The sequence below is a fragment of the Nymphaea colorata genome, chromosome 12, assembly GCF_008831285.2.
Source record: "Nymphaea colorata isolate Beijing-Zhang1983 chromosome 12, ASM883128v2, whole genome shotgun sequence".
Classification (NCBI taxonomy): Eukaryota; Viridiplantae; Streptophyta; class Magnoliopsida; order Nymphaeales; family Nymphaeaceae; genus Nymphaea; species Nymphaea colorata.
Genome location: NC_045149.1, coordinates 7,042,273 through 7,108,884, shown reverse-complemented (window position 1 = coordinate 7,108,884; position 66,612 = coordinate 7,042,273). Strand labels below are relative to the sequence as shown.

The 66,612-nt window shown below is 38.0% G+C and overlaps 4 protein-coding genes across 9 annotated transcripts in view; 3 read left to right on the top strand and 1 right to left on the bottom strand.

The window, feature by feature from the left end:
• The first annotated feature begins 7,145 nt into the window (after positions 1–7,145).
• Positions 7,146–13,453, top strand: LOC116266182 (uncharacterized). Its single transcript, XM_031647295.2, has 6 exons — positions 7,146–7,301; positions 7,534–7,623; positions 8,542–9,110; positions 9,300–9,350; positions 9,477–9,765; positions 13,125–13,453. The coding sequence occupies exons 3-6, from the start codon at positions 8,583–8,585 to the stop codon at positions 13,142–13,144; spliced, it is 888 nt and encodes a 295-aa protein (XP_031503155.1). The 5' UTR covers positions 7,146–7,301; positions 7,534–7,623; positions 8,542–8,582; the 3' UTR covers positions 13,145–13,453.
• Positions 13,454–21,459: 8,006 nt separating this feature from the next.
• Positions 21,460–29,898, bottom strand: LOC116265669 (uncharacterized protein At1g51745-like). Of its 2 annotated transcripts, none has more exons than XM_031646452.2 (3): positions 29,100–29,898; positions 24,786–25,807; positions 21,460–23,054 (listed from the first exon to the last, which is right to left on the bottom strand). In XM_031646452.2, the coding sequence occupies exons 1-3, from the start codon at positions 29,279–29,281 to the stop codon at positions 21,952–21,954; spliced, it is 2,307 nt and encodes a 768-aa protein (XP_031502312.1). In that variant the 5' UTR covers positions 29,282–29,898; the 3' UTR covers positions 21,460–21,951. The 2 variants fall into 2 exon arrangements, with proteins under 2 accessions (XP_031502312.1, XP_031502313.1); XM_031646453.2 differs by lacking the exon at positions 29,100–29,898 and adding an exon at positions 27,197–27,307.
• A 5,786-nt stretch (positions 29,899–35,684) lies between these two features.
• LOC116265867 (uncharacterized) lies at positions 35,685–50,847 on the top strand. Of its 5 annotated transcripts, none has more exons than XM_031646827.2 (23): positions 35,685–35,908; positions 37,593–37,902; positions 38,028–38,096; positions 38,174–38,311; positions 38,431–38,548; positions 39,120–39,202; positions 39,424–39,519; positions 40,149–40,317; positions 40,411–40,553; positions 40,647–40,733; positions 41,006–41,191; positions 42,234–42,401; positions 44,546–44,666; positions 44,758–44,827; positions 45,081–45,168; positions 45,250–45,370; positions 45,675–45,868; positions 45,963–46,071; positions 46,660–46,812; positions 47,721–47,823; positions 49,030–49,200; positions 49,297–49,442; positions 50,313–50,847. In XM_031646827.2, exons 1-23 carry the CDS (start codon positions 35,745–35,747, stop codon positions 50,501–50,503), a joined length of 3,198 nt encoding a protein of 1,065 aa, XP_031502687.1. In that variant the 5' UTR covers positions 35,685–35,744; the 3' UTR covers positions 50,504–50,847. The 5 variants fall into 5 exon arrangements, with proteins under 5 accessions (XP_031502687.1, XP_031502686.1, XP_031502689.1 ...); XM_031646826.2 differs by having other exon boundaries at positions 35,686–35,908; positions 49,027–49,200; XM_031646829.2 differs by having other exon boundaries at positions 35,690–35,829; positions 37,545–37,902; positions 49,027–49,200.
• Positions 50,848–64,056: 13,209 nt separating this feature from the next.
• LOC116266173 (uncharacterized) overlaps positions 64,057–66,612 on the top strand; it is a 3,987-nt gene continuing 1,431 nt past the window's right edge. The window contains exons 1-4 of the mRNA XM_031647286.1: positions 64,057–64,392; positions 64,800–65,301; positions 65,392–65,596; positions 66,004–66,423. Of these exons, the coding sequence (XP_031503146.1) occupies positions 64,098–64,392; positions 64,800–65,301; positions 65,392–65,596; positions 66,004–66,423 (1,422 nt within the window). The 5' untranslated portion in view covers positions 64,057–64,097. The remainder of the gene's footprint in view (positions 64,393–64,799; positions 65,302–65,391; positions 65,597–66,003; positions 66,424–66,612) is intronic.

Below are 66,612 nucleotides of genomic sequence, written 5' to 3'. Positions count from 1 at the left end.
ACCGCCGTACCATGCATGCATCAAATGCATGAAAAATTCACGCGAATTCTTCGTACGACGGGGGTACGGACCTCCAACTTTTTTCCGCAGCCTTTTCTCTCTGGTTTCCCCTTTCGCCTGAAGCCCCCTTCTCCAGGTCCCTTCTTCTCCGAAGCTCCCTTCTTCTCCGTTGCTGCCTCTTGTTCTCCTGCTCTCCATCAAAGGCCTCTGTATTCCTCTTCCTCCTTTGCGCTGCTTCTCTTTCACTGCCTTTTGCTCTTCATCACTGCATCTTCCTCTTTGCCGAAGCTGCCTGAAGGCATCGACGTCTCCTGCTCTCCGTCGCTGCCTCTTGCTCTAAGTCAAAGGCATCTGTCGCTGCCTCATATAGCTGACAATCAAAGCTCCTCATCCCCTGCGTCTTCGTCTTTGTCGAAGCGGAAGATCCCCTCTTTGTTGGTAAGGTTGCCTTCCCCCCCCCCCCCCCCCCCCTTCTGTTTCTGTTATAGGTGCTCTCATCCCTTTCTCCTCTCTCCCTCTGCAGCCTTGCGGTCTCTTTGCTCTCCATCTGAAGTCGTTTGCTCCTTCTCCCCTACGGTTCTTGAGGTCCTAGGAGGAAAGATGTCCCAATCGACTTCCCTGCATGTATACAACAACTTGTTCTACTGTGAATGGTGATATGCTTCAATTCTTTTTGTTGTCTCCTTTTTTTTTCCTGCCTAAACAAATACCGATGGGGGTATTTGTTTACGTCAGAGCTGAGAAGATGATGATATGAGGCCTAAGGGGGCCTTCAGATCCAATGTAAGACCTCCCTCCCATGGGACCTCAAATTTGAGGTTTTAGCCACATACTGAGTAACTCAGCTCCTCAGTTTTTAGACCAATACCGACACCCTCAACCTACGATGAAACACAGGGCCCTCCGTATGTAGTTATGTTGACCTCTCTGCTAGCTGGAAGTGCCTAAAACATTGTGGGTATTACTACACATGGATGCTTGCCCTTGGGTATAGATTAATTTCTAATCATGTTTTCATTTGAAATGTATCAAGAGTTTTTGTTGAGCGCCAGCATGTGCAACTGAGGGAACAGATCAACACAAGTCCCAGAGAAGAATGAAGATTAAAAAACATGTGTCAATGAAAACCATAATCTCAGTTACAGATGTAGGAACTTCAAACCAAGAGACTAGATAAACAGTCCATCACCTGTCCTAGAAACCCCGTCGTTCCACTTTCAACCAAAGGGACATCAGCAGCCAAACAGAGTCAGTTAACATGTCGACAAGCATCTAAGTTGTCTAGACCATTCAAAACTACATAAACTGCTTGAAGAAATCCACATTGAACTCTGGATGCTTGACATTAGCGTGATATGCTGTAATACTTATGTGAGGCTTGCATTTCAAAACCGCTTCTCTCGCGACATTTTCAAGACAAGGAAGAGCATTATTCAGCATGCGAAGATTAAGAATAACGCGTATTAGTAAATTAGTTAGTGACTCAGTAAATGATCAGTTGAGATCATTTAATGTATCTGCATAATCTCTTATAAGTGAGGTTGATATAACTTGATGGAACTCTTGTTGCCAGCTATGCTAGCTAGTTTTCTTTTGAAAATTTGAGGTGCATCTTTGAAAAAGTTATCATAACTTCAGGTGCTTTTTCAATGGTCTGGTTAACTTGATCACTGCTTTTTAGATCTTTCTTAGATTGTGAAGTGGTTAATTACCACATCAGTTTGAAGGAAATAAACTGATGTAGCTTTTTTACTCAATCATGGACAATGTTAAGTGCTCTTTATGGTCAAACTGATGTAACATATAATATGAACATTATGGAATATAGAATACCAGAATGGATGGTATAAGTTGTTACAGGATGCCTTACAGATTGGCACTAAATGAGCTTAGAAATGTAGGAAATTGCTGCTTCTTTTTTTGCTTCACCTGTTTTGCTTTCACCATCGTGGATGCGTGTTAATTATGCCATCATGGATGCCTCTCTTTTCTTCTTCTTTTTGATTTGCTCTTTTTGAATGCTGATAATCCCTGTTATGCAAGATTGTTCCCTACCTTGATAATCGCCATCGTGGATGCGTGTTAATTTCTGTTTGTTGTAATATCATTGTGTTTCTGAATGATCAGAACATGATGACCATGAATGGGTTGTTTATTGTTTGGTCTAGTTTTTGTAAGGTCTGATATGTCGCTTGCTTGGATGCATGAATGTTGTGGGGTTTTGAGTTTTTAGAATTGTGTTAATGGTATTTGTTTACATCCCTTCAACATTTTGTACCCTCTTTTGATTTGATGAGAACCAATAAAACAACAAGTTCTAACGGTCAGGAAAAAAGTCTCTCCTATTTTTTACCATGTGCACTAAACATAATTAAATTTTTCCAACAAAAAACTACAATGTGCATCAAACAGAGTTAATTTTACCCTGCAATTAAACATGGCCTCAAATCGGAATAGGGTTAAATTTCATCTTGTTTTTTTTTTCAAAAAAATTTACCATGTTAAATTCTTCCTTGCAATCAAACACAGCCTAAATGTTTTGTTGGTAAACTTTGGAGTTGGACAGTAAACATTACTCGAATTTATAAGATTCTGAACCTAGGGCTTGGGCTAACCCAGGTTAGTTATGTTCTTTGTTCTTGACCTGAATTTCCAAATGAAATCCATTAAGCTTCGCGAACATAAACTTATTAAAATTTGAAAGAAAATAATGCAAGGATAATACCATCCATATCAAGTTTGGTCTTTTTGATGTTTCCAGCCTTTCATAATATAACTCAATGAGGACATAGCCAAATTTGAAGGCAAATTTTTTCTTTTATTAAGTGCAAGAAGAATTATTATTCCTTAACGACTTGGTTTGGGCTATGTGCTTTGTGCTTGCACGACTAGCTTGAGCTCAGTCCAAGCCAAAGCCTTCACCCATCTTCTTATGGTACAAGGTTTGCTTTCGGCGTCTCGAGGTGCTGTCTCACCGTGTTTCAACTTGCACGTCAATAACGCGCCCCTGTGGAGCACAGAGGGTACGGGAATTCGAAATGAAGTCCAACCACTTACTGGACCCCGCCCCGACCATTGCGCCAACCTCCTTGGCGATAGCCAGTTAAAATAATTAGAAACAACTAAAAAACCTTTAGGTGGCATACAAAAGAAGCATATTTTGGAGAGACATAATATGAGGGTTCTCTCTCTATGCATACACATGCATATCGCTAACCAACAAATGCTTACTTGTTTTCTCACCAAATCTTCAATTATTGTGAAGAGAGCGGATAGAGGCACACACATTTAGTTGTTGGAAGTGGTAGTTCAAGAAAAGGCCTGCTAAGGGATAGGCTCCCTTCCTTTTATTAACTGATAGAAGTGGTAGTTGTCGTAGCAAAAAAATTAAAAAAATAAAGCACTCACATGCATATAGGAGGATACAATCATTCAAATATGGTAGTTGCATGCAAATGGTAGGTGAATCATTAAAATTTTAAAAACCATTGTTCAAAGCAATATGAACTTCGATAAAAGTACGATGAACTATCACTGCACTATAAGTCGTCACTAATGCTCTTGACACGATCGCCTTTTAGCTACTGACTTTTAATTTTTAGCCATCTAACAACATCCTTATTCGTTCGACATGTATTCTTATTGGAAATTCCTTTTTCAGATTTCTAACTCCATGGAGAATTAAGGGAACTTGCCAGAAATATAGTCCATGGTATATGATTGTGTTGGAAAATGCTTTTTTTTTTTTATCTATCACAGATAATGTGTCCATTAACAGTAGCACCTGAAGTCATTTCACCTCCTAATTTCATGGACAACATTGTGCAAATCTAGTTCTTTTTTCTCTCTCAAAAAATTGTTTCTTCTTTAAGCATTTTCCAACCAGTTTCCTTTCTGTTTCTCGCTTTTTTAATGCAAGATTTGGACCTTCTAAGTTGGTTTAGAAGCAAAATGGGTTAAAAAAAAATCCAAACTCCAATGTGCATTTATTGGGTACATTTAAATCTTGAACCTCATGACCCTTGCATTTGGTTCACATAGGCATGGACATCCATATTAGTTTCCCACAACTTCCACTAGTTCTCATGTGAACTGAGAAGTTCCCTTTCAGTTTTACTCCGTATATCACTGCACAAACTTGTGAACTAGTATCTAAGCCTAACATCATGCCGGGTATCGGACCTGACTCGGGCCCAAAAACAGGCACCCGCTTGGGTGGGCCCAACTAAGCCTGGTTCCGCTCACAAACTTGTGAACTAATATATAAACCTACGCATCAGGCCGGGTAACTCGAGCCCGAAAAAAAGGCACCGGTGTGGGCCTGACTAAACCCAGTTCGGCCTGATAAGTTTTTTAATATTTTTTATTATATTTATATATACTCATAATATTTTATTACAATCAATTATGTTTATATTTTATGTTAAAAATATATAAATTTTTTATTTTAACCAAGTTGGGCCGAGCTCGGGTTTTGGACCCTGGTTAGACAAGGCCCTATCCACACATTAGTAGCTTTTTTTCCAACTCAAAAAGACCAGGAATTAGGATAACCTATCTACACATTAGTAGCTTTTTTTCCAACTCAACCAGGAATTAGGATAACCAACCACTTAACAACCTCCTTTACAAACTATTAAAAATCTATCAAAATTTTTAGTAAGAATAAGCTTCTTAATGTGGGGCAGTATATCAAAAGGAACTTAGGGTAGAATATATTTTTCTTTGAGGTTCCATAGACTAACTAAACTAAAAGCAAAGAACCACAAATTCTCATTTTGAGATATAAGAGCAGTAGTGGAGCTACTTGTTGGTTGGGGTGGACCACTGCCCGCCCACGCCAATCCATCCAAATTTCATTATAATGTGTTAATTTTACATTGTTATAACAATAAAATTATATGCAGTGCCCACACCAAAGTTGTGTCATCAATGCAAGTGCCCTACGAATGAAAAATCTTGGCTTCGCCACTGGATAAGAGTCGTCAATTCGACAGATTGAACATGTTTAAGGATGTACTTACCCCAATAATATGAGATTGAGTCGCATGCATCGTTATGGGCACACAACATTGGATTTTTGTCTACAAAAAAAAAGTCAGACATCAGGAGGTCCGATAAATTTTGATGGATGCATGGACTTTTTATCCATGAAAATTTGTTGGACTTCTTGAGCAATGCAACTCCAATCACTTGATTTGCCCACTCGAAAAAAACAAAACAAATCAAAACGGTGTCGCTTATCATTGAGGTGCAGGTGGCTCCCACTATCAATGAAGGCTACTGCATGGCGGTTCGCCACTTGCACTCACCTACCGACAGTGACAGGGGGCGGGGGGCATGTGTGGGCAATTGACCATACAATTCAATAAAAAACTCTTAATTATATGTTGTGCAACAATAAATTTTTACTCTAAATTTTTAGATATGTTCATACGATATACTTCTTAAATATATAGCGAGTACCCTCAGCCAAATATGTCTAGCTCCGCCACCAAATATGTCTAGCTCCGCCACAGCCTATCTTTCTTACTTTTTCATGGTGAATGATTTTCACTTTTCTCTTCTCAAGTAATGGGGATATCTCTCTTTAATTTTATATTAAAACAATAGTTTATTGATTCCATTATTTGATCATTTCCCATTTTAAGTGTTAAAGTTAAAAAAAAAAATCACTTTTCTGATTTTTGATATTTGAAAATTTATTTCTTTCGAAATTAAAATACATATTTGAAATCAATGGGGTTCTAAATACGGATTTAATTTAATAATTTCTAGTCATATCCTCCTTTTCGTTGTATTTGACTTTCTACGCCAACTAAGTCTCAAATGATGGCTTTCTTGTCATTTCGCTGCAGCCATCAAATCTGGACTTTTCGACCTTCTCTCTCCCCGTTTCTTGTCATTCCTACCTTCTCCTCTTCTCATTTGCTTTTTGGAACCAATACAAAACCTGATCCATTAACATAAAAAGGTTTTGGATCTCCACCACTGAATTAGGATTTTGGATCTAAGACAAGTTAAGGTCAGTATATGTATAAGCTTAGAACCGCCTGCTTCTTAGCTTAGGTTGGGACGAAATCCGCCAAGTACCATTTTGAATTTTTTTTATATAAGATAAATATTTAAAAAAAAAATTACATGTAAATTTAGAAAAAAAAAAAAAGTGAAGAAGAACCGTGGGCTGGCCAACCCGAAGTGGATCCGCATTACCAAGTCAGATCCAGATCTAAGTCTCTTTGTAATGATTAATCGTGAATGAATAAATGCATGTGGCCAATCAATCCAAGCAAATAAATTAGTACACATGACCACCATACGATTTATGGAAAATTTCATGTTTTTGAACTCCACACCAATCAAATTTGGTCAAAGATATATTTTCAACTTGCAGAAAACTAGTGTAGAAACACTTTTTGGAAATCTAGAAAACTGAAAAATTAGGCGAAATGAATTTTTCAAACCTTAACAATCAGTTTTTTTTTTTACTTTGTAAACATTTAGATGCTGATTGACACTATTAATGTTGGGGGTAGACTCATTGAAAACTTGGACATTTGTATTACAAATATATATTTAATTTGATGCAAATTTATGAAACATATTTCTAATGCCAAGCAATCTTTTAAAGATTGTTTGGCAGTGAGAACACTGTACGACCCAAACAATCTTTTAAAAATTTGTATAGCAGTAGAATTAGGTGTCTATGAATTTATAAAGATTCATGAAACATTCGTTAAAAAGTATGCCAAACTATCTTTAGGCCTCATTTGAGGCACAAAGATTTTATTGTGTATCGTATACAGGGAAAACTTACTTTTTTTTTGTAAGGTTTTTCATACTCAAATCAAATATATAAAAAATTACTTTGTCAATGTAATTTTACTTTTCAAAAAAGTAGCACAAAAAAGTAGCACAAAGGACTAACTTTGTACCATTGATTTTTTTTTCACAGTAATTTTATCGCTCAGACCTTAAAGTCTACAATTTGCAAAACAGTGTAGAACGTCAACGAGCTTCTTTCCGAAATTATGTTTCTGTAAAATGGGGCGTGATAAAAATTGTCACATTATAACAGTATTTCAGAAAAGTTTTACAAACTCGAGGTGAAGATTGGAAATTTTCCTATAAAGTCACGTAGACGCGCTTGACGCGGCTTTTTCACAGTTTTCTCCTTGCGTTACGTCTCTCTCGTCTCCCCATTTTCCTCCCAACCCAAGTTCCCACCGCCGGCCTCCGGGGAGTGTCCGGCGACCTTCGACCACGGGCTTTAAGGAGGCGTGACGACGTCTGAACCAAAGGTGGGTTTTATTCATTTCACTTCCCTGTCGCTTTCATTTTCCTTGTAGGTTTTCAAGGGTTTGGGGTTTGGCCAAGCGTTGCAGCGGCCGTCTCCGGCCACCCCGACCAGCGAGGCCACCGGCAGCACAACGCTTGAAAATCCCCAAGTGGCCTTTTCCCTCTATTATTGTTATTATTATTATGTTTGTTATTATTTTCTTATTATTATTTCTAATTTTCTGCACATTCCAGGTCAAAAGGACCTAACCAAGAACAGCTCCAATCGAAAAGGAGAAAGCAGCCATAAGGCAGAAAAACAAATCAGGGGTTTCCCCATCCCAGGTTTTGATTCCCTTTCATTCATCTGTTTTGTTTCTCTTTTTCCTTTCTTATAACTATGTAACGAAAGGGGGCATTTATTCTCGATGTCTGTATGCATAGGCTATGGATGTTTCATGCTAACATATTGAGAGATTTACATGCACGTGTATGTGCATTATGGCATACAAGGTCAATAACTATCGAGTATCATGCATTGACACAATAAAACTAGTAGTACAAAGATACACAAGCATATACATGTAGGAGGGATGTACACGACATAAATCAACACATTGCTTATAAGAAATATAACCCAAATCTTGATTAAAAACATCTACATACATGTTCTTGGCATTCATTGTCATACAAGCCATGCAGATACCATCATATGTATGATTGTGGAGAAGGCTGGAAAGAAACCAGGGAGTCAACATACCTCTGCAGATACGACCCTCGACGCACACAACTATGAAGAAGAAAAAGAAGCTAATGGATAAAAGTGCAGGCCCTGCTCCTCTTTGGACGATCCATTTATAACTTATTTGTCACTGTTATTATTATTATTTTTGAAACTCCTCTAGTTGAATTGAGGACTGATTATGGAAAAAATTACCCATTAACTACAATAAATAAAAATTAACAGTAATAAATACAAAATTTAATGCAGCAGCTTTTAAAGACCGTAGAGGACCAGGTTTTACACAATGAACATAAAAAGGTCCACAAGGGTGCAAGATAATAAAGCAGTCAATGACAGGGAGTTTTGCTCTCAAAAGGTTCAGAGTTTTCTACGGGTTTCTGCATGAAGTTATGCTGGAGACAAATAGAAATATGTCCCAAGATTATTTAATTTCTCAGCCAGGTTTGTGTTCTGAATCTTCTGATTTGTTCTGATTCTATGCACATATCAAGGTTTTTCTTTTTTGCCTATTTTTGTAGATTGCAAGAGAGCGTTTGTAGGTTGATTGAAGTTCTTTGATATGGACCTGTTCAACAAGGCGAAGGCTGTCCGGCTACGGAGCCACCATGACAAGTACCTCTATGCTGAGCAAGACGAGGAATCAGTGTGCCAAGATCGAAGTGGTGCATCCCGCAATGCCCGATGGACTGTTGAGTTGGTGGAGCAAAGGAATTTCATTCGCCTCAAGAGCTGCTATGGCCGCTACCTGACGGCATCCAATGAGCCCTTCCTTCTTGGTGTTACGGGGAGGAAAGTCCTACAGACGCTGCCCAGAAGGCTGGACTCATCGGTGGAGTGGGAACCCATTAGAGAGGGATTCAATGTGAAGTTAAAGACGCATTATGGCAACTTCCTGCGTGGTAATGGCGGACTACCACCATGGAGAAACTCAGTGACTCATGATATTCCCCATCGGACGTCCACTCAGGATTGGGTTTTGTGGGAGGTTGATGTGGTTGAGATTCGTTTGTTGGAACCATCGCCGTCACCGTCGCCGACACAGAATTTCCTCCCCCAACAGGATCCATCACGACAAGAAGCCCATGTGGTGAACAATTCATCCCTTATTTCATCATTTTTTACAATTTTTTCCATTGATCTCATTCCTTGACGCTGGTTCTTGTTTGTAATTTGGTAGAAATAATGCCACCTGATTTTCCTTTTCGCTGTGAGGCTTGTTTTCTTTCCTTATACATTTACGTAGAATGATGAGTGGTTGTTTTTTCTGATTGCTTAGGTAGATGGAAGTGAAGCTTCTGAACCGGCAGGAAATTTGAGTAGATTAGAGGTTTGTTTTGGTTTATGGAGCATTAGTTTTTCTAAAATTTTTCATTTGGAACGATTGGGTGATTGATTTTGGTGGATCCCTCATACACTTTTTGACATTGATTTAGTCATATTTTCGAACTTTCAGTCTATTGATTCGTTGAAGAATTCGCCACCAAAGTCCGATGGCCGGCTCATATATTATGCTTTTGCGGATGAAAATGGTGATGTAGATGATACTATTGAATGGAATTCATTCTTGTTCAAAGGAACCAACTTGGATCAGCTATTGGAGAAGGTGGAAGAAGATACTGAACTTCAAAATGTTATAATCTGTTCACGTAATCCTCTGAACGGGAAGCTTTATCCTTTGCGGCTTCAGCTCCCCCCCAACAATGCAGCCATGCGTATTGTCTTGGTTGAGCCATCATCTAGATGTGAGCTTTTTTACTTACCTTTTTCGTCTTTTCAAATAGTTAATTTTGTTGGTGCTATTGTTTATGGCACTGTGTTGCAAGTGTCCATTATTCTTTGGTGTCTCCTCTTATGCTTCTGAGAATGAAGTGCTCTTTCAGCTGAGGCAGATCAAGTGTTTTCATAGTCATAATAGGATGATCAAATATTTTTCTATTTTTTTGTCTTCCTTTATTTTGCTAAAAACTTTAATTTTCTAGTTTCTTTTGTATTGTACTTGTACTAGCCATGTACTCGTCAGCCTTGCAAGCATAGACATTTGATTTGCTCTTCCAAGCTTATATGTAAATGGAAACCTTGAAACTTTTCACTAAACTCATCAGTTATTTAATAGACTTGCAATGAAAGCTCTCTTGTGGCCACATCTTCCTCCTTCCTATGAATATGTCTGTTGCAAAAAATAGGCGAACATGATAGTTGCATAAGTCGTCATTGTCGTGGTATTCATTTTGCCGAAGTTACTAAATGAAGCTCACAAAAAGGAGCTGAGAATGCTGTTAAAGAAAGTGATGTCCTATAATGACAAGTGTGGTGTGGGTTATGGTCATAACTATATTAATTTGGGTTTATTAATTTGGTTTCTCATGGGGCGACTGAATTAGATCATCTGGTTAAGGCTTTAAGCTAAATCATGAAGGAATTTGTTGATCCATTACAAATGGATAGGTGGTATATTGGGGTTGTAAATTATATGTTCTGGTTTGGAGATGAAGGAATAATGATAGAGATGTGCTTTATTTCCCAAGATTAATGTTTTGAATGCTAGGATAATCTCCCTGATGCGCAGAGCTATGAGTCGTTGGCTTTCTCTTATAGCAATGTTGGGCTTCCAATGATAGGCGGCGGGCCAGGCGTAGAAGCGAGTCGCCAGAAGCGTGGTGTTGATAAAAGATCATATGACAGAAAGTACAGTGAAAGAATTTCCAGAACCAGAAGGGTGTATTGTATGTTTGCTCGTGCAATATGGGATCGCTTTCATCTACAAGTAAAAGGAAGGCGTCCCTAACCCCAAAACGTTCCAAGACGAAGCTTAACCTGAGTCTCGGTCTGTAGCTTTGGATGGAAAGCCTGTGCATGTAGCAGGCGAAGCCTTCCATTTAGTAGCTTTCCTCACAACCTCGATATCGAGCACGCATGAAGATCTATGGATATACAATTGCCATTTTGCTTTTCCTTTCCAGAATTTCTTTTCATCTTAAACTTCATCAATTTGATTAACCTCTTCAAAAAGAGTCATGCGGTCATGCCCTTACTTCATCCATCCACCGTTGGGTACCTTTTCCATAGTCAAATATGGTACGCTCTACATCTATAGAAGTCATCCTAGACTTGGAGATTCTTCGGCACCCATAGGAGCAAAAAAAGAGAATAAGACTCCTAACTGCTAACGTTTTGGATGTGAGTATTTATCTTGGTGTAGGATGAACCAGAATACAAGAAAGCTATTTGTTGCTCAAAAACTTTTTTGTTCTCATAGATTGAGGGTTCTCACTATAGGTTTTCCCTAGTAGGGCCATCTGATTACTGGAGAGGCAGCTGGTTGTTTGTCAATGTCAAATATGTGCTTTACATGGTGATATCCCTTTCATGACCTTTACTTTCATTTTCTGTTATCCATGAACATATTATTCTTCAATTATTCTTTGAGGTTTGATGGAATTTTTTTCTTTTAATTTTTACAGGACCATGTTTGTCTTTGCTTACAGTTTGTGTTCGTGAGTTCTATTTTGTGGCTTATGCATGTTGAGGATGAGCGTTTATCCTTTGTTATCCATGCCTGACCAATGGGTGTTCAATTTTTTTGGCTACATCTTAGAAACACTTGGCAAATGAAGAAGTTTGGCTGGCATGAATGAAAAAGATGACCATCATCATTTTTATGCTTGATTTCTTAGTGCTTTATCATATGTTTAAGTTAAAATTAGGTCTTTCCTTAATCTCTTACAATAGATAGCTAGTATTTGTTGCTAACTGCTAATGTGACTCGTGTCCGTGATGTTGAAAACTTGAAACTAATTTTTTCATATAAAACTGTGGGCCATTGTGGCAGCCATTTCTGGGGAGTGTAGCCCCAAGGGTGTGATGTTTAAGCACCTTGGTTGCCTACGTGGTAGGGCCTTGACTCTTTATGCCCAAGAATCCTAGGATTGAGCGAGCACTCGTGTAGATGTTCACAATTGTGTCATCTAGACAAGCATGGACCAAACAGTAGCGATTTACAAGTTCCCAATTTCGGATGCAAATGTGTGCTGTTTCCAAGCATGAGACAAGGGGAATGAGGAGGAAGATGTTGCAGCCCGGCTAAACCAAGCACGAGATAAGTGGGATGAGAAGGAAGATGTTGCAGCCTGTGGATCAGCTAGGGTGTGCGCAAGCTCAGGCAGTGGCCAAGCAGTGCTAGGCACCAAAGGTGCTTGGTCGGGCTAAGATTGTTCAGCTATGCCAGCAAGGCTGTGGCAGTGGCCGTGGGTGACCTTGTACATCTTGTACAGGGTGTGTAACTGTGTATGCAAGCAGCCTAGAGCTGTCCCCTGTTCCATGGCGTGAATGAGGGCCAGGTTGAAGCTTTTAGTGGAGGCTAAGGTCGCCGTGGTTGAGAGTGGCTCTAAGGTTTTAACTAACGCAAAGGCTAGGAGATAGTGTGTGGGCTAGGAGGACACAGAAGGCAAGGGCCGGTGTTCGGGGCTTGCTGGCTATGGCTAGGCCACGGGCCTAAGCCATGAGCTGGCAGGCTCAGTTGTGGCTGGCCGAGTGTGGCTGAGGCCTGGGCAGCAGCTAGGCAAAGCCTAGCCAGTGGCAGAGGGTCTTGCGCCTAAGGCCAATTGGCCTTGGCATAGTGGCAGCATGCGGCCAAGGTGGCTGGGCTAAAAAGGATTTATATGTGTGTGTACACACACACACACACAGACTCTCTTGCCATGCTCGCACCTAGCATCTTGCACCCATGTGACGGTTGCTTATTCATTTCTGAGTACTGAAGTGACCACACTCTTTAGTACCCTTTTCTGTTGGACATAGACCACTTTAACGTGGTTTCCAATAGGAGTTGGAAAAATATAACTGCTATAGCACATATTGTTTAAATTGTCTTCAGTTTAGAAGCATTTTATGGCTTAGATGGTAGCACTCCGATCTCCACCTATATGTGGGACTACTTGATATTGCCACTGATACGTTTGTTTGATTAGGCTAACTAAACTATTACTGTAAAATAGTGCATTTGCCTTAGTTTAAACATCACCCTTGTATGCCGATTGTTTTTCTCTGTCTTCCTGTTGAACTCGTCCTTTGATGGTTTTAACATGTTTCTTTTCCTCTGCAGTGGCTAAAGAATTTTCATAGCAGGAGATCGGTGCTTGAGAATTGAATGAACCTCTGCATGGTTGTCATGCAAGCGCGGTGTACAACTTTTTCCAGTAAGCATATTATTGTATAGACTTGTGTATTTCTGGTCGTAGTACAATGTGTGTAGATGTCTAAGTCTTGATTGTTATTTTTATAGCATCATCTCAGTTTCAGTTTGGGAACATTGATGTCTATCAAAAGGTTTATGGAGATTTTGTTGTACATCTTAACTGGATCTCTTATAAATTTTTGTAACCTGCCTATGGTATATATATGAGTGAATGAAAGGTGACTCTAGTAATCTCAGAGCTGTCCATTTGAAAAAAAAAAAAAAAGTATGAACTAATATTATATGATGAAAAAATACTCATTACTTTTTTCACTTTTTAACTGTTTATAATGTTGAATCGGACGGCTCAGGTTAGATGGTTGGATGAGTCTAGAAACATAGAGTTGTTATTTACTATATATATATATATATATATATATGATCAAATGAAAAGTTGTATTAAACTAAAGAATTGGGTGACGTGCTACTGTACATGCACAAACACAAGGAGAAAAAAAAAATCTCAACTATGAATTACCCATTTCAACCAAGATACCGTCCCAAAAAATAGTGCCATATAACTTTCTTAAAAGTTATTTTGTATGGTTTCATGTACTAGTGTTTTAATTTAATTGATCTTGAAAAAACTCATTTCACTTCTATGTATCCATACTATTACAAACGTACTAGCGTTTTGACATGATCCTGTCCTCATCTCTCACAAAGAGGTCTGTTCTGAAATTTTTTTACTGTTGCGTCAAAAAAGATAATTGCAGCAATCATTCTCCCTTCCCGAGGAAAAGAAAAACTTTGTTCCTTCAGAAATTTACTGGGTGGTGAGAATGAAGAGAGGCTCCTCCATGTTTTTTAAGAGGGGATCCATGTTTTTTAAGAGGGGACTAGAGAAGATGGGTGGTGTGTGTTAGCTAATGGCTGAGCCAGAAAAAAAAAATGGAAAAGGTACTGTTCACATATTTTTGTATCCGAAGGGACACTCATAGCAAATATTTAAAGATATTATTTTGAAAGTAAAGAAACCTTGAGGAGCCCGTATGTGGCTTCACACCTCTTTGACGGTTAGCCTGAGCAGTACTGAACCAACTGACCTGATTTCAGTGCAATCTGCAAGCCCGCCAGTCCAAGCATCTCACAAAAACAACACCAACAATAAAACAGGCAACTGGATCCATGTGTCTGGCGAGTACAGCAGGAAAGCAAAATCAATTTGGGTGTAAAGAAAGATAAAAGAAAGAAGGATGATAATGCCAAACTTTGTTACCTTTATGTAAATACTAAAGCCAAGGTGATTTATATGTGCGTGGAGATTAGATATCATCACCCTCTGTCCAAGGGTTGTAGTGTTGTAGTGTAGCTGATCAAACTGGCAAGTCATGAAAGTACGGTACTGGCAAGTCAATGACGGTCATCACTCAAAAGTGGATGTGCTACACTCTAATTGACAAGTGTCCCACTCCTCACCCAGTTGCGAAACAGTCTTAGACCCCATGGGACAGGAGGAAAGGACTTCAGACTCTTCAGTATATATATCTCTCTCTTTTTCTCTTTCTCTCTCTCTCTCTCATCACTCCCTACAATCATGTGACACAAATTATATGAAGGAACAACTCATCACTCAATCATGAGATTCTTTGGTGAGATATTATGGACATGTAAGGTGGCTGTTTTGGAACTACATTCATATAATTTCCTATTGTTGCGTTTACATAATTTACAGATTGTATCAAATCACAGGTTCTTGTTGAGCCGTGCTTAGAGCAAATGCAGAGCCTTAAGAACGGTTATCAATTTATTTTTTGTTGAGTATTTTCCCACGGAGCAAGTCAATTGCTCACTAGTTGTCTATGGCATATGAACTGATTGATGAAGATGAAGCGATTACTCATTGTTGGGTGAGTTGCCATCTGAATTTGCTCCTTTCAAAAGATGTCCATTACTCGTGTCGATTTAGTCTCGTGCTTATTCAAGAGGCACACTTTAGAGATGAATAAAATGATGCCTGAACATATTTCTCCTGCTTTGTGCAAAATCAGAAATTTGATGGCATAAACATGTCTAAAAAGAATAAAAAACTCTAAGATCACCACAGAAATCGAAAGAAGAGGCCGCAAACAATTCAACAATGGAAGAGGACCAATACTGTGATTAAGTCAAGGCACAGCAAAAAACTGTTTCTAGATCACTTGCAAGAATGGAAATTTTCTGCAAACTGAGCTAGAACAAATTAAATGAAGTAAAATTCAGTAGTTTAGATCAGCTTTAACCTAAAAAGTACCCAAGTGAAGCACCTATGCAACTTAGGGTGCATGTACGCTACCTTATGCCCTTAGATCTTATCTAGTGCAAGAAAGTGAGCCTAGAATCATAAAGAGGCCCACATTGTTGAGACTTGCTGAGACTTGGAGTAGCCAAAAGAGAACGCCTAGTGAACTATATACCATCATCTAAGGAGATCTAGATGTGTATGAAGGCAGGATTTTCTTCAACATGCGCTCTGAAATCATGCGTGATGCGACGCAGATTATACAGAACCACTCAAATTGTAGGTTGTCTTTGGTGATACCATGGAGTTCCCGTCTCCGAACATGTTAATATCATTTACTCCTTAGCGCTGGACTGTGGTGAAGGCTGTCTGGTACCAGATCAAATGGCCAGCTGCAGGTTGTATGCCCTCTAAGTTCCTGACTGGTTGATAAGAATTATTGGTGGCTGAGCAACTGCCAAAAGGATTTATTCTTTTAAATTCTACTTTTCTGAATCCAACCCATCTCTATCAGCAGCCTGAATTATTTAGATGAATGATATCTATACTCATATTCTTGTTTTATCTTCGTTACCATTAATTTTTAATCACAAATGTCACATAGTGAGCAACACAACTGGCAGGCATTGTACTGTTGTGGAAGTCCTTCGAGATTTGCAACCATATTGAGTAGTAACATCAGTTACCAGGAAGATAATCCATGATATATGATTGTGTTGGAACATAAAACATTTTTATGTGTTACTAGACAATACGTCCATCAACCGCAACCTGATGTCTCTTCTAGTTTCATGAAAAATACGAGCTTGGCGACAGAATTTTTCAATCTGTTTCTCCTTTTCTCGCTTTTTTAATGCAAGATTTGGACTTCCCAAGTGGCCAGAAGCAAGGAGTTCTAAAAAATCCACGGTGCATCTCTTGGGTATATAATCCCCATTAAACCTTGAACCTCATGAAGTTTGCTGGTGCACATAGGCATGGACATGCATACTAGCAGGTGCGCGCAACACGCAGACTGATAATGATAAAGAGAGTCCGGGACACAAATTTTATGTGGTTCACACTTCACACCACACAATTTATGTGGCTACATCCACGGAGTAATGAGAGAAAATCCATTATGATTATGAATAAAGTACAAAGTCATAAATTGTTGCACTTCAAGTGCAAATGGCCAGCAAAATGGACAGTATCTATATTAAGAGGATCAGTGGTAACAGGAAAGAAACAGCTACCTATACAAACAACCCCACCACAACGGACATGCATACTGAGGCTGTCGCTGCTGCTGTTAGAGAAACCTTCACCACCCATTGAATCACACTTTCTATATGTGCAAAAAACTGAGTCACACAGAGGAATGGTAACAGATACATTGAGTCGTGATGACTTGTAGTTGTAACTACCAAAGTACTGCTGGACCATGGGCACCTGCCATTGGACACAAAGAAAAGCACCAAGATGACTAGTATCAAATAAAATTAGTTCACATTTTGAAATATATTTCAAGTATGCTGGACAAAATATCATTTACCAACTGTTTAACATTTTAGAATATGAAAAAAAAACATACAGTATACAGCTAGTACTAAAGATTTTGCACAATAAAAAGGCCATTCGTTAAAGCAACAAGAGGCTAAAAATTACAATCATCAACAAGAAATAATAAAATTGTTTTCTCCATGTTCTTTCTTGAGTTTTAGCCAATTAAACTATTTATCACAATTCCAACCAAAGAAGTATTCCTTGGCATGCCGTGAAGTGCAAAAAGCGATAGATTCTCATTCAGTATACTGAACCCACCAATAATATCCTCAATAGCCAAGAGTGCCAAGAGTCTGAAATCAAATATCTCCTGAAAAAACAAAAAAAAGTCTTATCCCTGTCAGTTACACACCAAGTGATACTGATAACAGTTACACACCAAAGATTAACCCTTTCCAACTTTATGAAATACTGCATTGTCTATGGAAGTTTTACCTTAAGGATTCTCCGTATATCAACAAAAGGATACGAACTGACAGGTAAGACATGAACAATATTAACCCTTATAACAGACTTCCTTCTACAGAAAGAAACACCCATAAAAGAATTGAAATTCATGTTTTACCAACCCATAGTTGAAAACGGCAGAATGTGAAAACACTATCATTTGCACGCATTTTCTTTTACATGGGATGAAATTATCAATATTATATGTAGCATAACTGCAAATTTACATGTCCGTGTTTTCTTGTGTAGCGATGGAAAACGATAAACATGAGACTGCAAATAATATCCTAAAAAAGTTGCAGTCTTTGACAAAACTCTAAAACCTGGCACCAATGAACAATGGCCATATGTTCAAGATCTCCATGGTGGGAAAAAATACATACAAGAAGAAGATCATTTAAGACATGAACTTATTTTGCTTAGTTTCTAGATTGAGATTTGGAATGAGAATACAGGTAAAAGAAAAATAACATGTCTAAATAAATTATTCGTGACAAAAGTCAAACACATTTGCTTAGCTTGAAGCATGAGGATTGAAGAATGAGAACCATACTTGTATGTCCAAGTTATGCCAACCAAACAGCAACCCCTCTATGCTTTTCTGGAAGCATGCATGAAATCTTATTAAAAAGGCATTCAAAGCAATAAGCTGCATCTGTCTCTCCCTCTTTCTTTATATCTCTCTCTACATGTTTCACACCTAGACAAGCAGGAAAGTTGCAAGAAAGGACAGATGGATATCTATGCACGTGTATGAATTCAAGTCTGAAATAAAAAAGTTCACGGGAACAAAAGAACAAAAAAGAGGAAAAATCCAGAGTTTCCTCTTATTTTGCTTCTCAACCTCCAAGAACTCAGCATAAAAGGATGATGAAAGGCCAAAAGAACAGAGAAGTATACCATGAAAAATGCAGCATGTCTTTGTTAGTCTTATAATTACTAGCCAAACACAAACTCTGGAACCTAAAGAAAGAAGCAAGATGAGGTTCTCAGATGCCAGGGAAAGCACCTTACTGGTCTGGCCCTAATTCTTCACCAACAATATCATAAACATAAAGTAATTAAGCTCCACGAGATGATACACAAAAAAATTTTTTTAAAAAAAGGTTAGAACATTTAATGGATTAAAACTGAACTATCATGCTAGTATGAACATTCTCAACCATAAACAGACTAACGGTCATGACTGATTTTGCATAAGATGTTTAGAAACGTAATGCACATTTCTGTAGCTTAGCTAAATATTAGCATAGAGTTGAAATCCTTGTGACTTTTCGCAGAGGGCTCAAGTGGTCCTGCTCCAAGAACTCAGATGTCACTGTTGTGCCTTTGCAGAAGTACATGCTTCTCTGACACGGTCTAGATTCTGTTGATGCATTCAAGGATATAACGAAGTCATATCCGCACTGTGTTAGACGTATCTGCTGTAAGTCACAAAAGACTAGGTTGATAGGTACCTGAATCCTTGTAATTTAACTAAGATGAAAACCTAAACCTTGCCATCCAAAATCATATCCTTTTTTTTTTTTGTTTTCAGCTCATGCTCTTGAGAATTGCAAATGGCCCAAGTGGCTTGCTGACAGGCTTTTTGTTTGTCAGGATTCCCAAACACATTCCAGAATCGCAATGCTCCATCATCTCCTGCAGAGGCAGATGCTACTGTGTACCCATCTGGACTATTGAAAATTTTAAGAAACAAAAGCAACCAGGTCAATGGTAGATCTAAAAACTTTTCCTTCTGATATAGTATTAATACTGAATAGTTTCCTACCTGAGCCAAATTAGGAGTATGGACAAGCCCTCGAAGAAATGCATTAGTGAAGTAAAAGCATGTGCTCCTTTTTTTATATATATATACTAATAATGTTGAGCATGGCAAATATGATATATCAACAAAGATATCAAGGAGGTGTTTGAATAGTAGGGGAAAACATGTGAGGATTGAATAGGAGCAACTAAGGAATAGTGTTTCCGATCCAATAAAAACTCGGCTTAGACTTAGAGTACCCGTACCATGTCATGTTGTGTTTGGATTCGTTATTCTTTTCGGGGCCTTACAGTTTGTTTCAATGGCACTCCAAAGCGTCAAAACCACATTTTTGGAGTGCTTGAGCAATACTAAAGCTGGGTTTGACAAACCCATTTTGACAAAATTTAGTTTTCACCTTCTTGCGTTATTACGTTACAAAAGAAAAAAAAAAACACCTGTGTGTTGAGCGCATCATATAAACGGACAAACTAGTTTGTCAAAAACTCATTAAAAAAGTTGGCTTTCATATAACTAAGTTTTTATAAAACTGAGTTCTTAAGGGTGCCATCTAAACGTCCTTTGACTTCAGGAATTTGACTTATGCGTCTTGATGATCGGGAACATGAGGTTGATGATGAAATGAGGAAATTAGGCTTTTATAGTTCCATTGATATTGAATTCATTTGTTTGAGTAGATGCAGGAGCAGGCATGGACCCATGTGGTGAATAAAGTCGATGAACAAGTTCCTAAAGAGTGGCTGCAAGTACTAAAAGCCTACGGGACCCCAGAGTTACCCAACGTGCACGTTGATTATACACATATGGTCAAAACATGAATGATCGGTTGTAGGGTCAAAGATGTTTATAGTAGAGATTTTTTCCGACGCCGGAGAACCAGTGGGATGTTTCTTGCTGAATTATATGCTCAAGGTGAATGATCTAGAGATGTTGATTTGGTATTTTGAACTCCCAACGTGACAAAAAAATGCATACAAATTATTTGCTAAAAGGAAGCAAACGCTAATGCAGAATGAGAATCCATCAAGATATATAGAACTTCTTCCATTTTTTAATGAAATGATTTCAAATGACATTTTGCTATAAAGAATGTAGCAGCTGTGGCTATATGATTAAATTGGTTGACGTTCTAATATGAAACATTAGTTCTTAAATTATGCAGGCTCAACGTCCTCATACTTGAGTGGCATATGAATGGTAACTAGGTCATTCATCATGTGTTTTGGAAAATGAATTTTATTATACTATAATATGTCATTAGCTATAAATCATATTTGCTAACAACTTCTCTTGAGGATAGCACCAGCATTGCGTCATGCACAACCAAATTGGTCAATTTCACAGCCGCAGAAACGAGCACACGTTACCCACAAACTCTGGAATTGATTCCAATGCCGGAAATGCATATTCCTTTTGGACGTCATTGCCAGGCTCTTTGGGTCCAAATGAATCAAACACTACATTTTCATATTTTGTTCAAAAATCAAATCTACTAGATTTTAGTATCATCTATATGCGTACCATATTTCAGTACCACCTACAATCGGTTGATTTATTGAGTAGTTGACTTACCAGAAAAATTGCAAACACTGCACTTTCATAGTTTGGTCAAAAATCAAATCTACCAGCTTTTAATAATCATCAACATGCATACCATATTCAGTACCATCTACGTTCGGTTGATTTATTGAGTAGTTGGACCATAGTTTCTAACCACAAAAATTGCACAACAGCGTCAATATTTCAATCATGACATTTTCCTGTAAACAATCACAAGTTGCACCTGTTTTCGAAAGGAACAGGCGCACATCTTTCCTTACCAGTGGTTGCAGAATAAAAAATGTCTTGTATCGGTTGGCATTCAATAACTCAAACAAAACAAGCTTCGGCATCCGCAGAATGTAGTGAGTATCAATTGGATTAAATATACTTCTGTGCAGGGCAAGCAAGGATACAAGCCACAATCTCCATCCAAACCCTCCCAAATATGCAAGTGTGTGCCAATGCACATGAACATGATTAGCACGTATTTACATCATCAAATAACCCCCTCGAGTGTACTAATCTTTAGGTTGAAGAGGTTCCTTAACAACATTTCTAACACCAAATAAGTGGGACGTATCACAGAATTTTAACCTTTGCATGTCGCAATACTGTTAAATCAAATATCTATGAGGATAAGTTGGAAATATTGCAGACATTTCCAACAAAATACAGGAGCCTTTTTCCCCCCAATGTGGCATGATAAAATCCTGCCAACTCACTCAGCACTGGAAGCACAATTAGATTAGATCAACATGCTAAAAAAGTTTGAAGTAATTTACAAGGAGACAGTTAGTCCACAATCCACGTAAAAAATTGATCTTGGACCCTCCCTCAATGTTCATCGAGTACTATACAGAAAGGTTTTGTAGCTAACAAATGCAGAGACCGACCTGCCATGGCAGGAGACTCCACCTTCAGGCTTATGCAAATGGATTAAATTACTGATACTCTTCCTAAGCCACAACAGAAATACACGAGCAATTATGCTTAAGACATGGAAGAATTCCCCTCCAAAGTGGTTAATCAACCAAAAGTTTGCCTAGACAGGACGGCGTGGGAGTTATGCATCTGTTTCACCCCAAGTGGGAGACTGACTGCACTCTGAATAGACCTCCATCATATACTAGCAGCCACATAACCTGCAGGCTAGGAATCTAGAAGGATAAAGACTATGAATCTGCTATACTTTTCTGTCCATCAGGTTCTGTTGTCAAATCCTTCTTAGCAGATGCATGAGCAGAAGGCACGGTGAAGGAATCTTTTAACCTATCAAAAACAGCTTTCACGGGGATGGTTGTTACTCGACCTACTGACTCATCCAATTTTCCATTCTTACCAGCTTTCTGTTCAGAAGAAAAGGAAGAAAGTGTCCTAGTTTTCTTGTTAGACAATGAGGCTTTTTTCAAAAGCTTCTTTGACAACCTCTTACTGCGGCTAGCATGCTTCGAGCTTTTCCTTGACCCACTCTTGTGACTAGTGCTTCCAGAGTTCAGCTTTTTTACTGGAGGTTGGCACTCAACAGGTGAGCATTGTATCAAGCTCTCTTCATTCTCCTGTGCACAAGGCTGAGACCTTGGTACCCGCTGCATTGCTGTTCGTCTTGCTGTCCTCCAGACAGGTGGAACTGGTGTGCTTTCATTTTTCTCACTGGAATCATCACGGAAACCAGAATCAGCAAGAAGCAACTCAGAAGAACCATCCTCCAATATTTCTACTTGCACTGGATGCCCAATTATTGCCTTTCCATTCAGTCTGCTCATCAAAGAAACTAGGGGGACATGCTCACCTTGGTAACTAGCTTGGACCTTAAGGTCAACATTGACTAGCATGGATTCGAAGGTACCATCTTGACCATATTCATTGCCATACATTGGATCAAGCTCAGATGCATAAAGTCTTGGATCAAAGCACTCATCAGATTCTTCCCAGTATCCCCCTAAAGCTTCCTGAGATATCCAAGGTCTTGAATTCATACTCATTACACTTTCCTCTGCTTCATAGAAATCTTCATCAGCTATATCCATATGCCTTTTGCCTAGATTACGCGTATTGCGTTTTCCTTTTAGCTGCCATTTGGACACACCATCCACGCCATTGGCTGCATGTTGCTCGAAACGATGTGAGGAAGATCCATAACGTGAATATCCTGAATCATCTAGATCCTCAGCACTCATTTTTGCAGGATGACCTCTAACTCGAAAAGCAGAGGAACCATATCCAACATATCTGCCATGGTTTCTGGATCCAGGAACAGGTAGCACTTGAGAGGTATCTGTTCAGCGATAAAGGTCATAAGAAATATAGTTAAGATAACAAGACATGATAACAGAAAGAAATAATATTGATAAGAGAATGATAGATGAGCTAGCTGCAACCATTGGATAAATCAACCTAAACGTGTAGTGACAAAATTACATCAATAAGTCACAACCGAATCCTTGGAGAAAATAGAAGAATGACTAGAAAAAAAAAAGAGGCAGTCATGCCTGTACATGTCAAAATCACAAATAGGGAGCTAGGAAGTTCAAATAAATCTGAAAAACAGAATACCCTCACAAATTTTAGGACTAAATTCGCTAATGCACTAATCACCGCTAACATAAGCACATTCTATTTATATAAAAAACTCACAATGATACTGGATCTATTTATCTTTGGTTTACCAAACCCAACAATTAAATTTCTAGTTTAGGTTTCTAGAACCTCAGAGTTACTTCGCTTTAGTTAAACCTTCAATTTGACTTTCATTGTTCCAAGAAATATCTTATTTCTATAAGTTACTTAACACACACCAATTAATAAACATATCTTCATGATGCATAACCATTTACAGTTGGTCGATGATTCCAAATCCCTCGTGGTAGCAATCAATATAAACTCTCAACTAGGTCTGTTATATTTAGACATAAATGCATCTAAAATGTTGAAGTTGATATCAGAAGATAACAAGTGATGATTAATCATCCCAGGTTCCTTAAAGGTAAAACAGCCCCTAACCACGATTGGATGCCCCAAAACACCTGAGCTTCTTCAGTGATAATACCAACGATAGTATTCCAATTTCCAACAATCTAACTGTCTCTTGCCAGATTATTCATCGTTCAAAACGTCATTTGAATACATGGAAGTAATCACAAGTTATTGTGGTTGCATGTAGTTCTAACATGTTCTATGTTCAATTCACTAAACATCTTATTAATTAAAAAAAATATCCAGTTTCAGTACCCTGGTTACTGTCACTTGGTTTCATCAGTTGAGATGAAAAACTTGCTTCTCCTATCGCAGGGCAAGGTAGACCTACACAAACTGCACCATTAAGATAAGAACACGTGTGCACTACATGAAGGTGGTGGCTTTAAAAAACTATTAACTGAAGCTTCAAATGTGGATCCCAAAGCAACTAGTGTACACTTGTACTTGTCAGCTGTTATTGCAGGCATTCATCTTAAATCTATATTATGTACAAAACATGGATAACAACTCTTTCAGACAAGAGGCTACTTTTAAGGAGTCAATCTTTTTTCTTTAATAATCCACTTAACTTCTTAAGAAAAAAAACCAAAAAAACTGATTTTTAAGTCTACATGAACAAAATCAGGTCTAATGCTCTTTCTGCTTGTCTCATTAATCAACTCTCTCTCTCTCTCTCTCTCTCTATATATATATATATATATATATATATATAAATAATTTTTTCCTCTTTTGTTGGTTTGGTGCGGGTGCAAGAGCACATCAAATTATAGTAAGTAAAACAGACAAAGAAATATCACATATGATTATTTCAAATCATTTTCAAATTAGCTTGCTATTCTTGGCAAATGTCCAGATACATTATGTTGATAAACAGTTCAAAGTCCACAATATATTGCACAGCACGTAACACAATAATAAATATTGAAGGCTTTGGCAGATATAAACCATCTGGAATAAAAGGTAAATATTAAGCATGCAACATAGCAAGGAGCTTGGACAAATAATTAACGCAAAAATTAGTGAACCAAACCTGACAGAACTGCAGGATCCTCCTCAATGCCATCATCCTCTCGTTCACAAGAATCTGATTCTCCATCATCCATCAACCCGTCCTCTGTTAATGAACTGGGATAGATAAGAGATTTATCCATGCCAAACTGTGGATCTGATGCCTGTGTTTGATCTGGAAAATATGATTTGCTGTCCATACTAGTATATGATGGGATTTTTCCACCTGCTGAGGAGGCCAAAGCACTCATCTCTGCTGCTTCTTCTGGCCTCAAAATAGGCAGACTCACAACATCAGATAATGACGATTGACTGGCTGGTAGTTTTGCACTACTTTGCAATACCTGGACAAGAGTACGTCGCCTGTCACGTCTTTTAACAAGAGATTCTTCGCTCAAGCCACCAAGTGAACGCTTCTTTTTTGTGGTAAGAGGACTTCTCTTGCTGCTTATCTGATTTGCAATTCCAGCACCACGAATAGTGGGGGATATAGAATGAATGAAATTTTGAGATAGAGAAGCTTTTCTGTTACCGTCATATGCTGCAAATGTAGAATTTGCTCTCTTTGATGGCGCAATCTTAAGGCCAAAGTCTTGAAGGCCTCTCATACGAGGCATGGTTTCAGCATTATCATCTTCCCAGTGCAATTGGTTTGCCTGTTTAAGCTTGTGTGTGGCTAAAGGAGATCTGTATTCATTGTTAAGAGAAGTCCCCACCTTTCTAGAAAGGGATTGTGACTTTATATTCATATATCTAGCTGTAACTCTACAATCCTCTTCCCTAAGAGAGAAAGAGTGCTCCAAGTCCTTTTTCATGGAAATCCTCTTCTCGGACATAGAGACACCAGGATATTTCTGTGGCCTCCGCTCAAGTTGCAGCTTTTCAAGCTCAAGAGCATGAAGGATAGCATCTTCTCGACGGGCATATTTTTCTCTTTTCTTTGGAGGAAGGCCCTGTGAAGATTCAGCCTTTCTAATGCAGTCATCAAATTCACCACATCGAAATGCCTTTACACGCTTGGATTTCTCAAGATTGTACCAGTCCCTGAAAAAAAAAATATGTGCACGTTAAACATTTAAGACAGTAACTTAATATCAAAAGAACAAACTTTATTGCAATTGTTCTCCACAGCATGTCAACACTGTATTCAAAACTGCGATAGCATCAAATCAACAGTAACAATTCAAAAAAGGCATGCAACATCTCTGACACAAATAGCAGCTTTACACTATCCTCTGCAACATGCTTTCTCATTTCCACTTCAGCTACCATCTTGTCACCATGCTTTATCATACAAAACAAGAGAAGTTTCTGAAACTGAAAAGCAACATTTGCCTAGAAACAGAACCATAATTCCTCAGAGATCCCAATAGCTGAGAAAATCAGAAAACTTGCATCCAGTCAAAGCCTTTCCACACGTTTGTGAAATAGCAACCAGTTTGATTTCACATGCAAAAGAAACATCTATTCATGCCACTGGTTTCAAAACCAACAGACACACTTCCCTTGTAAAACATCAAACCACGAGTAGGTCAAACAGCTGCCACCAAACAGCGCTGGATTCTTCCTCGTAGGTAGAGGCTTTATCTTAACAGAATATTCCCCTACTTCTGAAAGCACATCATGAATTGATCAATACAGTTATTAACTTATAGCTCCCTTGGTTGCCTACAAGGATGTTTCCTGTGATAACTTCCCAAGCTCATACTGCCAATTTTTACAGGTATAACCCCTAACAGAGAAATACCCCAAGAAACATTTAAGGATATTCTCCTTAATATCGAATGATATGTTAGAGGATCCTCACCAATCATAACCAGCTCTTATCCATCTCAACCAGAACGTGCAGTTGCACTAGTTCATTATCCCCTTCAAGGCAGTTCCTTGAAGAACATAAGATGGACTCATTGGCATCATAACATCTTATGATGTATAGAAAATTTGAAAGTTATATTTTCCTTTTCTGAAGGAAAATAGCCTACAGTAAGAAATATAGACCTTTTACAATACAATTGCTGAAATCCTGAAACAGCTACTATCTATTTAAGAATATGATCCGTTTCCATGATTGTTGCACCTTTTGAAAATATTACATCCCCAGCCTGGCACCTATTGCATTACAATTTTTTTAAAAGATATTTACATCTTTAGGCACCAAGAAACCACAAATATCAGTAGTGCTTGTATCCAAAATAAACTCCAAGAGTGGGGCACACATGCTACCTGACAGAAAACCCAATCCTCAACTTAAACATAAAGCAACACAAAATATCAATTAAATATATTTAGTAGAGAAATTACTCATACAGACGATTAATTCAATTTATTTCCTAAATGTCAGAAATTACTCATATACACACAATATTAGAAAAGTACAGTATAGGTTCGGATTCCTGCTTTTTAGTGTTAACGTGGCAAAATATGTTAAACTACCTCATCCATAACGTTCAGCATCCAACTGGCCAAAGAAAAGCTCCAGAAACACTAGAAATAGCCACTAGAATATCGAATCCCAACCAGGCATCCACACCTATTTCATGGAAATTCCAGAATTGCCACTGAGTTAGTCTAGTAATGAGAAGGCTCTCAAATTCACATGGACTTATTTTTCCAGGATAGAAACTTGAAGTATGTAAACACCAAAGATATAAAACAAAATTGAACCACCATCTAAGGCTCCACTTGACCAGATATTGCTTAACATGATGGAAGCAGTAAAGTTCCACCACAAAAACATGCAAACACTCGCCCAGATCTTGCTCATTACAAGATCAGCTAAAAACTTCTTTTAACTTCAAGTAGTTGTTTTCATGATAATCAAACATGTACAGTTAAACAATGTCATGGGCAATAACAACCAAAACATATAAAAAAGGAAATTATATGGATCAGTATAAAATGAGTTCATGAATATTTTGCATTCAAAAAATTTGACATGGAAACTTGTAGTTGAACACCAGAAAGCTAGTAGCGAAAAAAAAAAAATCTAGGACAAAAAATTCTGACTGTAGGCAACTAGAAAACTCCCAAGCCCGGGCCGTTTTCAGAAAACAGAAACTTCCAAACACAGAACCTCTTAAAGACAAATTAAATGAAAACTGAAGGCTTAAAAACAAGTCCTTTTTTTAATCCAAAGTGGCAAGTTAGCTAACCTAGAGCAATTTTAAACAAAGAGATAGAGAGAGAACAGGATAAAGTTTTAGTTTTTTCAAATCTAATATTTAGGACTCATAACGAGAAAAGATGCAGCTATGAAAGACCTAACTCAGTAACTCTTGCAAAACAAACCTTCATTTCCTCGTCAGACTTTGAACAATGAAAGATGTGGTTTATAACCGGTGCATCAATAGGAAAACGCTCCACATACCCTAATAAGAACATAGATGCTGTACAAAAGGTTGGATAGAGATGGCTGTTCACCAAGACAATTTGGGAATTATTTTAATGTGTCTGGCTTCCCCCAGAGGAAAAAAATTAAAGCCACATGAATATCAGTTAATGAAAAAGCATACTGGACTATGTGGTGTTGGAATCAGTCTGACGATAAACCAAGTCAAGCAGATTTAACTTATATACTCATTGCAGTTCTCAAAAGAGAATTAGTACTGGCGGCCCTGAAATAATGATGAACTTGATTAACTGAATATACGTACAATAGGTATACTAGTCCTACAACCATGTAGTTGTGTTTGACTTTCAAGTTCGCCATATTAGAGCTGTGGCAGAAGCGTCAAAATGGTGCTACATGAACCTTGAACTGCTTCAAAGACACTTCCAAATGGATACCAATTTATTGTGTCAGCATTGTAACAATCCTTAATTTTATGGGCAATTTTGAACTAATTGTTCTAACATGACCTATCCCAACCAACACAATACTTCATCATGGAAGATAAGCAAAACCACAGGATAGCAAAACCTTCAAAGGCACGACCGTAGGGTGCCAGTAGTCCACCACTGCTGATCTAAAGACAACAAATTGGTACCGACATACCATAACCAAAAAAAGCCATCTTTCATATAAACTTAGATTCTAGTTACATGGATAATCAAGTGAAAAAATCAAAAGTTACGGAAAGATGTTGGTGAATCGGTAGGACGAATGAGCATCTAAACCCATTTTTGGCGTCCAATCAACACAAGTTCAAGATAACAATTCCGCCAAAAAGTACAAAGCATAAACGATGTACCAACTGCCTGAACTGAACCACAGAGAGAGAGAGAGAGAGAGCGCAACCACCGAAACGCATTTGGACAGAGGTTAGTAAAACACACAACTAAATAAGATCAAATTCAGCTACTCAAAGAGAATGCTAGAGAGAGTAAGAGAGATTACACGCTCGCATCTTCTCTCCCAAGAAGCTTAACCGGAGTCCCCGACCTCGGTGACATCAAATGCGTCGCCGAGAGCTCGTCCTGTCCCAGGATCCTTCCAGGCCACCACGACCCATTTCTTCTCCTCACCCAAACTATGGTGCCCACGCCACAATCCACCGCCTCGCCCTCCGGAATTCCCATCCTTCCAGTGAATCCAACAAACCCCAAGAAAAAAAAGCTAGGCCTCCAAAATAATACTCACATGCGCAGATCTGATCAATCACCACCCATTTCCTCAGCCTCCATCAAACCCATGGAAATAACACATAGTGGTGAAGAAACCCACTTCTCGAGCAACAAGTACTGCTTCAGAATCCAACAAATAGAGTCGTTTCCTTCACAAGGGTGGCCCGGAAATCCTGAAAAAACCATTCGAATCTTAAAATTCCGTGATCCCCTCATAATAGATTGACTGTTTCCCGAACACCCAACATCTTGCCGACGAGATGTAAGCTCTTTCCCTCCAATCTCTCCCCTCTCTCTCTTTTCCCCCCTCCAACCTCATTTCTTGCTCCCCACCTTGTGGGCAGCTTCAGGTATGTGCAGCGTTGCAGAGGGACGACATCTGCAGAGTGAAAATGGTGGGAGAGAAGGAGGAGGAGGGATCCACTGCTTACGTTTTCTCTTAACCAATGGTTGAAGGACAACCCTAGGGTTAGGATTAAAGACTTCAAAAGAAATTGGGGCTTGGGTTCTGAAGATTACTGTTTCAGAGGAAAGCCAATTAGGGCAAAATTAGGGCAAAACCCCCTTTTCACCGCGGTAATTTTACGCGCTCCCCTCTCCACCAGTCACCCTTTTTGTCCCCCCTCTTCCCGAGACGGACAAAGAGGAAAGAGAAACAAACGTGATCTAAACGGTAATCAAAGCCGAAAGTCTAATCCCGAAAGGACCCACGGGTCGAATTCAATTATTTCTAAGAACATGAGGTCAAAAGTAATATATTCTGGACTCTATTGCAAAAAAAAGAAAGCCAAGACATACCGGTATGCAAATAATGCAATTTGATCATAAAACCAAACTTAGTCCAAATTAAAGTTTGATTATGTGTAAAAGACAATGTGTATTTTCATAGAGAACTTCATTTTGGTTCGCTCACTCAAAAAATATGTACTTTTGGTATTTCAATTTGATCATAAAGCCAAACTTATTCCAAGTTAAAGTTTCATTATGTCTAAAAATCAGTATGTATTTTCATAGAAAACTTTATTGGGGTATATAACCAGTCATAAATTTTTTGTTATATAAATTCTCATTTTTGAAGAGACACAACATACATAAATAAGTCACAAATTTTTTGTTATGAAACACTGTTATATAAATTCTCATTTTTGAAGAGACACAACATACATAAATAAGTAAACAATTGTAAGAAATCTACGTAAAAATAAATAAAAAATTTGTTGCTGGCGTGGGCAACTGCCCACACATGTAGCTACGCTACTATATCTAACCAGGCAAATCAGGTTTCAAAAACTCATTAAGGAAGTGTTTTGATGACGCACTCAAAACCTAGTTTTTGATGAGTAATAAAAAGGGGAGGCAAGGTTTTTTTTGCTCCATTAAAAAAACTAGTGTTTATAAAAAAAACTAGTGTTTGATGTTTTGATGTCACCCTAATTAAATTAGAATGTCACTTAAGCACTCTCTAATTTTTAACAAAACATGATTTTCACAAAAAAAGCATTTTTTGTGAGTGTCGTCTGCTGCCTTACCTTATAAGTAATGTGTGATATTTTTCCTAACAAAAACATTATACATATATTTAATTTGTATCCGTACCAATGCATTAAACGAGTTGATATTGAGGTAGAATAGAAAACGTAAAGCATGTGATAAACCCGCATCGTCCATTTGGTCACATCAATAAAGAGGCAATACAATGACCATAGGTTAAAAATAAGGCACATCAACAAACCATGCCTTTTTGCCTTTGTTATTTTAATCATAGTCACAAAAACACGTTTTTTTTTAAACAAAAAAATGTGATAAGTTAAATGACTGTTTAAAAATTTTTAAAAACGTGCTTTTTTTTTAAATGTTAAAAACAAAAATACACGTTTTTAACGTGTTTTTTTGCGTTTTTTTCATTTTTTCAGTTTTTTAATTCCAAACAGTTTTTCTTTTTTTCATGTTCTATTTTTTTATTTGTTGCAAATCTACTTATCTTGTGATGTTTGTTATTAGTTTTTTACTTATTTTATTTTGTCTTCATTTTTACTTTTTTAAAAAAATTAAAAAATTATTGTATTTTTCTTGATTTTCTCAAGTTCGTCGTATTATACCCAAGAAACACCTCATGAAATGTTATTTGTGACTGATTTTAACCATGTTTAACCACTGAAATTTATTTGGCTCATCTTCTTTTTCAATTACATTGCAATATTTTGTATCAAAGGCTCTAAATGATATAATATAATTGGTCGAATTGACAAACTGGTGAAAGCCTTGTTTCTCGTAAGTGTTATTCTTTTGCATTGTAAAAGGAACAACTGCAATTGTAAGTTTAACTAGGTCTTGATGCAGCTATGGCTTCACACCCGAGCAGTGGGGTTTTCTCCCACTCACCCGAAATATTTTGTTTTATGAAGTATAATACAACCGGGCAACAAGACGAATCACACTCAAGAAATCTAAGGTTTGAATTACATGGTTACTATTGAACTACAAATAGTGGCAAACGCAATACGCGAGTTGAAACATGTACTATAAGTCCACCAAAGCAAACCAAAATCTTGGAACCATCATGGTATACTGTTCTTCAATATTTTTAAAATTACTTGTAAATGCAACTTTGTTAGCTTATTTCTACAAATAGTGGCAACAACAACACTTGTTTTTCAATATTTTTAAAATTAACCGTAAATGCAAATTTAATAACTCATTTCATATGCCCAAATGAAAAGAGAAATAGATTTATCAATGACTACGATGAAGGAATGGATATGTCATAAGATAGACTTGAGCATAAGAAAATTCACAAACAGAAGGCCCAACTCTTTAATTAACAAAAAGTTGGTAGCCGGACTTTTCATTAAAATTGTCAGCAAAAATAACGTAGAAAGGTTCTAACTAGTAACTATGCTAATTATAAGTTAAAAAAAATTGTGTTTGGATAAAAATATATTAAAAAATATTTTTGACTTAGTACGGTTGGACTATATGCTCGACGACGAGTTGTACAATCCAAAAAATGACAAGAAAACATTTATTAAATGAAGCTTTGACAAGGTGCGGAAAAACACGAGGAAACAAACAAAAAAATTGAAAGCCCAAGAATTTATTTTTCAGATACTCTTTTTTTCCTGCCAAATTATGTAAGTGACGCATGAAATAATGGCTACTTTTTTGGATGTAAAAGCTTTGTACCACATTTTAATTTCCTATAAGTATAAGAACAATGATATGAGTGGTTGGACCAACCTTATGCCCAAAAGAAAACTTTAGATAAATTGATATTTTAATTTTGGTTGTCACAAATGAAAAATATGCTCAAGTAAGATATTTTTACATTTGAATGCTTCTTTACATGAGGTGTTTACATGCTCATAAGAGGGGGGAACTTTGTTTCCATCCATTTTCACTTTTGCCCTTGTTGGAGGTAATAATAATAAGGACATCTTGGTCATTTGACATTTCAACACATTGTTAAGAGCCGTAACACTTATGGGGTAGGACTGTACACAAGCAGAGTCAACTTGACTCATATATTGCTCGGTTCAAGCAGTATAAAGTCAACTTGTTTAACCTTGTTTACCAACTCTCCACTTAGCTTGATCTCTTTTCTTGGTTTCAAGTTTAGAAATTACACGAAAAAAAAAAAGATAACCTAAATTAAACGAGTTTACTCAAGTTTAAGCGAGCCGAGTTTATGTAATTTGAACTCAACTCATTTATAAGCTCAAGTTTACAGTTAAGCTCCAGCTCCAGCTCAAGCTTAACCGACCGAGTTCAACTCGAGCTTGAGTTGGCTCGACCCGTTATACAACACTACTTCAAGGCTATCATTTCCTAGTCTCAAAATAAAAGTTATTATGTGATAATTATTTTTCCATGTATCATAAATTAAAGAAAAACACGTTTCTCAAAGGTTGGACTTCTAGCGATAGGGGATCATAACATATGAACTCGAGTTGGGTGCCTTCAGGATACCAACTCGAGTTCTAGCATGCACACTGCATGTGGTTGGACCCTAGGTCGAACTTTGTTGGGTGGTTCATGAGAGGCTAAGTCACCTCCTGCAATGATTCAGAGCCGCTTCGAGACTTTTGTGGTTTTACGATGCGCCTTTTAACTCGAGTGTCGTGCATGCCACTATTTAAAGTTTTAAATAGTAGCGATCACGAGAATCAAACTGAAAGAGAGTGTCGTGCATGCCACTATTTAAAATTTTAAATAGTAGCGACCACGAGAATCAAACTGAAAGACATGTCGTCAAAGCAACAATGAGACCAACTAGCTATGCTACTCCCCATGAAGCTATATCCAAGTAGTTTTGTAACTTTAATACAATCAAAGCAACATTTTTAATTGACAACTTGAATCAAAGCATGATAATACAATCCCTGCTATGCAATTGTGTATATAGGTTTAATCTCAAGGTCATAAAATCCTCAGTAGAGGAAATAAAGCGATGTTTCTTATAGACAAAGAGAATGATTATTTTGAGCATCGATGATGAATGCCCACCCCTTGAATTAAAAGCCTTATTGCTCAAGTTGGCAGTCCTTCTTTTCCTCATAATGTCTCGGGAGACGATGATCAATCCCTTCAACGAAGTAGGAGCAGACCTAAGAATTTCTCATTACAAGAGCTAAAATGAAAGTTTTCAAATTTTTATATACTTTAAACTTAAATTTTTGAAATTTGTGAATAAATTTTTAAAAATCAGATATAGAAAAAAATTTAATATCCGATTAAGAAATCGGATCGGATTCGTTTTCAAATATACATAGATACTTGATCGGATTCAGATTGAATTTATTTCTAGACAAATTTCTTATATCTAATGCTATTATATTTTGACAATTGGTAGAATCTGATTCAAAATTCAGATTCGGATCCATATTATAAAATAAGATTTCAGATTCGGATTCGAATATGGCTTTTCTTTTTTTGTATTTGATTCTAAACTCGAATATGAATATGTGAATATCCGAAAAAATGATATAATTTAAGAGTATATCCCATCCAAATCCGATTTGTTGACATCCCTAACCTATCCCCTCCCCTCTGCCCATAAACCCATCCAAATTTCTTTTGTATCTCATACTTTTCGTGCTCATTCTCTCTTACCTTCCTGTTCTCTATTCCCCCTTAGTCCTTATGGTTCCTATTTTGTAAGGTACAATATTATAAATTGGTTCATGTACTATTGTTTCCTTTCATTCCTTCTCTAGCATCATGCTAAATATTTCCTAGGACCAGCAAGTTAAGTGCAAGCTCATAGGAGGAGCGACTGGAACTTTGAGTGGAATGAAATTTTCAGGTGCGAATGACCATATTAACAATCCATTCCTTTCGTTTCCCTTTAAATTTAGACCCCCATAGATTGGGATGCACAACGAGTCGAGCGTGACTCGAACTCGCTAAAGTTGGCTCGAGCTCGACTTGCTTATAAACGAGTCAAGCTCGAAGTATACTCGAAATGTTAAACGAGTCAAGTTTAACTTGTCGCACAATTTAAGTGTACAAAATGCTATAATTTCTAAGCATTTTCCAACGTTGACATATGACTTTACACAAGTATGTCTCTCTTATCACTGTAGAGGGAAGGAGGGCTGCCCTCCCCTCCATCACATTAAAAAAAAAAAATTATGCTTATATTTTTGAAAAAGCTTAAGTTGGTTTATGTAAAAATTATAAAAATTATTTGTTTGCATCTATACAAATTGTGAAAATACTATTTGACCTTCTATAAAAGAGATTTCTAGCTCCATCCTCTCTCTTTTGAGGATGATTTATTTTTAAAATATGCTATGTACTTCACATATAAATTGAACCACACAGAAATTCGAGCTTGGGCTCGACTTGATTATTCAAACCCGAGCTCGAGCTTAATCTGATTAATTTTAAAAAATATTTTTTAATATAAAATAATATATAAATATAATTAATCATAATAAAGTATTATATATATATAAACTAATAAAATAAATATGAAAAAAAAAACGTTATTGAGGCTACCGAGTTTATGAGGCCAACACCAAAATTTCGATGGACGGAGCCCAGAGCAAGCCGTTAAATGGAGCGGCGGCTTGTTTTTGGGTCGTTTATTTGCAAAATTTCGATTGACGAAAAAGTCCTCGACCTATCGTTGGGCCCCACAGCAAAAGCAGCCAGATGAAAACGTGGGCTGAAAATATCGGAGAAGAGGAGGTTGGTGGGGCCGCGCTATTGGACCCCACGTTCTGCTGACGTCCGGAAAGGGGTAGAAACGCTTTTCGACAGTGGCCAATAATAGCTGGCCACGTGTCCACGGCCATTTGTTTCCGCCCGCCACTGTCGTCGCCTCAAAACCGGCGCGAAGGAACAAAGGAGGGGATGGGAAAAAGGATAAAGAAAGGACAGTGGGGGCACAGAAATAGAGAGAGAGCGAGGGGTGATGGGCGTCCTTAAATTGCACTCGCTCAGTGGTGGAGCCGTCGTGTTCGTCACTCAGACTCCTCACTCTAAGCCGCCAAGATCAGGTGCTTCTTCTTCTTCCTCCTTTTCCCGGAACTCCATCGGCTTCTTCGGTCGCCGATTGCATCCGTATCCGCCTTTCAGGTTAGGAACTTCAGTCGTAAACGCGATCCTTTATTTTTCTCTTGATTTCTAGTTTCTGTTCTGGTCAGAATGGATTCGAGTAAGGCAAGGTGCTTTTTGATTTCACGTTCATCTCGAGTTACCGTGTTTGGGAGGTTAACGGGTCGTCGTCTGTGTTTGTATCTTGAAGTAGTCCATTGTTTTTTTTTTTTTTTGGTATATTTTGGATGTTCTGTTCACTGTCTGTGTCTGGAGATATGAAAGTGCAGTTTCTGGAGGTTCGACTGGTTTAGATATGATCGTGTAGTCCAGACATCGGCCGGTTGAACTTCCAATGAAGGATTGACTAGTCCCGTATTGAAGATTGCGACGGCCAGTTGAACTTATTTGTCTATTTTTTCTGTATTGCACTTGGTTTTTTGGGTAATCTGAAAAGCGTTCTGATTAAATGCGGATATCTGGTATCGTGAAAAATGTGTAGCAGCGCTTTCGGTTCATGTTTTGGCCTTGTTTTTTGCTGGACTAGGATGTTTATTACTTTCATGAACTGTGTTCTGCTGCTAGTGAGCGCAGATCAGGTCGCTCGGTAGGTGAGAGTATGAATATGAACCACCCACAGCACCATACACTTCTTGATTGGTCATTCAAAGAGGTCCGCTGGTCCGCTGGAGGACCTGTTCTCCATTCCCGGCTAGTGAAATATCTTCTGAAAAAAATCTTCCGGTATTGAAAGTACATTTTCCAATAAGGTGGTCGTTGATGGGTAGAATCGTTTTCACCTCAGAAAAAATAATTTTGAAGTATAATGAACTGGAAAATTGGGAAAGAATTTCACCAGGGAGAATTCGCATCCTTGTCGTTGAGTTGGCCTCAAAAGGTCCACCATTGAAAATATCGTATTCAGAGGTGAACCCTGGACGGGCCATTTTGAAGAAAAAATTTCAGGGTATCGTGCAACTACTAACAGGTCTAATTTCTAACATCTTTTTAATTGGTTCCTGTTAAATGGGCATCTTATGCATTCTTATCCATTGGTGCATGTAAGTTTTAGGCCTTAGCAGTTGGAAATAAACTTCGTGAAGGTGAAGACTGATTTAGTTCCTTGAATGAACAGAGACAGGCATTTTTTTGGCGATGGTCCACACCCCCTGTCCCTTCAGATTTTGAAAAGAAAGAAAAATTACTTCTTATAATTTTGAAAAATTTCAATTTGGCCCATAAAGGTTTTGAAAAATATTATTTGACCCTTGTAAAAAGTTTGAAAATACTGTTTGGCTCCCCCAATTAAAAGTGTCTGGCTCCACCCCCATAAATGTTGCACATGGATGTTAAAGATGTTGCAAATTCATGGTATCATTATCAAAGGCTATTACTATAATAACGAAAAGCTGTCTTTCTGAGATATTTGATAGATGGAGCACACCACGATCCTTCCAACACATTAACCATAAACTGGGAACATTGCAAAGTGTGGGAGTGTTATTAAAACCAATAGTGTCTTTTTTTTGTGATGTTTCCTCTGTATAGCAGACCATGATTTTAATAACATATTAACGTAATAGTTCATTTATTACTATACTTTTGTTTCTATTATTATAGATTCACACTTTTTTCAAGTTATAACTGTACTAATATGTCACCAAATGTCAAACAACAGGATGCATGACAGATGAAGAAAGATCCTAATGTAAATTTTCGCATGCAGAACCAAATTTTGGGAAACCAGGAAGGATAGAGTTAAAAATATAAAGAGGGACTACTTAAAGTCAAGGATGGGAGAACAGGATTGCACTGTCGTTATTCCAGACTGTGAGCCTAGAAAGATGGTTTTCCAGGCTGTTATTGAGGAGGGAGTTTTCAGATTTGATTGTTCTGAGGATGCAAGGCCAGCGTCATATCCAAGTCTCTCGTTTTCAAATCCAAAAAGTAGAGAGATGGCTATTACAACACTTAAGCGACCTGAATATGTTCCTTCTTGTGGTTGCATAAATGGTCAACAGTTTGTCACAATTAAGGTTTACAATGTCCCTCCATAGTAAATCACTTCATCTATTGTTCCATTGCATTTATTTATTTTGTAGTTTTACTTTTATGTGTTTGGATGATTTAGTGGGACTCATTTGTCTTTGTTTTCTTCCAGCTTCCCCTAGGAACTTCTTTCTATGGAACTGGCGAAGTAGGTGGGCAACTTGAACGAACTGGAAAAAGAGTAAGTGAGGCCATATTGTTTAGTTTTACATTTGAAATTGTTGATTATATTTTGCTTAAACAAGCTGATTCCCCCAGGTTTTTACATGGAACACTGATGCTTGGGGTTATGGTCCTGGAACTACCTCATTGTACCAATCACATCCTTGGGTTCTTGCTCTTCTGCCAGATGGAGAAGCTTTTGGAATTTTAGCTGATACAACTCGTCGCTGTGAGGTCTCTTTATAGTTCTGTTTCTTTTCAAGGTTGTATATCAGTGTCATATCCACAATTTTAGTCATTTCTCTTCTAATGCAGCTTATTATTATTATTTTTTCAAATAATTTTATTATCAGATTGACTTGAGGAACGAGTCAACAGCAAGATTCGTAGCTCCTTCAGTGTATCCTGTTTTGACATTTGGCCCATTTCCTTCTCCTTCTGAAGTTTTGGCATCTCTATCTCATGCAATAGGTAAACCTCGAAAGTTTAATCTTTAGTGGTTATTCCTCAAATTACTAGTCATGATTCATCTGACCTAATGAAATATTCGTCAGATTCTGATTATAATTGTACCAGAATATTACCTTGCATTAAATGAGTTTAATTATTCCCACAGAGGACCAGAGGAAGGTTTGAAATACCATTAATATCTACAAGATTACTTTATTAGTTTGTTTCCATATAACATTTCTTCGTTAAAATGTGGTTAGTTTGTCATTTTTCAAGTCAGTCTTTGGTAATTTAACTAGTAACCTGGATGGTGATCTCTCTGGGTACTCTGAGTATGTCTTCAGCTAGTTGTAACTCCACCTTCTGGGGAGCTTTACCATGTCCTTTTTGATGTGTATAGATGGTTCCATATTTGGATTGGCTTGAAACCTCACATAATGGGTGAAACTGATGGGCTGGCTAAAGTTAATGCTGACTGCTCTCTGTTCAATAATGAAACAAATTCACATCTGAGATCATCTGATCGAAATCACCCCCTACTTTCAAAATTTTTATGCCACTTTTCCATTTAAGCTTTCTGCTCATTTTACAGGAACTGTGTTCATGCCTCCAAAATGGTCTCTAGGTTATCACCAATGTCGTTGGAGTTATGACTCGGACGAAAAGGTTCTTAAGGTAGGCCATAGTTTCCATTTTTTCTCATTACATCTGATTATGTGAGCCATGTACGTCAATTTTTAAGAACACCGCATGCTGTCTGAAACAATTTGTTTCACTACTTCAGATTGCCACTGGTATCATTCCATATGAATATACTGGTTCTCAGATTGGTGGATTTCCTTCAATCTGTTTGCTGAAAACTTACATGTTCACTCTTCTTATTATGGTTTGAACAGGTAGCTAAAACATTTCGCGAGAAGCATATCCCTTGTGATGTTGTGTGGATGGACATCGACTATATGGATGGTTTTCGATGTTTTACCTTCAACCAAGTATGTTATCATCCTGAAAGTTTTTCAAACAACTTTTCCTTCAACAGTTCAGCCTGTGCATTTGTAAACCAGAAATGGCAGATACTGGTTTGATATTCATTGTTGGATACATAGGCATCAATTCATCAGATTTAATGAAGAAACAACATTTTTTCTCTCTTAAAATTTTATTTCTACTAATATTCCAGAGATTTATTTGTTGGTCGATATGAAACATCCTTTTAGTACGCACAAGAACAAATTGTGTGGAATGTGCTAGAAGAAGTCATTTCTAAGTGTTCGGCATCACTAATTCCAAACAAGTAAACTGGAATAATCATTCATTCATTTTCCCTCAAATGTTGTTCTGATGGATTCGCCTTTCCTTTTGGAGAATCCACACCTTTTGGCTATTTATTTTTTTATTTAACTTAAATGTGTTGCTTGTAAATGTCTCACTGCATTTCTTTTCTCCAAAAATTTACTTGTTCTAGTGCTTTATTTATTTGCAATGACATATTACCTTATGCAACTGAATATCTTAGTTGGAGTTTCACTTTCAGCCACACCATGAAAGCTTCATGTAATAGTTCTAAAGGAACTCTTGGGAGATACTCCTAAATGCTTGTATTTTCCAATTGTTTCATCAGGATCGTTTTGGCAATCCAAAATCTTTGGTGGATAATCTTCATAAGAATGGCTTCAAAGCTATCTGGATGCTTGATCCGGGGATTAAATATGAGGAAGGTTACTTTGTTTATGACAGTGGCTCTGATAGTGACATCTGGATCCAACGAGCAGATCGGACACCATATATTGGTAATTTTGTGTGGCTAGAATGGACCCTTGCAGTGGTTTATAACGTTTGCTGCTGTTCTATTTTCAAATTGTTTTTTCTCATGATTTTCTTAGGGGAGGTGTGGCCTGGTCCTTGCGTTTTTCCTGATTTCACACAACAAAAAGCTCGTCTATGGTGGGCAAAATTGGTTAAAGATTTTATGTCCAATGGTGTGGATGGTATCTGGAATGATATGAACGAACCTGCTATCTTTAAGGCAATAAGGATCTCTAAGTTCTGGAGTTGTGTCATTTCTCTCCATTTTCTCTTTGCAAGACTTCACATCAATTTGATTTTTCTTTTCCTTCAGGTTGTGACCAAAACAATGCCAGAAAGCAACATCCACAGAGGGGATAGTGAGCTTGGTGGATGCCAGAACCATTCATATTATCATAATGTAAAATTCTGTAATAGCATGAGCCGTCCGCTTTGTACTTTAGCTGGAATACCTTCTACTTTTCTATAAGTCCGATTGAACATGTGAAACTGAAACTATTCTGTCTAACTCCTAGTATTTCATTGACATTCTCTTTATATTTTTCAGCACCTATTCAGCATTTATCATAATTTTTGTTTGATTTCTAATGCTTGCATGATAATGATCCAATTCTAATTTCATGAAAATTTTCCTTCTTTATTTCTCTGTATTGACAAGCAAGCCTTTTCTAGGTTTATGGGATGCTGATGGCACGGTCTACATTTGAGGGGATGAAGTTGGCTGCTGAAAAGGTACGCCCTTTTGTTCTCACAAGAGCTGGTTATATTGGAAGCCAAAGGTATGCTGCAACATGGACCGGAGATAATCTGTCAACGTGGGAGCATTTGCATATGAGTATACCTATGGTACTTTCCCTGGTAAGTAAAATTTTATACTTTTGCATTATATTCTATCGACAAGTCCTTTCTTGTTGAAATAGCGATTTTTTTTTTAGTACATACTTTCATGAGTCCTTATGAATATGTTGACTTGACAGAAAAGGCGTTCCTGAGAAGAAGCCTATCCTAGAATCACTTGTCTTATTATTTCTATGAACTAATCAGTTAAAACTTAAAAGGTCTGTTGCAGTATTATGATATATTATTGTTTGAACTCTACCATAATTTGACAAAATAACACAGAAGCTAAGCTTTTACTTTGAAAGTTTGCCTGAAATGTGAAATGTGGCTACTCAATTTCAGTTGCCATAGTTAGGTCTGCCATTCAGTAGTCTCCATTTTCTTGTCTCCATTACGTTTGCATCAATAATGTGTCAGAAATGATGCAAACTTTGGGCCAGCCAACCACCTGTTGCAGTAGTGGAGAAATTCCTGAAATTTAATAGCTGGTTCTCTGCCTACAGTAAAAGAAGATTTCTGGTTTCTCTAACACTATCAACCCACTTATGGTCATTGTCTATTCATTTTGTTGAAAAAAATGGATACTTGCTTCCAGTGTTATGACATTGAACAAGGAGCTGCAGGATGCAACCATACAATCTTTACGAGAAATTCAGGAACAGTAGTGATTTACCTCGTTAATTCACATAAAAACACACATACATTGTTGGAAAAAAAAAGTCGCGTGTCTATGTTTAGGCCATGATTATTCCAGTATCCTTGTGAGGTGTGACAAACACCTAGGAAGGATCCTAAGATTCCATAACAATTGTTTTTGACAGCCTTAATTTTTAATCTGCATGTCAACATCACTTTTTTTTTTGCAGCATAATCTTTGCTTTATTGCTCATTTTGTCTTTTCTCTCATTTCTTGGCACTCTAGTGCTGAGATCTTTCCCATGCTTGTCATAGAATTTTTAATTCGTTGTTTTTTTCTCTGTGCTGGTTTGTTGAAATTGTTCGTTTTCTCTATTCCTTGTAGTGCTGTTTAGTGTTGTATAATATTCCTTGTCTTATGTAGGGGCTTAGTGGACAACCATTATCAGGGCCAGACATTGGTGGCTTTGCTGGGAATGCAACCCCGAGGCTTTTTGGTAGATGGATGGGAGTGGGTGCCATGTTTCCATTCTGTCGTGGACATTCAGAGACTGGAACAGTTGATCATGAGCCATGGGCTTTTGGTGAAGAGGTTTCTCTATGCACGTTTGTTAATCTATGCAGAATATCTTGGCCATAATTTTTTTCTGTGTTTATGCACATGCTTATATCGATAATATTGGTTTAAATGCAAATATGGTTTACTGAATTTGGAACGTAATTAAAGTAAACCCATTTGCTATCATTATTGACCCGAGGTGAGGTTGTGCACAGCCATTAGCTGTTGGATGCATTGAGAATTCAGCATTGAGTGGCACACCGTTTTAGGCAAGGGTGGTTTACAGATCCTAAATGTTGACAAAATGCATGTTCTCAAGATAGAACAGCTGAGCGACTAGGGGAAACAAAGACCCAAAAAAAAGGAAAAAAACTTGCAAGACTGCCCTTATATGCAATAGATAAATGCTGAGACCAAAGTCTCAAGCTTTATACGGATAGTTTTTTAGGGTTCGAATCAAGCCCTGCTGAAAGGCCCTTCTCAAGTAGTGGTAGCGGGTGGTTTTAGACTTAAGTCCTGAATTTAGTTAGGTTCTTTCCTGGTTTACTTCATTGTTCCTCTCATCCTTGGCAAGAACCTGGTGGTCAATCAAGTCATCGACTTATGGCTTTCATTTGAAAGATCTCTTGTGCCTGATTTAAACCAACACTGCAGTACAGCTTGTTCTCTTATGAACTCTACATATTGACTCCGCAACATTGTAGATGTTCTATCCACTTGGTGTTTGAAACAAGTTTGCTAAGTTAACAGCGTCCATTATTCTAATGGTGTTTGTTGATTCGAAGTGTAGCAACTGCTTCATTAAGCTTGCGGTATTTGGATTTGTAGTTGAGATTCTTTAGCAAGAATACCAGAACAAATGTGGTATGTGAAGGGTTTGGTTCATCTCATGTCTGACATTTCAGAAGCTGTAACTCTGTTCTTTTAAATGCTCATCTTCTGCTTAATGCTGGTTGTAATCTAGTTTTAGTTTTACAGATTGTTATTCGATGTACCCACTGTATCTTTCAATCTTGTTGTTTTTAAATGGAAGATGCTACTTGACTAAGAGATGCAGAAGCCACGATGTTCTCAGTCAATGTTAGTTTATGAGAATGCTTTAGCTGTTTTAAGCAAATTTGAACTGATCCTGGTGTTTTTTACTCTTCCAGTGTTCATTCATTTTGATGTTCATTGTGCTTCTACATTATGCTTTTGTGTGACCATATAAGCATTGCTATTACTACTGTGATTTTGTTGTACCATGTTAAGACTAGATATACTTGACTAAATTAACAATCACAACAGATTCAGGATCATGAAGCATGTCCTAAATTTGTTAAATTTTTTGCTTTCTAAAACAACCAAGTTTCTATTCAAGGAAAAGTTATGCTGGGAAGCTGGATTGTGCCAGCTTCGTGAGCATGCCTTCTCATCATGGTTAAATCCAAACATGTGCTTAAAGTTGGATTATTAACTAGATTGACATGGGTCTCAGATCAAGCAATATTAAGTAGATCAACAATGATTTTTGTAGAGAAGCTGGCCCATCTCCAAAAATGGAGTTATCAACAGCTGAATATATCTGAAAAAGTTACATGCTTATGCAGGACCACAGAATCTTTAGAACCAGTTGTTAACTACTGATCCTTCTCAGCCACAACTTCTGCACAGTACTGTGGAATTGTACATGCTTGTGCTAACACAAATTGTCTGTTTTTATATTTTCAAGATAAATCAGGTGTTCCAAATTAAGAAAAACTCAATAATACTTATGGACAATTGTATCCTGTGGATAACTTGGCTATATTTTATGGCATTCAAATAGGAAATTGTTTCTGCACTGAGTTGGACTTAATATGCAGTCCTTCATTTTACAAGGGAACCCTTTTTGGGGAACTTGTCTAAAACAGTATTCGAGTGATCACTGTCCTTTACTTGGTTGGGAGCTGAAAAAAATGGGCCGTTATCTTCTTGTACTAAGAATTCAAGTTAACCATGCAACAGGTGTTTTTAGTATTTTTGTTGTTGAAGCTATGTTGCACTATATTTTCATTCACATTCCAATGGTGTTTATTTGTTAAATCCATCAAATGTTTATTTTCTGTGTTTACAGTTGGTGCCTTCTATATTTTCTTTCTGAGACAGTTGATTACTGTTGTGGTGGTCGGTACACTAATCAAATGTGTGTATTCCAGTGTGAAGAAGTATGTCGTTTGGCACTTGTGAGACGCTACCAGCTTATACCATACATTTATACACTTTTCTACATGGCTCACACTAAGGGTTCTCCTGTGGTTGCTCCGATTTGTTTTGCAGGCATACTCCATGACTCTTGAGAATTTTGTTGGTACTTACTGATGCCAAAATGGACTGTGCATCTAATGGATGTTTTTTCTTTCTGTTGCAGATCCAAAGGATCAAAATTTGAGGAAAATCGAAAATGAATTCCTTTTGGGATCTATATTAGTGTGTGCTAGGTACTTCCTTCTACTTTGTGGACTTCGGTTGGTATTGGTGATGCATTTTATCTTTTCTGCAAGACTTCTGCATTTTTTAACGGACTTCCAACTTATTTTGTGGGCTTAAATGCTTCTTCCATGCATAATATTTCTCCAAGACTCAAGGATCTCCTGAACAGACCTGTTCTTCATATTTCTCTCTAGACAAACAAAGTCAATGTTTAGTATTGGCTTCTCATGAATACCATCTTCTTTTCTGGAATAATTGCAGTACTGTGCCAGATAAAGGATCAGATGAATTACAATTTGTGTTGCCGAAGGGAATTTGGTTGAGATTTGATTTTGGAGATTCACATCCTGTAAGTATCTAATCGTCAAGTGAATCTACATCAAATCATGAAGGATGGCTGTGATGTTTCTTTGCTGTCTGAACAATGCAGGATTTGCCTGTTCTCTATCTGCAAGGTGGATCAATCGTTCCTGTAGGTCCTGCCATTCAATGTGTCGGGGAAGCAAAGGCATCTGATGACTTGTCTCTAATTGTGGCTTTAGATGAATTTGGTAACTATAAGATCATTCTTATGGGTTTGCTTTTATGGTTTCAGTTACTGCTTTTTCACTAATTATTGAATATAATATACATGTGCTTCTGAATTGTGAATTCTATGTTATGAAGATGTTTTTGGAGGTTTTCTTGTATGGTGCTAGAATGGAAGACTTCTACACTGTCACTTTACCGGAAGCTTTATCAGTATCACATACAATACCTTTTGATAGCATCATTGCACTTGAAATTCCTACCAGTGTTAGTTCTTTGTCCTTAGGTCCATTTTTCATTATGATTGCAAATTTATCTTTGTTGCAGGAAAAGCAAAAGGTGTTCTATTTGAGGATGATGGTGATGGATATGGTTTCTGTGAGGGCGATTATCTTTTGTCTCATTATGAAGCCGAACTCAAGTCTTCAGTGGTTACAATCAAAGTGTCCAGAAGTGAAGGATCAAGGAAGAGACAAAGACGTGTTCTTCATGTGCGTTTACTGTTGGGATGTGGAGCAAAGGTATCTAAAAATTTATAAGCAACACCAAATGGAGTGAAAGTGATATGCATGATGTTTATCTCAAGGAAACTAAAGGCCTTGTGTTTCATTGTAGGTTGAGGGTGTCGGTATTGATGGAGAGGAATTGCAAATTTCCATGCCTTCGATACCTGAGGCTTCCAAGATATTAACTGATAGTGAAAATTATTATAAAGCAGCTATGGGTATGCTTTCAATTTTTATGCCATCTTCAGTTTCTGGAACCATGATTTACCTATGACCTTCAGGTTATATTTATAAGGTTGAAATGTGTTCTTCTGGTTATCTTTTCCTTTTTCATCTTTCCCTATGTATTAGGTTCTCCTTTATCATGCAAATCTCAGAGTTCTGTATACTTGGTCTAAAAAATGAGGAGCTGAGTTCCTCAATATGTGGCTAAAACCTCAAATTTGAGGTCCCGTGGGAGGGAGGTCTGACGTTGGATCTGAGATCATCAGAGGCCTCAGATCACCTCAAATCTCAGCTCTGACATAAACAAACATCCCCTTCGGTAACAATTCAAATCAAAAGTGTCCCAGATTTTGAAATTACTAGCTCTTACTTTTAAAATTTTCTGATATTTTAAGGGCATAGAATAAAAAATTGAGCTGTATCAGAGTTGTCACTTTAATTAACATCTGATATTAGACGTGTGCACCTGAAAAGATGCTTACAGATTTTTTTTTTCCATATTTTTGTTTATTTTGTTATTTTTGGTGATAGTATCTACTTAATTTATTTTAGTTCAACTTATACATTTTCTTTTGATGCAGAAAATGCTAAACGATTGCCGGACATAGAAAAGCTTGCAGAGAAAGAAGCAGACATCCTAAGGACTCCTGTGCACTTGAAGGGCAGGGATTGGGCTCTTAAAATAGTCCCCTGGATTGGGGGTAGAATAATTTCCATGCTGCACATTCCTACAGGTGAGTTCATATATCCACCATTTTCTGAATTATGCTTTTATGGTATTTTTCTGTATCATTTTCCTTTTTACATGTTCATAACTTTAATTAATGCTGATCATCTAAATGAAGCTCCTTCCTTCTGGTGTTAACGAGTATGACTTCTTGAAGCTTGCGTGTCTACATTGCATAAACATCAATAACTAGGTAATATCCCCACAGGACTGGAACATTATAAATAGAAGAGATGAAAAAGTGAAAAACCATTACCCTTGAAAGAGCCATAGAAATATACACGGTTCAATTGTTATGTCATGGATAATTCTGGTTAGAAAAACTGGTAATCCTACTGAGAGCATTTTGTAAACTTTGTTGTGAGGATGTCGTTGTAGGTTGACCACCTTTGGCTGATCTATGAGTACCAGTCTTCAGTCTTTCATCCTTCTTACCAAAGGTTATATGACTTGCTTCTGCGTCGAGTAAAAATGGAGGGTTGATGTAGTGGGGCGACCGGCGACCCATGGTTGCTAGATGGGCGCTGAGCATCATTAATTGTGCAAGACAGGGGTGTTCATTTACCTCATGGGATTGGGGAGGTAAACCCGGGGGGTTTTGTGTGTCTGTTTTTAAGAAATTTCCTGGAAAATTTTGGAAATGATGTACTGACCTACTGTCATCATGACACTTGAACAAGAGTTGGTTTTCTCTTCCCCTTGGAAGTTGTGAAAGCATGAACGTATTAGGATACTTATTTATAAGCTACAGCCTACGAGGAAGGTGGTGGACGTCAAAAACTACCTCAATCTCCTATGCTTGCTTCAGCAGTGAAATTTGCCTTAACTGGATCTAACCTTTTGAGGAGAAGTTCGTTCCCAAAGACTTCCTTTCTTTGGGGTTCTCATAAAAACTGAACCGTTCATTTGCTACAGAAACGGAGTGGCTTCACAGCAGACTTGAAGTTAATGGATATGAGGAATACAGTGGAGTCGAGTATCGGTCTGCTGGCTGCACAGAGGAATACTCCATAGCCGAGTGAGTGGAACTTTTCAATTTGCCAGTCCTCTTGCATTTACCTTTCATTGGTGCAGATATTCAAGCTGGGAATACTAGTAACCAGTTCATATAAATGACTTTTCAGTTTTCACTGCATGTTATTTATTTCGGGTGCCTGATGATCTTCGCCTGCTATTTGACTCTAAAAGTTTATTTTCGGTTCTAGCAACTCAAAGAGAGTTCCTCTCAAGTTTTTTATCAGTAAGACATCAGAAAAAAAGATGAAACAAGTATTTCATAAGGCCCAATGAATAAATAATTAAGAAATATAGCAAACTATATGCCACACAGAGTCGTTTATTAGCTGCTTCACCATGGTCGACGTAAGCCCGTGCAGCGCTGAACGGGCAAAATCTATGGTCAACCAAGAGCGGTGCAGTCAGCCACAACCAGAGGCATCCAAGTTTCGGAATCCACAAGAGTCCTGTCAATGATGAGTTGACTTTGGTCAAGCGAATGCGGCTGCACGCTAGGTCCTTTCGCTGATGCATCGTTAAGGATGTAAATTTCAGTCGTACAGTTGATTTTTTCTTGTTTGCGTTGCCTTCTTCGATTGGTTGGTTCGGTAATTATCAGTTGCATGATTGTGTTGCATTATGGATTCATTAATTTATTTCAACTATGATCAGTATAACAGGATCAGTTTATCTTTTCAAAACTGTTGCATCCACACCTTGCACCCCCACTCATATGGCAAAAACAAACCCAATGAACGTAACATTTAAATTCAAGACAACCATCGTAATCCATAAGTGGTGAGTAGTGATAAGGAGGAAACGGGTGTCAGTTCGAATACCTTAAATCCTGCCATTTTGGTGTTTGATTTTTTTCTTTTGTGGGGTGTTGTTATGTGGTTAGATTCTGCCTTACAAGAAAAAAAGTCATAAAATTTAAAGTGTTATCAATATCGCTTTGTATCGAAGCATATAAGGTCCCTTTCCCATATGATACAGGGCCTGTTCGTGTCAATTCAAGATACTTAAATCATATTTTTTGAGTTCGAAACTAAAAAACAGGCTGATACAGGCTGATACTTAACTATACGTATCCTCCATTTGTTGGTGAACAAAACGATATGGCACCATTCCCGTGGGTTCTTTTACTAGTTTGCAATGTGAGATGTCATATTTCTCACCACTGATATGTTTTGACTTTTTATTTGATCCTGATCGTCTCCCTTAGAAGGAGGCTTGTGCAGGCAGGAGATGAAGATTTCATCACTTTACAAGGGGATATTGGTGGCGGATTGGTGCTTCAGCGGCACATTTTGCTTCCAAAGGATAGGCCGTCTGTACTTCGAATTGAATCTGCGATTCTGGCCCAAAGTGTTGGTCCCGGATCTGGTGGCTTCTCGAGGTAAGGGGAGGCTGATATATCATCTCCTTTCAGGTTGGCACAGTTCTCTCAGTTAACTGCCCTGGTAACAATGTGCAATTTTCTTGTTCATACCAGGGTTGTTTGTCTGCGTGTGCATCCAACGTTTGCTCTTTTGCACCCAACCGATGTTTACGTTGCTTTCACTTCTGTGAATGGATCCAAGTGCGAGTTCTGGCCAGAATCTGGTGATCAGTCTTTAGAAGGAGATAATCGTCCAAATGGTAAGTGTCTTCATCGCATTACTCACATCTGGAAGCGCATTATGTGGAAATGGTCGTTAAATTCCACGTTAGTTTGTCAAACTTCGGGTGCTGGGTTGGTTTAAAGGCTTCAGGTTCTCAGTCAACCTAGAGTTTGATATATTAAAGACATGCACCTCGTAGGCGAGCAAGTCTGATATACTAAAATCTTGATGAATTCATTGCAGTCACAACCTTGCGGATGGTTCAACTGAACTCTTTTCTCTGTCTTTTCCAATCTTTTCTGAAGTTAAATTCACGATGGGCCCACAATCTTTTTATTAAGGTTAATTTACTTCCAGAAGGTAGTTTTCAGATAGCCTTCTCTACTCCTGTAGAACCTTTTAAGCGACCACCTTTTTGTCTACTTGGTTTGATTTTGAGGCATTTCTTTGATGCATCCCCTAGAATATATGAAAGTGTTCGTTGCCATCAACTGTAAACATTTTAAAACTGATTTGTGTGCTCTCTTTAAAGACAAACTGTTCAAGTTTCATTGGATGAAATTCTGCACTTTCTTTTCCTCTTTCCTTTTGAACAAAGTTGCAGGAAAAAACTTGCTGGCACTCTCCTTGAGAATAGTGTGAATATCTTTCCACTGCACCTCTGACCCGATAGGTGACACTTACCTTTTTCCTGAGGGCGACAACACGTATAAGTTTTGAACTGTTACTGCCCATTGGCAATCACAGTCCAACTCACTATATTAACCCTTTTCTGTGTTTTGAGAAAGTTGTGCAATACAACCTCCATGAATGGATTTCTCTTTTTTTTTTTTTATTTACCTTCACCCCTTTACGTTGTAAACCTTTTTAATGCTTATTGCACTGCTCTTCCTTGGACTTTTGACAGGGGAATGGATGCTGGTGGACAGATGTGCAGGTCGGGGCCTGCTCAATAGGTTTGATGTAGGAGAAGTCCATACGTGCTTTATCCACTGGGGGACAGGCACCTGTAACTTGGAGCTCTGGTCCGTAGGCAGGCCAGTTTCCAAGGATGCTCCCCTGCAGATATATCACGAATATGAAGTAACATACCTCTGATTGCAGAGGGAAAAAGAAGTATTTTTCATCCGAAAGAGGGCCGTGGAAGTGGGGCCTTCATTTTTTAGGCAGCATACTCCAACCCCTCTAAAGTAAGAGCTATATATGCCGATTGAATCAATTTTCTGCTCGCTTTATTCAGTCATTCAGCGTTTCCAGTAGAGCCAACAAAAAAATGAACTACTGCCTGAAACAGATGAACTTACTGTGTGGTAGTATAAATACCACGTTTCCTTTATTTTGAGCCCTGCTTTAGATGGGCCGGTTGTGGTGCATTAACTATTTCTCATCCTTTTCTGTGCATTTTACTTGCTTTCTGAGAATAACTAAATCCATTGTATTTAGTTGAATGCGTTGAATAAATTCTATAGCGTACTTGACCATAAGTACCTAAAACATGTTGAAATATTGAAAAATATTGAAAACGAGTAGCAGCTAGTGGGATATAAATGGTACCTAATTACTAGTAAAGGAAAAGAAACGACATAAAATCATTTCCTTCGGGTCATGGCCACTCAAACATGCGCCTTTCTTTCAATCTCTTTCTCACCCACACGCACACGCACACACACACACATTCGATTTTTCTAAGCAATACGTGCATACACGGCAAGAAGCAGTTTATTCTATAGAACCATGATATGGGGAGTCAAAGCACTTTTTCTTTTAAAAAAAAGATCGTCTCGTGATAAGAATTAATCATTTGTAAAAAAATACGCTGAAGTGCTTTGTATATAATGTAGTCAGGTAAATTAAAAAAAGAAAATCAAACGTAATCATGTTTCTGTTATTCCATTAACGAGACAATTTGTTCTGAACCTCACATTCTCACGCACATGGGCAGTTTTTGAGAACATCGTGATCTTATCGTGAAACTCAGAAACCGTCATAAACGCAAATAGATTGAATATTCTTGGATTTCTTTTCTCAATGTGCTGTTTATATCACATTATTAAGTGAGATTAGCACGTCATTTATTCAAAATGAGTTTTACCTTAATTATTGTCTTGTAAAGGACTTGAAAACAGGAACAGTTCTTCTCAGGGATTTAATGAGCACATTCTGTACAAAGTGCAGCCTCACCATGTTGATCATACAAAAAATGCTGCAGCTTTAGCTGGAGAAGAGGCATCTCTCAATCAGTGGCACATTCAAGTGGGGCACCCGTCACTTAAAATAGTTTGTCACGTCATTCAGAAGCATGGCTTGCCAGTTTATTTTCCAACATTCAAATACAATTTGTGAGGCATGTTACAAGTTACATGGGGAAGAGTCTCACCCAGTAGCGGAGCTGCATATTGACTGGTGTGGGCAACTGCCCACACATGCCCAAAATTTTTATTTTTATTTTTACATAGATACTTTATAATTATTTATTTATTTATATATATTGTGTAGTTTAAGGAATGATAATTTTTTAAATGGTATCTATTAGCTAAAAATTTTTGGCACACATTTCCCTTTGCTGACTCAAGTTATAAAATTGATGGACCATTTGATTTAATTTTTACCGTTACATGGTGACCGTCGCCAGTTTTGAGTTTGCTTGGATAATTTTATTATGTTAATTTTTGTTGATGGCTAAAAATGTATTTCATATGTTTAAAGCCTTATAGAGGGCTTATAGAGGGAACCTGAATAGTTGATTTTAAAGGCTTTTGGCCGTGCCTGCTTCACACATCTTTGGCTTTGTAATGCACACAAGCTACAATTTTGAAATTGTAAAGTTGCATTTGATAGCTTCGGACCTAAAGGAGGTTGGATAAAAAGATATATTTTGGAAGATCTTTGGTTTAAACAAACTGAGGATCTTAGTAGCATGAATTTGGGTATGCATGCATGGGAGACGGAGAAAGCGAACCAATGGTGTGGATGTGTCACAGGCAGATTGGCAAAGAGAATTGCTAGAATGAAAGAAATTTGAGGTTGTGATGGTGGAGAGGCGACTAAGAGTAGAGTATGGAAAATCAGTTTTATCAAACATAACGTGACGATTAATAAAAATTTGGTTGTGGTGAGGATCAAGGCAAATATATCCTTGACCCGACCCCTTAAGTTATGGATTTAAAATCAACGGTGAACTGAAATCTCAGATCTATGAATTTAAAATCAAACCACTCCGTTCCTGTCTCACCTTAAATTCATGGTTTTTAACATGGAGCATGAATTTTAAACTTATATGTCTTGCATGCACCAACGCTTACTCACTTATGTCACCAAAATGCAGGGTGTGGGTGCGATACGTCTTAAAAAATTACGGTGCGGCGGTACGGTGAGGGTATTTATTATTATTATTAATTTATTAATATAATATATTAATAATATTAAATTTGAAAAAAAAAACTAAAAAAAATGAAATCAATAGGATGCGGGTTGGGTGCAAATCTGGGTCACACCCGCATCCGCACCAGCACCCGCATCGCGTCGACGCGGGTGCGTCATCAGGGTTGCAGCACCCTCGTGACATTGTTACTCTCGTTTTTGACAGGGAATGGATGCTGATGGAACAACGTGCAGGTCGGGGCCTGGTCAAAAGGCTTGTACATGCTTTATCCACTGTGGTACAAGTACATGTAATTGCAATTGCAACTGGTTATGTGCACACCCACAAGGGTGTGAACTGTGAAATGACCAAAATACCTCTACCAAGTAAAAAGAAAATATCTTTTATGAGGACAAAAAAGGTTATGAAAACGTTAAAAGTTTATAAAGTACATTTCTTCATAAAAAAAATTCCTAAAATATCCAATTCCATTTTTTTAATAAATATTTGTTGCATACACCACCTGTACACTCAACTTGATCTCACTTGTAACCTTGAGCTCTGGTCCCATGACGCTTTCCTGCACACACACACACTATATATATATATATATATATATATATATATATATATATATATATATATATATATATATATATATATATATATATATATAGCAAAAAAACCTGGCCCCTCTTAAGGTATTGAAAAACTGGGTTTTGGATGTCAACCAATAAAAAAATAAGGTTTTTGAAACCCATTAAAAGCTAAGTTTTCCAAAAACTGGATTAGATGAGTGTGTCATTCGAATAAAACCTTGCTTACACAACAGAATAAAATAATTTAAAGCATATTTTGACTTAAAAAGCCAAATGAAAATTACTCATAGGATTTGATCTACAAGAACTAAGTATCAGAAATAGATTATCTGTTATCACCCCATCTAAAGACCCTTGTGCAATCCTGCATTGTTCTTCTTAAATATCCATTTAAATAATAGCGTTTACTTGTGGACTTTTTAATACTACAAAATCAGCTATTCCACTAGAATTTCATTGCCGACTTTATCTCTTCATTTGATTTCCTACGTGATTACGTATTCAATTTTGTATTATTCGAACCTCCCTTGGTGACTGCTTGGATTCAAATTGGAGCAGAAACCCAGAAGTTTCCCCTCGTCATTGATTTATAAAAGTTGGAACTCGAACTCAACGCAAAACAGACAAACAAAGTCAGAAGAATATAGAAGCTGAGTTGGGCAGGTCCAAGGAAGCTTGAAATTGATAATTTATTACTTTCAATGATCAGTCCAGACGTGCTTCGGATCGAATAATCCTGGTCCCGTTCCCACAACCAGAGAGAATGTAAAATGATCCACCAATCCCCAGGATCCATGGGTTTATGGATCCACAATAGAAAGATTGAACTCTTTAGTTTTAAAGAGAAGATTTTAATTCACCAAAAAAAAAACGTGGATTCACCAACGCATGAAAAAGTGGCCGTCAGTGAAAGTCTACTTTTACCGACATTTAGGATGTGATGTCGGTGAAGATTGAGTTTTATCAACATCCGGAGGTAAACATTCATGAAAATCAGTCTTCACCAATGTGTTCAGGGAAAATGTTGTTAAAATTCGGTTTCTACCAACGACTGTGAGGTGGATGTCGCTAAAAGTTACATTTTCACCGACACATAATAAAGCTCACATAAATGTGAGTGTTTTCCGGCCAAGCATTCCCAATGTCCGGTCTGTGCAACGGTATAAGGTCCCCTTTGGCCAACGTGTTGTTCGTGGACGTCGGTATAATACTTTTACCAACATTCTTCTCTCATCAGTGAAAGTTGTCGCCATACTTCCATCAACATTCTTCCCCACTTTTATGTCTGTTCAAGCCTTTATTGTCCTTTCTTCTTCTTCCCTCTTTTCATTTCTCCTTTCTCTTCTTCCCGTTGGCTATTACTGCAGTTTTTCAGCGGTTCTAGGTGTTAAATCTTCGTTAATTTTTGACATCTAAACGACAAAAAACAGGTTCCTCCATCTTTATGTTAATATTTCTTTCATTTGTGAATGATTTTAAGTTATGATATTGTCTGAGGATATGTGTCTAAGTTTTTCCAGCAAAATTTCACCATTTTTCAACAGTATTTAGCCGTGAAACTTTCTATTAATGTTTGTTGAACGACGACCACTGCAGATGTCAGTAAACTTTTACCAGCACAGCTTCCTATTTTACCGACGTTCTTTGGCCATCGGTGAATCCTAGTTTTTTATAGTGATTGCAGATCTTGCCTGCATAACATATTTTTACGCACACATTGGCATACACGAGTACATAAGACCTCATTCTTTAGTTGGCTCCGCTCAGCTCTTTTATTTAGTAAAAAAAATTGGGCAGAGTTTAATTGCAATTGGTGGAATGGATGTGAATTAAAATCACTGAATTACAGGACATCCATTGCTTTGTTTTTGGACTTGATCTCTTTTCATACCTCACAAGCCACAGCCATTTCAGGTCTCCATTTGCTAGCTTCATGAATAACTTCAATACCTTCAGATTTGACAACTAATCAGTTTGGATTTGATATGCAGTTTCATAACCGAATCTCAAACCAAGTCCCCTATTAGGCTGATACATATATGATAAAGATTCAACCTGATTACATATAATGTCAGTTCTTCTGTTAGTCAGATCTTGATTCAGATTAAAAAATATGACCAAAATCCAATTCTGAACCATAAAATGATTACACATCTTCCAATTAATTCAAATTCGGTAAAAGCTGGACCCAATTCGAATCCAAACCATTTGCCTCCCTAGTTCCAAGGTTGAACTAACATGGGTACATCAGAATGAAACATTTAGTCCTGTTATTAAGCCTACCACTGTGAGAATCATTCTCACCATTGTTATCTCTCTCAGATGACACATCCAGTAGCTCGACATCCATAATACCTTTTTACACGGTGCTTTCTTTGAAACAGTTTATATGGCTCAACCACAAGGCTTCTTTGATCAGTGTTATCTCATCATGTATGCAGAACTGTAAAAATCGTTACACAAGCTCAAACAAGCCCCTCGTGCATGGTTCTAGCGTTTAAACTCCTTTCTACTTACTTTGAGCTTCATTGGTTCAAAGATCGATCCATCTCTTTTTATGCTTTTTGAAGGTTCCCATGTTCTCTTTACTGTGATATGTATTGATAGCATTCTTGTAACAGGAAGCTCTTATGAGATGATCTCCAATATGATTTCTCGCCTCAGCCAAGAATGAACTTATCAAGGACCTAAGCAGTTGGCGTTGAAGCTATGTTCACCATTCAAGAACTTTATCTCACTCAACATAAGTACATTTTGGCATCTTCTCACTCAAACAGAGATGATTAATGTGCTAAGCATGTATTTTCACCCATGACCATTGGAGTTCCTCTTTTTAGACATGATGGCGAGCCACTAGCCGATCCTACCCAATATCGTCAAGTGGTTAGCTCTCTTCAATATTTGACACTCATCTAGACTTGACTTATGTTGTGAATCGTGTCTTTGATTACATGCAAGCTTCCAAGTTCCACCACCACCCATTCGCCTGCCGTCAAATTAGTGGCGGAGCTATATTATAGCTGGTGTGGTGGGCAATTGCCTACACCAGCCCACAAATTTTACTTCATTTATATATAGAAAAGTCATTGAATTTTAGTCTTTTTTACATATGAGTACTCCTTCAAGTTTAAAATTTAAACTTAGAGTACCCTTAAGTCAAAAATTTCTGGCTCCACGGCTGGTTATATTCTTATTTTTCATTCATCCAACTTTTGATATCATTCCATATAGCGGTATCCCAAATCCACCACCAACAGTAGCGAAGCCACTTGGTGACTTTGCCATATATAAGTATTTTTAAAGGAGTGTTCCTCCAACCAATTTTTCTGGCTTTATCAGAGTCCACCAATCATGTTGTCTTTCTTGGCTCTTAGTTGATTTCATTGTCTGCTCGAAAACAACCTAAAGTCAATCGCTCAAGCACGGAGGCTGAGCACACATCGGGGCATTATCATGTGTTGCTGTTAACGTTCTTTTCTAATGCACTTACTCCAAGAGCTTCACAACCCGTTGGCCTCTCATTCAAAAAAAACTTTTCCCGATGCAAGAAAAAACGTTAAGCAAAACATGTTTTACTGATGTTTTATTACCGACGTCAGTAAAAAAAAAAAAAGTGTCGATGATACTTTTACTGACGTTTCTGCATTACAACACGAAACGAAAGACTAAATGTCACTGATAATAGATTTGGGCTTTTTATGTTTATTCCTTTTACTGGCACGATTATTTTCACTAAAATTATAGCACTTTTGCTGACATGATGCTTTGGTCAATACGTTAGTGCTTTGATTTTTTTTTCATGAAAACCAAGAAAGCATTTGTGATTACGTTCCAGTACTTTATTAAGAATATTTTTCTAATATTGTTATTTCCCACGAAAAAAGAGCCCAGTACATTTCACTACTTTTAATAAGGAGAGAAAAAGAGGGGCTTATTCGTGTTACATGAGTTAGTCTCCACTTTGAGTGGAAGATAATCTCCCATAATTTATATGTTACAACTAATGGCATATTCAACTAAAGGAATAAGGTTTTTACAAGCATAAAACCAAGTGCATTTAATAAGAAGCAGGAGTTCTATAGAATATACGGCTTTCTATCGTGTATGCAATGTTATTATCTCCTTACTAATTATAAAAACCATGCTTCATTAGCTGAACATGCCATTAGTTGTAACATATAAACTTTGACGGATTCTCTTGCACTCAAAGTGGGTACTAACTCATGTGACATGCATGTCTATGCCTTTCTCTTATTATCTCCTCGTTAAAGTAGTGGAACGTACTGGCTTTATTCATTGGGACACAACAATATTTGAAAAAAATCCATAATAAAGTACTGGAAAGTAGCCACAAATGATTGATTGGCTTTTATGAAACAATCAAAGCATTAAAATACTCTGAGATCATCACTACAAAAAAAAAAAAAAAAAAAACCCCATTTTTATTGACGCCAAGATAGAAATCGTCAGTAAAAACTGAACATATACTGACGTGATGAACAAAACGTTAGATATAATGGACATATACAAACGTACACGTCCAAATGTCAGTACCCATCAACTTTTACTGACGTAGATGTCAGTATAAGTGTGGTATCTTTTGATGCAAAAAATGAAAACGTCACGCTAAAAGTCTATAAAGGGCATTTTTAATAAAAAAAGTTCCTAAAATATTCAATTCCCCACTTTTCTTTGGTGCATATTTGTAGCATGCACGGCCTGGTGCACACAACTCTTTCTCACCTATAACTTGAAACTTTGGTCCATAAGAACTAGGGATGTCAGTATATCTTATTTATGTCGAATATCCGACCAAAAAAATCAGATATAAAAAAATTTATCCGATTGAGAAATCAGACCGGACTTGGATTTAAAAATAACATCCGATTGGATTCACATATATATGATCAAATTCAGATTGGATTTATTTTTAACAAACATCATATATCTAATATCCTTACATTTTGGAAATTGGCCAAATTCAGTTCAAAATTTGGATTTGGATTTAAATATGAATGTCAAAATCAGATTTGGATTGTAAAATCAGATTTCAAATTCAAATTCGGATATAACTTCTTTTTTGTTTGTATCTGAATACGTGAATATCCAAAAAAGCAGACACGGGGTAAGGGTGCATCCTATTCAAATTCGGACATCCCTAATAAGAACCAGTTTCTAAGGATGCTTCTCCACATATATGTCACCAATATGAAGTAATACACCTCTGATTGAAGAGGGAACCAGAAGTATTTTCATCAGAAAGAGATCGTGCCTTCATTTTCTAGGCATCATACCCCAATCCCTCTAAAGGAAAGCTAGAAGCCCATTGAATCATTTTTCTGTTCTTCTTATATAGCCATTCCGCGTATTTCCAGTGGCGCCAATCAAAGACTGTGTCACTGTAGTACCGCGTGAACAGAAGAGCTTACTGTTTAATGGTATAAAAATCACGTTTCCTTCACTTATGTACCAATATGACATATTCTACAGTAGTATGATATTATCGAATCAATCTGATCTCATTGGTGTTTCCATCACTCCCATTTATTAACTAGTATAATAAAGAATGCTTTTGAACCTTCAGATTTTAATTACCTGTGGGTGATCGATCATCTTTAAGCTCATAAAATCTTGCTTACACAACACAATAAAATAATTTAACGCATATTTTGTTTAAATAAACCAAATGAAGGTTACCCATAGGATTCGATCTACAATAACTAAGTATCAGAGACAGATTCTCTGTTATCACCTCATCTAAAGACCCTCGTCTTATCCTGCGTTGTTCTTCTGAAATACCCATTTAAATAATATCGTTTACTTGTGGATTTTTTTATACTGCAAAATCTTTCATTGCCAACTCTATCTCTTCATCTGATTTCGTACGTGATTATGTAACCTCTCTTGGTGACTGCCTGGACTCAAATTGCAGCAGAAACCCAGAAGTTTCCCCTCGTCATTGAGTTATGACAGTTGGAGCTCAAACTCAAGGCAGAACAGATAAACGAAGTCAGAAGAATATAAAAACGGAGTTGGGCAGGTCCAAGGGAGCTTGAAATTGATAAATAATTGCTTTCAATGATAAGCTGAACTCTTGACAGAACCATCAAGTTATTCAGCTTGTCTGCTTCCGTTCATTTCCACAACTAGAGAGAATGTAAAATGATCCGCCATCCCAAGGATCCATGGCTTGGTTTTGGATCCACAATAGAAAGATTGAAGTCTTTAGTTTTACAGAGAATATTTTAATTCTAGATCTTGCTTGCATATTGCAATATAGCATATGCATGTGCATATTGATATATGCAAATATATGGAAGCCTGATTCTTTAGTTCTGCTCAATCCTAAGGATCCATGGGTTGGTTTTGGATCCACAATAGAAAGATTGAATTCTTTAATTTTACAGAGAAGATTTTAATTCTAGATCTTGCTTGCGTATTGCAATATAGCATACGTATATGCATATTGGTATATGCAAATATATGGAAGCCTCATTCTTTAGTTCCGGTCAATCCTTTTATTTAGTAAAAAATTGGGCTGAGTTTAGTTGCAACTGGTGGAACGAATGGGAATCAAAGTCACTGAATTACAAGGAATTCAGTGCTTCTAATTCGAATTTGTTCTCTTCCCATACCTCACAAGCAGCAGCCGGTTCGGGACTCCATTTGCTAGCTTCATGAATGACTTGGTTACATTAAAGATTTGATAACCAATCAGTTTGGATTTGATACACAGTTTCATAATCAGATCCGAATCCAAGTCCCATATCAGGCTCATACATGCATGATGAAGATGCAACCTGAGTACATGAAATGTCGGTTCTTCTGTTAGCCAGATCTAGATTCAAGAATCTGGTCTAGATCCGATTCGGAACCCGAATTTGATATAGCACATAATCCAATTAATTAAAATTCGGTAAAAGCTGTACGTACCCAATTCGAACCCAAAACATTTGCCTCCCTACTTACAATGTTGAAGGAGAAAGTTACATGCGCCGGGCTCGCCGTGTGCAGTAAAGGGGAGAAAGATATTTTCGTAAGTTATTAAAAAGAATCCTTCATAGTCTTTTTACTTTTTCCACTTTCAATTTTGCCTTTACAAAAAGTTTTTTTCCAGTGTGAACTAAGGTTATTTTAATATTAACTATGTCACACGGACGCAGCTAAAGAGGCCGCGTACCCGTGTCGACTCGCTGACACGGCAATTCCGACATGGGACTCGGCTAGGACACGGCAAAAAATAAAAAATAAAAATTTAATGTTTTTTTTTTCATTTTATCAATTTTTTTGAGATGCATCCAATTATTTCCATGAACAATCCTTTCAAATATTCAGTACTTTCGTGATAAAACACATTTTCTCAAAAGATTGTAAGAGTGAACTATTTAATTAAATGTTTTTTTTTTTAATCTTATCATTTTTTAGAATATTTAATGTAGTCATGTTTGTATATCCGAAAATTTTGAAAATTACCGTATCCGCACCCGTATCACATCCGCACCCATGTGACATAGGTTATTAACCATGCTGACACATGAAAAATCATGACCAGTATGTCACATATAACCAGGTTCGATATTGAACTATCATGCCAAGTCCCTCACCTCTAAATTGATTTCCCTGCCATTTCAAAGGAACAGCTTCAATCAAAGCTTCTTAGCCACTAATCTCTGTATTTGCTCATCTCGTTCCTTTGCCATTCTTCTTCTTCTTCTTCTAAAACTCGATCCTCTTTGCAGAAAGTAAACCAGGACCTCTTTGCAGAAAGTAAACCAGGACTATGCTGTATATTCAAGCCAAGCTCAAATCAATTCTTGGAGCTTGGCTCGAACTCGAGTTTTTGAGTCAAGCCGAGTTCGAGCTAGACTCGGCTAGTCGGCAGACCTAGCAAGAACTAAATCAAGTTCTCCAAATGTTTAAGACTTACAGACTGTAGAAATATCCAATGTAAACCAAATTTCTGGGTGTATCTAAGTGATCCTACTCGTTATGGCCGATTTGGATCCCTGCAATTCGATTAAATAAGGGGAAAGCTAGAGGAAAGAAGATGTTGGGAGCACTTCAAAGACCACTTATTTTCATATTCACGATTATAGAACAACTTGTACGAGACAAAACTTCCTTGATTTTTATTAAACTAGATTTTCTTCAAAGGCAAGCTGGATATTAGCATCTCCCATCGTCAGCTGACGCCACGGAATGATGTAAACTTCCAACTTAATGCGTCTTCAATGAGATCATCAGTACTTATGTCCCTCCAGCCCAGCCTTTGTACATGTGGCATGCGCCCAATGCGTGATCACCATGTTATCATATCTCGGCTCTAAGCCCGATGGCTGAAATTTTTTTTTTTTCATGAAATAGGGATGTCAATGGTTCAAATTCAAATACTTAATTAGGAAAACACCAATTTGCCTTTTAACCGGGTCCCATTTCAGATTTGGAATCAAGTATCATTCTTTTAAACCAAAATCATAGTAGGAAAAGCCTAAGATCTAATGTTTACATGTACTTCTTATTCGATGCCATAATATTGACGATGTATCTATCTTGGGCCTCACTAAAAGTAGATCCGATATTTCGTAGATTTGTGCTGTTTTGAAATTCAATTTGTCTTTCAAGAGGCATAGCATAGTTGGCCGAGGTGGGCATGTAAAAGGCATGTCACTTGTTCTGTGCTGCCCTGGAACTTAAAAGGTGAGATTAAAGCATTCAAGTTGAATTGTATATCGTACCTATACAGGTCCCGATGCCACCTATGACCCAAGAGGCAGGGGTTTGGAGTGGGCGGCTTTGGGTGTCCTTTTTCTGGTGGGTTGTTAACCTTCTGCTCACTTGAAATTCAAATAGAACATGATTGGATGAACCTTGAACTTCTGTTTCATGTCAAGACCTGTTGGATGAACGTTGAACTTTTGTTCAAGTGAAGACCTGATTTTGAATTTGTTCAGGTGGCTTGTTAACTTCATGGTAACTTAAAATCCAATTAGATTCGTAATTGGATGAACGTTGAACTTTCGTTCAAGTCTGGACCTGATTCTGAATTTGATCGAGCATATCATAGTAATCTAAACCCTGTCCATCCGTGTCCAGCAGCTCAACCTTAATTGGTTTCCATAAAAGAAACAGGATCCAACTAACAAATATGATTGCGGGTCCTAGGCGGTTCTAGATCCAAGTCCAAACTGATCGAATATGGAGTTCAACTAAATCTAAATCAATGTAGGGCATTTAATGTTTTTCAAGTTCGACGTTCTTAAATCCCCAAGAGGGTTGGTGCAATAGCTGGGGCAGGCGCTGGTCGGACAGTCACTGTTTCGAACTCTCGTGGCGCCAACCCTCTGTACTGCAAAAAAAAAAAAAGGGAAACTTGAAAGGCTTCGGCCTTCACTCAGGTGGTAGAACTGACTTCTTGTTCACCCCAAGTTGGACGTTGTTTAATCCGAATCAAGAGAGTTTGATTTGTTACACTGGAATGCCACTTTCACCAGTTAAATGTGCCTTCCATTAGAGGCACCCACTTTTCAACTCTTTATGCTCTAGACAGTGGGCTAAATCCATGCAGCTTAAGCATCTTGTGTTCGGAATCACTAATAACTTGTTTGACCTTATCATGTTATTATACGCGTATTGTGTCATTCAAAATAACAAGTTTATTAAAGAATAACGCGTTGCAAACTTTACCAAATTGAAAATTAGTTTACACGTATGATTAACATTCATAGGCATATGTTCAGCATGGTAATTCATCTTTTGCTTACGTTATAAGCAATTATATACATATTTATATATATTCAAACTGTTGTAGACATCTTAAAAATACAATCACGAGATGATTTTAGGATCAATACGTGAACATAAACGTGCTACACATGTCTCGACAATCTCCCATATGTGATTATACGTTAATGACAGTTGCAGCAATCTTAAAAGCCACATCACGATGTATTTTTGAGTTGATCTGAGCACATAAATGTACTACTTACTGTTTAATTACTTGTTCAGAACCTTGCTTTCTTTTGAATATAATTGTATAGAAGAAAAATGATTTTCAGCGTCAGGTTTTCTGTTTAGAAAAATTATATATTTACTTTTGATTTCTCAAAAATGACATATGCTTAAACAATAAGTTGTTCACCCTACTTTTTAAAATGGTTTATATATATATATATATATATATATATATATATATATATATATATATATATATATATAGTTAGAGAATCAAGTATGGGCTCGTTGACATTATTTAGATTTTAGCCTACGTGATCAATGTGATTGATTTATTCCTACATACTTACCGCTCCTGTAATGCTTGCGTTGCTGAAATAAACGGTGGAGATGGAATTCTGACTTTGCGGGTCAAGTCTTCTGCACTGCTTCATAGTCGCACGTTTCCTTCTTATTTTAATTTCCCTTTCCTCACTGTTTTTGGCTGGCCTTATCGGTTATTATAGGATTTTCTTTACGAAATCAAATTATGCAGGAAATTTGATGTGTAGTTTTGGATTTTATGTAATATAAATTTTAGAACAATCGAGCGACTCAATGAATACACAAGTATCTACAGATTCGTTCACAGTTTTATAAAAATATATGGGCCGAATGAAAGCTCACCCTCGGTTTAATTCCACCACAAAATCTATATAAACCCCATTTTCTGTCATTGAAGGCACGGCATTAATGCCAACTTAGTTTCTTTTCTCTTTAGCTTCCGTTTATACACCAAGCTATGTCCATCCTTGCAGAAAATCCACATGATTTGCCGGACCATGGTGGAGATGGGCATTTCCACCACAGGCCAAGGGCTGCCGGATTCAATCCATTCGGTTCGCCGCCAAATGACAGCAACAATGATGATTGGGAGGAGAAGTGCCGGTGGCTGAGATCTCAGGTCATCGGCTGCGACACCGAGTTCGAGACGCCGTTCGGCCGGCGGCTGATCACGTACGTGGATTTCACGGCCTCCGGCAGGTTCATGCGCTGCGTCGAGGACTACCTCAACCGGGAGGTCCTCCCTTATTATGGTAAGCTTAATTCTGACTTGCATTTTCATTTCCCAGCTACAACAATTTGATTCTATGCTGGAGCATGTCATGTAATCGATCAAATTCTACTTGGAAATTGAACATATAACATTGTCACGTCTATTTCTTCATCTCATCAATTTTCTGTATTGCAAATAAGACTATTCTTAGATGAAATTCTTCTATTACTCACACAATAAAGTGACCTTAAATTTAAATTCAAAACAAATTAAAAGTAGAAGTGGAATTTGAATTTGGTTCAAGCTTTTGTTGCTGAAATCATACAAATGAATCAATTTAAAGGAAAAGACTTAGATTTGATTTTTCATGGAATCTGAAATTCAACTTGAACCTGACTGCGATGAAGAAATACTCAGCGAGTTTGGTGTGATTCGCGATGTGGGCAGGGAACACTCACACTGAAGACAGCCATGTCGGGCTGATCACATCTAAGAAGGTGCACGAAGCGACGAGCTTCGTGAAGAAATGCCTCGGCGGCGGCCCACACGACGCGCTCATTTTTTGCGGCACCGGCGCCACGGCGGCGATCAAGCGGCTGCAGGAAGTCATCGGCATAGCGGTGCCGTCCATCCTGCGGAAGTCGGTGCTGAGTCAGGTGCCGGAGTCGGAGCGGTGGGTGGTGTTCATGGGGCCCTACGAGCACCACTCGAACCTGCTGTCGTGGCGGGAAAGCCTGGCGGAGGTGGTGGAGATCGGGCTGAGCGAGGCGGGCCTGGTGGATGTCGAGGCGCTGCAGAGCGCGCTGGAGAACCCTAAGTACGCCGGCCGGCCGATGCTCGGCACTTTCTCCGCCTGCAGCAACATCACCGGCGTCCTCACCGACACCAGGGCGATCGCGCGCCTCCTCCACGAGCACGGCGCCTTCGCTTGCTTCGATTTTGCTTCCAGGTACGCAATATTGCTCGATCTGTAAGCATGAATTTGACGCTGCCCATGGAATGAAATCGGCTTCATTTTCTTTGTTTTGATTCTGTTCAGCGGTCCTTACGTGGAGATAGATATGAAGTCGGGGGAGGCGGACGGCTACGACGCCATATTCCTTAGTCCTCACAAGTTCGTCGGCGGCCCCGGCAGCCCCGGCATCCTGCTCATCAGCGATGCCCTTTACCGGCTGAAGGGAGTCGCCCCCTCCACCAGCGGCGGCGGCACCGTCCGCTACGTCGGCCCCCACGCCCACAACGAGGTACGCGCTCTACCGCACCGGCCATGCATGAGTGCATGCATGCCTGCACCCTGTCTCTCTCTCACGCGCGCGCACACACACACACAATTCTTTTATAAGAAATAGCACAATACGTGCATACACGGCAAGAAGCAGTATATTCTATAGAATAGTGTTACGTAATATAACAGAATTCATTTAAAATATGTGGAGTCAAAGAACCCTTTCTTTTTCCCAAAAAAAATAAAAAATTCCTTCTCATGAGTCATGAGAAGAATTAAATAATTTAAAAAATATATATATGATGAAGTGTTTTCTACATAATTTAGGCAGTTAAATTAGTAAAAAAAAAAAAATCAAACGTAATATTTATTTTTCTTTTGCCAAAAAGAGAAGTACGCGTGTTTGAAAGGGAAAAAAAATCACAGGACACATTGTACTGCGAGGACGTGGAGGAGAGGGAGGACGCGGGCACCCCAGGCATCGTGCAGAAGATACGGGCAGCCCTTGCCTTCGCGGTGAAGGAGTACACGGGCCACGCGCTCATCTACCACAAGGAGAAGGCCCTCGCCACCATGAGCGTGGCCCGGCTGCTGAGCAACCCGCGCGTCAAGGTGCTGGGAAACCCCGGCCTCCACCACCAGCCCGTCATCTCCTTCCTCATCTACCCGCTGGAGGCGCCCGAGCGCGGCGGCAAGCACCTCCATTGCCGCCTCGTCACCAGGCTACTCAACGATCTCTTCGGCGTCCAGGCGCGCGGCGGCTGTGCCTGCGCCGGGCCATACGGCCACTGCCTCCTCGGCATTGGCTCTGGCCTGTCCAAGGCCATCCGGTCTGTCATTGAAATGGTATGTTTACATATTACACCAACCTCATTCCCTAATTCCCTACTATTTCAACGCACATTGTTTCCCAATTTGGTACAAGCCGTCTCTCCAGCCCATACCATGCCACTTGAACTAGTGACCAATTGCCTACCCGCCTCAGGCCCAACCCGATACGCTAACACCTTACATATGTGTTTTCCCCCAACAAGT

Bases quoted from the DNA above. Each gene is read 5' to 3' on its own strand.
- LOC116266182 (XM_031647295.2), top strand. From the start codon at position 8,583: ATGGACCTGTTCAACAAGGCGAAGGCTGTCCGGCTACGGAGCCACCAT. The intron at 9,111-9,299 runs GTGAACAATTCA...CTGATTGCTTAG, and splicing joins CACGACAAGAAGCCCATGTG to GTAGATGGAAGTGAAGCTTC. The intron at 9,766-13,124 runs GTGAGCTTTTTT...TTTCCTCTGCAG, and splicing joins GGTTGAGCCATCATCTAGAT to TGGCTAAAGAATTTTCATAG.
- LOC116265669 (XM_031646452.2), bottom strand. From the start codon at position 29,281: ATGGGAATTCCGGAGGGCGAGGCGGTGGATTGTGGCGTGGGCACCATA. The intron at 25,808-29,099 runs GTAATCTCTCTT...TTTTTTTTTCAG, and splicing joins GGGAGAGAAGATGCGAGCGT to GGACTGGTACAATCTTGAGA. The intron at 23,055-24,785 runs GTTTGGTTCACT...ATCGCTGAACAG, and splicing joins GGATCCTGCAGTTCTGTCAG to ATACCTCTCAAGTGCTACCT.
- LOC116265867 (XM_031646826.2), top strand. From the start codon at position 35,745: ATGGGCGTCCTTAAATTGCACTCGCTCAGTGGTGGAGCCGTCGTGTTC. The intron at 40,734-41,005 runs GTAAAATTCTGT...AGCCTTTTCTAG, and splicing joins ACCATTCATATTATCATAAT to GTTTATGGGATGCTGATGGC. The intron at 49,443-50,312 runs GTAAGTGTCTTC...GACTTTTGACAG, and splicing joins AGGAGATAATCGTCCAAATG to GGGAATGGATGCTGGTGGAC.